Below are 56,850 nucleotides of genomic sequence, written 5' to 3' on the forward strand. Positions count from 1 at the left end.
CAGTCGGTGACCGTGGGGAGGATGAACTCTGTAACAGGAAGTGAGCTTCAGATAAATTCAGGATGAAGTTAGTTTTCACTTGCAGGTGCACCAGTTAATGTCACAGCCAGACAACTTCTCACTGGATTCATATTCTTATTGTGCTGAAATGATCCGTGCTCTCAGAGAGTCTGGCAGGTCAAAGTAAATCCTGCTCGTGGCAAACTCTTCTCTGTAGGGCAGCAAGTCCTGCAGTGAGAACTCATCACTGTGGCCCGTCCACACAGTTAGAGTGTACCTGTCAATGTCAAGGAAAAAAGGTATTAACATATGTCAGAATGGTTTTGGAAACTCCACCCATTTGACTTTATTCTGATTTTTTTGACTTTATTGTAACAACAGATGAAAATCTAACTTTGTGGCATTGAAACATTAAAATGGTCCAATGAAATCACAACTATGAGACAAGAGTGGATCGAGTTAAACTGTGATGCACACATGCTTCTGTCCAGAGATGACACTTTCTCTCTCACTGCTTGGCAGACAGAGATCTTATCTAAGAAGCTAACAGGACAGTTTATGATTATATGGTAACATAACGCTTCAGCTGTGTCCCACACCATGTGTGAGAAGTAAAAAGGAGAAACTACTGTGACTGCTTGCAGCCCACTGACTAACTCTGATCCACAATGAGACTAATTAGATGAATACAGTTTGCTGGTTTCGATTTGCTCTCCTTTACTGATATCGAGCATATATGTGGCTTCTTCAGACAACCAGGAGACAGCAAAGAAGCCACTGCATGTTTGTGGTGTTGTTCCGAGAAAAAGGTCAGATGTGCCGACATTCACCTGTCTGACTGCTTCAGCAGCCATGTCAGCTGAGAGAAGGACTTGGCCAGCAGAGCTGCACGTACTGGGAATGTTACGGGATGTTTAAGGTCTCTACAGATCTTCTCCATCATATGAACCATATCCCAGCTGTAGCCTGAACAAAAGAGAAACAAAACATAAACATGTTATGTGAGATGTGTCACTATGGTCTGCTGACGACTCACTGATTCGTTCTAACCTCACTCAGGAAGTGCTCTCAGGTGAGACAGGCACGTGGTCCCACAGTTCCCAGTATAACAGCCAGGCATTCTTTTCTTCTTCCCCGTGAAAACTCACAAGAGCGCCTTAGCGGTTCTGGACCAACATTAGCCGCCTGACTGCTGGCTGACTCGGCTGTCAAGGTAGTCCATGAACATGAGTTCTTCTAGTGTCAGCATGAACTCTTATGTTGCATGCATGAATTTTCCTGGTGAGAATTTATTCGTCTAGTAGCAGCTGTTACCCGGATGGGTCGAGGGGACTACATACACTGATCCACCAGGCTAGTAACGTTGTGTGGACGGAGGTGGACTCTGCCAAGATGGTGTCAAAGAGACGGATGTTGTCCAAGACATGGAGGATGCTGGACAACACCTCCCACCCACTCCGTGATGTGCTGAGCATGCTCAGTGAGAGACAGATTTACCCAAATGAGACAGAAGATAGTTCCTGCCTGTGGCTACGTCCATCTAATGTGCAACAGCTGCACATCCTCTACAAAGGAGAGTCTAAGAGGGCATCTCAATTTCAGCTTTATTACACTCTCTTCCATGTAAGATAATGGGATTTTATTTATTTATTTATTAGAACTATTGTGTAATATACTGTAATTTTTTATGGGTACTGTAACTTGTTAGTCACTGTCCTTACTGTCTTGGAGCAACTGTGACTGCAAAGCTTCCTCTGGCATTAATAAAGTATTCTGAGTCTCCTCACTGTTCAGGTACCTGAAGGCACTGAGCTGCTGCACCACCTGCCCTTTGACCTCCAGGCGCTGAAACAGCGTGTGAGTTGTTGCTTCGTCAGGAGTGACTCTTCAATAGCAGCACTGCTGTTCATTCAGTTCGAAGAAGCAAATGAGTAAATCCACTTGCTGACAACATGTTGCCAGGCTATTAGAGTCGGGTGCACGACCATGTTGTCTGCATATTTGAGAACTGTCATTCTGTCCATATTACAGGTTACATTATACGTGTAGAGACTACATCTCCATCACCCCTCAGGTCTGTTGAGAACGCAGGATCCTCAGCTCTGGATGCACGGACCCATGCGAACCTAGAGCTCCCCCAGGGTGGACACAAAGCTGTATATAACAGTTGTTGATGTAAAAAAAGCAATAATAATATGAAGATGGTTTTGTGTTTCTCAGCCTAGAACAGCTACAATCTCATTTTCTGGGTTTAAGAGAAGAGAGTTTAAAACCAGAGAGAGGAGGTGTCTTATTTAAGCAGTGATAAGAATGATGAACATGTCTCTCAGTGTCACTTGCAGATGAGGAAACAGACCTGGATCAATTTTCCACATGCAGCAGTCGGAAGAAAATTATAGGTTAACATCTTTAGAAACACTCAGGCCGAGATTTGGCTGAATTGTTTACAGCTTCACTTCTATGTGTTAATTAGACCTTGGGGATAAATAAAGTCTTTCTGATTCTGATTCCTCATCCTGAAAAGCGAGCTCCAAGGACGCCAACTTCTCCTCGAAGACAAGAAGTGCAGTTCCAAAAAGCAACAACATGGCAGTCCAAGAGACAACAGCAGAGTCTTGAGCAGAGAGACCCAGCAGCAGCAGTATGTGCTGAGAGAAAGAAAACCCATCTTCTGATTGGATGGATGGACATGCGTTTCCAGCAAGCTGCAACTTCACTGTGTCTGACTGGTCTTTGAGAAGACTGTCTGAGTTTGACATTTTCCATGTTTGGAGTGAAATGGCAATGAACGAGACAGTGGGGACTGCTCAGGACAACGCTGAAGCTGGAATGCTGCAAGGGGGAGAGGAGACCAAAGTGGACGGAGCAGGTGAGGAATGCTGTTGTTTAGAGTGGGAAACTACATTTGGGTTGGCGAACCTGGGAGGAAAAATGACTGCTTTAAGTAGGAAAATTGAGAAGGAGTCTGAGACACTGCAGAGAGAAAGGTACACAAAATCACACAAACAGAAAATGCATTAACCACACTAACACATACACTCATGAAGACCAGACAGCATGTTCAGCATGTTTCTGTTTGTCATCTTGTCCAGTTCACTTAGTAAGATGAGAAGTGATACACAGACCACTGGACTAATATTATAGTAGGACAGATGATTCAATTATAGCAGAAGCAAACAGAATGCTGAAGAGGGGTCTGAACGAGTGAGGCTGATAGGTTGTTGAGTTTCTTGTTTCCTTCATGTGTGGAGGAAAGTTTTTAACATGGCACACACGAGTTACATGAGAATACACTCATGATCTAATAAGACATTCGGGTTATTTTGTGAGGTGTGTGGCTGATGGATGCATGTTTTGAGATTATTCTGGCTGATGTATTTTTTTCTTTTGTTATAAAGTTGAACCTGCCAATTAGGTTTCAACTTTATTTACCCTCCTGAGATGAAAAGCATGTGTCATGACTTAACTAGGTCTTTTCTTTCTTAATTTTTACTCTTACAGTGCACTGAAAATTTTGTTTGATAATCTCTGTTGTTTGAGAGATCTGCACGATTAGAACAGAAAGCGCTACACAACATGTAGTCGGGAAAACGGTCGCAAAGTGAGCTTTTCCATATTAAAATGGGCTCGGGAGAAAGCCACTTATTTGGGACAATCAGAGAGCGAGTCCAGTTTAAAAGGATTGTTTTTTCTTTAAAGTGGCGTCATGTTGCTGAAAGTGGGAACGAAATGTGACAAGAGATTCTACTATCAGCAATGAACAATAAAAAAAATGTGGAACTGACTGGACTGACAAAAGTTTGACAGAAGTTACTGACTTAACACCAACATGCAGGATTGCACCTCCACCCAGATGTGACAAAGGGTGGATGTATGGATGTGTGTTTCTTTATTGCAGGATGACAGAGACCAGAGGGGGAGATTTTAGGGTCACATGAGTGTGGGCCCTGCAGACTTTAACCTTTTCTGGGTAACTGATGTTGTGTGAGGACACTGTGTTTACAGGCTGTGTGTTGGTTATGCTATCACACTGTGTTGTTGAGAAAATGTTGAATGTTACAGCGGGGGAATGAGCATACAATGTGAGACACATACTGTGTTGAGACCAGTGTCACTCTTTTTACGGCCGATTGTTAACTTCATCCATACAGCACCTCTGGAATCTGGTGACCCAGGCCGGACCTCCAGGATGCTGCTGCTGTTTGTTTCTCTCTAAGAGCGCTTGTGGAGGATGCAGCACAGACAGACGAGTGACTACAGAGCAGATGTGCAGTGACTACAGAGCAGATGTGCAGTGACTACAGAGCAGATGTGCAGTGATTACAGAACATTTTAGTGTTGGGCTCATTATCTGACCATCATTGAGCTCATAGAGGTAAAATAAGTGAGTGACACTGCTTAAGGAAAGTGTCATGGTCCTGAGTCTGCTGACTGAGTGTTTTGTGTTTCTTTGTGCTTTTGTTTATTCTGAGTGTGTATTCTGTATTTGCCGTTTGTTAGGTGTCTGTTCTGTGCCTGCCCTGGTGTGCACGGTGTCCTGCTCCTCCGTCTGCGTCTCTCTGCCCCGCACCCCGTTTCTTATGATCTCAGGTTTGTCATTTAGTTTTCCCAGTTCAGGTTTCTCCCGTCATTCCTCACGGCCGGTTTTGTCTCTCTGTTACTGGTAAATAAACGTCACTAGCATTATCATCTACTGCCTGCATTTTGGGTCCTTTCTCCCTCCAACACCACACAGCTCGCCCCTGCAGCCGTGACAGAAAGTCAATGATTACAGTAGTATGGAATAAACACATGGACGATCCATGATTTGGAGAAATTATGGTGATAGCTGTGGTTTAATGATTTGGAATAAACTGTGTTGACACTTGTCTCTGTGGCGCTGAGTGCTTTATTATTATGAGCTACAGTTGCTGTGACGTTTGATTACAGATTTTGTCTTACAGGCAATAATGATAGTCTGTTAAGTTGAACAGACTCAACATTTAACCATTGGCTAATGTTTTTCCTTAATACAGGGTTACAGGTTTGTAGTGGAGCTACTCCAAGGGAGAAGCCCTAAGAATCTTTAAGTGAGAATATGAAACTTTTTTGTGCATCTCTAATTGTGTGGAGTTGACGCATGGCAAGGACCATGAGGCAAAAGAGGATTTTTGGGGAGTTTTCATTTTGTAAATTGCAGGTGCCATGAGGTGAAGTGATGGAAGAAGAGGCTGAGATGGAAGCTGAGACCAGGAGAGAGGCTTCAAGAGGATCAGTGAGGAGCAGAGACCACGTCCAGCACAGCTGACAACCCACAGAGGGCTGTGCCACTGGGCTTCCCAGAGATCATCGAAAGGAGATTGTGGACAGCAGCAAAATCCAAAATAAAGTGAAAGAGGTTCGACGTTGAGGAAGACAACTAGAGTGTAAGACTTAACCCTACCCTAAACCTTCAGGGTAGAGCAAGAAACCGAGGGATGAAGGGAGCGTGCCAAGCTCCAAGCGACAGCGCAGAAGGAGATCAGCGATGAAATGATGACTCTGTAAACAGCACAGACACCAGAAGCCGTGACTGTGACGGGAAATGACTGACAGCAATTTCCCAAGGAGGATCACCTGCTGCTGTTTCACTGTGCCCTGCACACTTTGACACTCTGAAGAGGTTTCCTGTGTGTCGTTGTTGTTGTCATTTGCATCATGAGCACTTCTACAAAGCTGGCTGAAATTGCGATGACTCTATCCCACCCCAGGAAGAACGCCTGGAGTCAGGAGATGGGGGTTGATAGAGGCCATAAAAAGGAAGTGCTGGTCCAACCCACAGTGAGGGGCTGCTGACCAGGCCTACAGCTTTGAAGATAGCTCAGGAAGCCACCTGGATAACAACAACTGCTGTGTTTGCATGCCCATGTGTACATACACTTAGACTCTGGCCATATGGACAATGATACAAATGGAGAAAGCGCTGCAGAACTCAATGATTCTGCAGACGAATGTGTGATCTACACCGGCAGGAAATGCACCACAAGGCTGGAATGATTTTGGAAGTGTTCATTCCTCTTTTTGGACTGTTAACTTTCATTTGCTTACTTGTAGGATGCAGTTTACCATGTGTGAGATCAATGAGAAATAGGATAACTGCTAACACATTTATCAACTGTTTGCTTTTACAGTAATGAGGTGAATGACAGGACAGAAGATTTGTGTAAATGATGCATGGTTGAAAAATTTAAAGGACACAAAGGACAAACAGGACAGACTGTTAGGGGGATTTTGATAATAGTTGTCATTGTTGTACTTAAATTCGTAAACTGCATGTTGAGATATTTTTCTGTTCCTCCATCAGCAGGAAGTCACACAAACACACACACGTGCTTGCACATGCACACACACACACACACAGTGCCTGACACACCACAGGGGTTTTACAGTGGCTGGTGCTTGTGTAAACAGTATGCATCTCAATGTAAGGTGGCAAGCAAAGGCTGGGGGCGGAGTCGTCTGAGTCGAGTGCAGAGTTGCAGCTCTGAGATCCGACCAGGCTTCCCTTGCGCCGCAAGTTAAATACTGTTTAAGCTGATGTCTTGCTTTCTTCACAGGTGACACGTCTCTGAACCAGCGGGGCCTGCAAGCCCAGACCCAACATTTACATTTCTTCACTATTGAACAGCAGTTAGGCTTTTTAGTGATATCATCCTAAAACCCTCAAATATGGGTGACAATACTAAAAGGTCCTAAATGTGCTGGTGGCATCTCCTCCCACTAATCTGAATCAGGGGTGGGTTCCAATCGATTCCAGTTTGAATAACGCAATATCGATTCATTAAATCCTGAATCGACTTTTAAATATAAACGTATTTTACCTGAAACGCCAGAATCTTAGGTTAAACCTCTCAAATTTCAACAACCACCAAACAGCTCAAACAGTAAACGAGAGCAGGAACACGGATTCTGCACAGAGACGTAAACACAAAGACCCGCCGATGGATCAGAATCAGTGAGATGTCGAGTTTCTGACCCGACGGCACGGACGCGGTCGGGCTGAATCAGCTCACTGATTCTGATGTTTCGGCGGGTCGAGCTTTGTGTTCTTGTGCTAGATTCAGAAGCTGCAGGTTTTATCTCTCTCCAGAAAATATTGACTGAACCAGCAACCAAAGAAGATCCAAACTACAGATAAACATCACTTCACTCTGACTTTGCTGCTTTGCTTCCACCACGATAAAATCACACTTCCTGCACAGCTCTCTCTCTCTGTGTACTTGAAGAACAGTTTCCCATATGCTTGCTCATTACCAGTCTACCGTTGTTTACAGCGCTGTGGTTTTTCTTTTTACTTAAATGACTTCTGACAAGAAAGCCGCATTTCTGCTGCTCAATACTGAAGAAATGTAAACTTTTTAAAATGATCACAAATTGCAAAACTCTCAGTTGTGTCTGTAATCAACCCTCTGTAACTTTGTTTTTCTGTTTGATCCTCAGCTACTGTGACACAAAGGCGTCTGCTGTGACGCTCACACCTCTGATCAAGTCTCAAACGTGTCAGCTTTGCTTTTATAGATATAAAAATATAGATATGTACTGATAAGTGATCAGAATTATAATATTTCTGACTGTCTGAGGCAAAATTTCCCCGATTCAAATCAAATCAAATTGATTCTAGAAATCAGTGACGATACCCACACCAGCCATAATCTGAATACATTTGTTTACATTATATTATTCTTGTATTATCAATAAAATTGAGTTCTCAGTGTACAAAAAGGCAATGGTGATGAGGTATGTTTACCTGGATTATCTGTCCCAGCAGTCCATCCTGTAGTCCAGCCCAGAGACAGCACAGTGTGTGAGGGAAGATGAGTCACAACAGAGAGGAAGGTGTGATGCTCCAGAGGTCCGATCTGCCCCCCAGGACCCGAGAAGATGTCTGCGTTGATCCACACAGGACGGTATGGCTCAGTCAGCACCTCCTGCAGCAGGACTAAAGATGTTGACACAGCCTCCATGCTATGTGGAGAGTATAGCTCAGCGTTAGCGTCACACAGACCCACACAGCATTGGTGGAACAGAACCTGCGTCTCACCTCTTAAAGTCCAGCTTTATCCCCTTGCCGTACTCTTTCACTCCCTCCAGCCATTCCCTCAGAGTGATGTCACTGTCTGTATCGGGGGGATGTGCCATGATTGGCTCTTTGGGATCACGACCTCTCATGACAATGTCAGCTTCAATCATAAGAGAAGGACCTGAAAAACAGTTGTTGCCTATTAGAAACCGACTCTTATCTTTCTTAAATATCATCCCAACGACAAACATCACTGAATACATCTTTTTATTTTCAGCCCAGAGGAGGTTAGCGCAGTATGACGAGCACACAGTCGCTCTGTGTTCAGCACGGCCACAAACGCTCCTGATTTTACCTCCAGCTGTGGCCTCTCCGGGGAGTTTGTACGCTCTCCCTGTGCCTGTGTGGGTTTCTCCAGGGCCTCTTCCCACAGTCCAAACATGGATTAAATGTTAGGTTAACTGGAAAATCTGGATACGGATGTGAGGCGGATAAAGTCCTCAAAGTGCACACATTGTAGTTAAAATGTGACTTGCAATCTAAAGTTCTTTGGTTGGTCAGTAAGACTAGAAAAGTGCTTTATAAAAAGAATGCATTACATTACAGTGTCCAGATTATTAGGCAGACCTGCGATGAATCACAGTCACACACCAGCCCTCTAATCCATGTTACAGATCATGGAGCCTCCTTCCTTCACAATAAAATTACATTTTATTTATTCAACACAAAATACAATAAGGACACGCTGTGGAAGAGAGCCAGAGATTAATAATAACTACTGATTAAATGTTTCCACAAATGGTGAGTAAAAACACCGAGTGCATCATGGGAAGCTCCCAGCAGCCCAGACCTGGATCTGGGATGCTGGGAGCTTCCGTTTGAGGAAGCAACGTGTTCCCATGTTTCTGTAGAACAGCCAAAGATTATAATTCTAATGTTTTTACTCTAAAATTAGTATTTCTGTTGAAAAGTATGATAATTAACAGGAGTCAGCGGGGAGAAACTATGATTTCAGCCTTCATCAGAGTGACGCTGCCATGGTTACGTTAATGCGGTTGCTAATGTGAAGCAAGCAGAAACTTAACACGGTCACGCGAAATAGTTTCAACCTTCAGGACTAAACAAGGGCTGATTTAGACAAATGACCTTTAACATAAACAACAATAAAATGTCAGGGGTTTGAATTTTCACGTTGACGTCAGCGGGACTGACAGCCACGTCACGGACTCACCTGTGAGCGCCTCCGCCAGCCTGCTCCTGCTGTTCGCTGCATGCGACCAGCTAACCTCGGCAGCGTCCATCCTCGTTATAAAACTCCGACTGAAGAAATAGTCCAGCGTTTGGTCACGCATCCCACCTGCGAACAGAACACGAGGGTCAGACTCGCAGCCGTTAGCTCCTCTGTCACAGTAAAGTGCAGCTCGCTAAAGCAAGCGTAGCTGCAGAGCCCGACATTACCTGTTTTACCCTTTAAGTCCCACAAGACATAAAATATAAAACACACGATTAAAATTAAGGTAATTCTGTGAAAACTCAGCAAAAGACTCGTTTTCATTGCCGACTTCCACGATCCAAAACGGAAGATAAATAACAACACATTTCCGGTCCGAGATTGTCGAAATAAAAGAACCGGTAGTCTGGTCACTTAGATTTTAAACTTAGAAATCTCGATAAATATTGTATTGAATCAGTAAAAAATTCCCCCCAATCTTTATTCTATTCGACGTGAGACAATATAATATAAGCTCTAAAAGAAAACATCTCTAAAGTTAGAAATATCCTGTCTCAGAGTGAAAAACTAGTTCATGCATTTATTACTTCCAGGCTGGACGACTGTAATTCATTATTATCAGGAAGTCCTAAAAACTCCCTGAAAAGCCTTCAGCTAATCCAAAATGCTGCAGCAAGAGTCCTGACAGGGACTAGAAAGAAAGAGCAGATTTCTCCTGTTTTGGCTTCCTGTTAAATCCAGAATTCAAAATCCTGCTCCTCACATACAAGGTCTTAAATAATCAGGCCCCATCTTATCTTAATGACCTTGTAGTACCATATCACCCTATTAGAGCACTTCGCTCCCGCTCTGCAGGCCTACTTGTTGTTCCTAGAGTATTTAAAAGTAGAATGGGAGGCAGAGCCTTCAGTTTTCAGGCCCCTCTTCTGTGGAACCAGCTTCCAGTTTGGATTCAGGAGACAGACACTATCTCTACTTTTAAGATTAGGCTTCAAACTTTCCTTTGATAGAAACTCCCCCAGCAGTATTGCTAATGTGTCTTCTTGAGCAGGGGGACCTTGTGGGCCCTACCAGATGTCTATCCACTCGAGTGTAGTGTGTTACTGATGGTGTTTTTGGTGACTGTGGTCCCAGCTGCTTACAGATCTTTAACAAGTTCCTCCTGTGTGGTTTTGGGCTGATCCAGCACCTTTCCTATAATCACCCTCAGCCCTGTTGTGTAAAGTGCTTTGAGTGCTCAAATAAAGTAGAAAAGTGCGATATAAGAACCAGTCCATTTACCACGAGGCAAGGAGCTCTCTCGTATTCTGGTTCCAGGCTTCTGGAGGGCATCGCTGCAGCTTCCCACCCTCGTTATCAAGCACATTTGTGACAAAGACATTCTCACTCTCACTGACACGACCAGAAGATTTTGATTTATGTATCTGTGTATTTTCTATGTTTGGGGTTTTTTTTGTTGTGTTTTTGTCTCTTACAGATGCAGCAGTTGGTGATACATTGTGGATTTCTATTTGCTGGTTCTGATAACATCTTCCCCCATTGAAAATAAATTCTTAGCATCAGGCAGATTTTTATATGCATTCGTTTTGTTTGCGTAATTTGCAGTAAACTGTCTCATGACTCATTTAAATATTCTCCTATTGACAGTGTGATAGATTATTAGTCAAAGTTTAGTGTAAAGTAAAGCAGTCGTGGTCAAAGGTGACTTGATTTATTTAGAAAAGAATGTAAATATACTCTTATATAAATATAAGAGTAAAAATGTCCCATCAAAGTGAGGTTAATTAATGCTTCAACTGTAAACGTACTCCACCAATCTCTATTAAACAGCCGTGTACCACAGGCCTTCAAGCTAGCAGTAGTTAACCTGTTGCTTGACCCAGCTGTCTTAGCTAATTATAGGCCAATCTCCAACCTTCCTTTATTTAAAAAAAAAACAAACAAACCTTGAAACAGTGGTTGTAAAACAGCTAAAAGACACACTAGTTCACTGTGTCCATTTCATGCTTTGCTTCTCCAAAATGTGCAACGTACACGCATGCAGAAGTTGCAGTATGCTGCAGTAACAGCAGAGGGACATATTTGATTTCGAGGCAACAGGAACAGAATCACAGGAAATGTTTAAATGAATCTCCAGTTTGTTAAAGATGCGGCTGCAGAAATAGACTAGTCTGCTCAGTAAAAGGAAACACAGAATATGGTATATAACACATTCGTGCAGCCTGGTCCTCCCAGCTGCAGCCTTCTACGAACAGGTTACAAATTGTGTAACACGCTGCATGTGTCAGCATTCACCGTTTAGCTTTGGTCAGAGATACAGCTGCTATTAAAGTGTTCAGTAAAAAGGAGGGAAACAGGCTGTTAAGCAGTCTGCTGCATGTGAAAAACAAAAACAGGTGTGGAACAGGTGAGACAAAGAGGTCCTAAAATAAAAATTGAGGCTGCAGGCAGCGACGAGGGTCCTGGTGCACGTTTGGATGTGCCACGGTCGAGCCGACCTACAGCTCGAGTGTGTGGCTGGGTCTGAGATGCACTGCGACGTCCTGCTTGTAGAAAACGGTTCTGAATTTCTCTGACAAACCTGCTACGTAGGAGACGACAGCTTTGTTTCATCTGTCGCTCAGCTTCGCCCCAGTTGGTGTTTGACCTCGTTTCCTCTGCATCTTTGCTGAATGCCCGATGAAATAACCACGTTTTAAGAACATTCGTTACACGTGTGTTCATTCTAGCACAGTGAGCATTCAGAGCAGGACAGACTCTCAGTCAGTAATAATCTTTATTCCTTTTCCTCAGGACAAAACTGATTTAGCACCTAACCAAGGTATGAGGCAAGCAAGCCAATACAATCCCCATTACACAAGAAAACTAATTTAAAAGCCAGAACAGTCGGCAGTGTCAACGTAGCCACTTTTTCCACAAATCAAAACTTGTCTTTTTACATCTATAGATTACACAAATACTTATTATATATGCAAATGAATAGACAAAACTACATACCTGGGCTTACAACGTCATTACTAACAAAGGTATATCAACACTGAAATATTCTTCATAGCCTGCTGCATCCCATAGGTCTTCATCTGAAGTGTAGATTAGCATTGAAACGTAACAAGACCACAGCATCAAACAGCACTTGCATTAAGCACAGGAATACAGGAACGTTGACATATCTGTTGGCCAAATAAAAGGTTCACAATAACAACAAAAACAGACCAGCTCTGGATGCAACTGTACAGATGAATGAAGGCATTGATATTTCTCCTCACGCTTCCTTCTGACCCACATTACAGTTCAGTCCGGCTCCACTTTAAACACACAGGTGGGGAGCAGTGACACGAGCTCTGCTGTATTCATTCTTGTAAGAAGCACGTCAGGTAAAAGCGTCCGTCTAGCACAGAGTCCTCAGCCCTCACGGTAAGAAATCTACAACTAAAAACAATACACGTGTGTGTCATACAAAGTCAGGCTGTGGTTAGGCTGGTACACCTGGAGCTTAAAAACAAAGAAGCCAGTACACAGGAGACGAGCATACGACATTTTAGTACAGCTGGTATGTAGATTCAATTCATAACGCAAGCTTAGAAACTGTCGTAATCTTTCTTGTCTTTTTTGCCTTCGCCCTCGAAGCTGTCTGTGCCATCGCTGTTGTCACGGCGACGCTTCCGGCTGTTGCGGATGCTGAAGCGAGGGTTCATCTGCGGTAGAGGGTCCATTCCCAAAACTTTGTGAATCTGACGGAACGCCAGCAGCCTAAGAGCAAACTAAACACACAAAGTTGGAGAACATTTGAGTCACAGAGCAGAAGCAAACCTTTCAACAGTCTCCGATGTGCACGTTTGGGGGGTTCATTCACTCTTTGTGTGACCTGATCAACTACTTGGTAAAAACCTGACAGAAGGGCAAAGCCAGTGATTCCACTGGGGCACCAGGAGGAAGGGAAGCAAGGCGGGAATGCTGCAGGTGGATTTAACCTGACATCCACGCTGGAGTACAGAGTACGCTAGCAGGATCATCATGGGGTTCACTGCTGTCAGCAGGATGGAGGTCAGAAGACAGAGTTATTGGGGGAGAGAGGTGGGAGCACTGAGAGTCAGAGATGTTCCCTGGGAGTGAGCAGGATGGACAGGACAGCGTGCAGACGAGGGATAGAGCACATACTGGGTTTGTATTCATCTAATGGAGGACTGATAAGGAATGGGAAGGACAGCTACAGTCAGAAGACGGAGAACCAGCTTCAGCAAAACAACGTTGGTGAAGTCTGCAGAGGCCTCAGAACCATCTCAGGCCACAAACATCAGAACTCTCTGCTGGGGGGGATGTGAGGTGGGCAAATGAACTGAATCATTTCTTCAACAGATTTGATTCAGACATGAGGCAGTCTCCAACATCGGCTGCAGAATCACCCACTGCTGCTGTTCCACCTCTGACACTTCCCACCTCCTCTACTCACCCTGCTCACTCCTCCCCACCCCCAACAACAGCATCCAACACACACTCAACACAAGGCTCCAGCCTGTCTCTGTCAACCACCCAGGTTAGGAGGGAACTGAGGAGCCAAGAAGGCAGCGGGTCCAGATGGCATCAGCTCGAGGGACGTCAGGTCCTGCGCGGACCATCTGTGTGGGGTGATGGAGCACCTCTTCAACCTGAGCCTGAGGCTGGGGAGAGTCCCACAGCTCTGGAAAACCTCCTGTGTTGTACCAGTGCCAAAGACTTCATGCCCCGAGCCTCAACAGCTACAGGCCGGTGGCTCTGACATCCCACCTGATGAAGACCCTGGAGCGGCTGGTCCTGGCTCAGCTTCGGCACCTCGTGAGCTCATCATTGGACCCACTTCAGTTTGACTACCAGCCTGGCATTGGAGTGGATGATGCTGTCATTCACCTCCTACATCGTTCCCTCTCTCACCTGGAGACCGCTGGAAGCACTGTGAGAATCATGTTCTTTGATTTCTCCAGTGTCTTCAACACCATTCTTCCCTCGGTCCTGAAGGACAAGCTGGAGAACTCAGGAGTGGACCATCACCTCACTACCTGGATACTGGACTACCTCACTGACCGACCACAGTATGTGAGGACTCAGGGCTGTGTGTCGGACAGGGTCGTCTGCAGTACGGGGCCCACAGGGAACGGTTCTGGCTCCGTTCCTCTTCACCATCTACACTGCAGACTTCTCCCACAACTCCACCCAGTGTTTCCTGCAGAAGTTCTCTGATGACTCTGCAATAGTCGGCCTCATCACTGATGGGGACGACAAGGATACAGAGGACTGACCCAAGACATTGTGGACTGGTGCAGCTGAACTACCTCCAGATCAACACCAGTCAAACCAAGGAGCTGGTGGTAGACTTCCACAGGGACAAACATCCTCCACTGCAACCACTGAACATCCAAGGTATGGACATCGAGGCTGTGGACAGCTACAGGTACCTTGGTGTTCATCTGAACAATAAACTGGACTGGACTCATAACTCAGACGCCCTCTACAGGAAAGGGCAGAGCAGGCTGTACCTGCTGCAGATACTCAGGTCGTTTGGAGTGGAGGGCCCACTCCTGAAGACCCTCTATGACTCTGTGGTGGCCTCAGCTATCTTTTATGGTGTGGTCTGCTGGGGTGGCAGCATCTCTGCTGGGGACAGGAAGAGACTGAACAGGCTGATCAGGGCCAGCTCTGTTCTGCCCTCTGGACCCAGTGGAGGTGGTGAGTGACAGGAGAACGGAGGCTAAGCTGTCATCCCTGTTGGACAACATCTCCCACCATGCAGGAGACTCTGACAGCACTGAGCAGCTCCTTCAGTGGGAGACTGCAGCACCCACGCTGTGGGACGGAGAGATTTCACAGGTCTTTCCTCCCCACTGCTGTCAGACTCCACAACAAAGACTCCAACTGATCAAACACATCCACACATGTGCAATAACACCAAGTGCAACACTCTTTTCTGACAAAGTTTTACTTTAGTATTTTTTTGCTCAGTTGTATATAGCATTTGTATTCTATTTTATTCTATTGTATATAGTATTTTATTCTATTGTATATAGTATTTTATTTTTATTTTATTCCATTCCAGTGTTTTCTAATTTCTGCTACATAACTTTGCACTTTCGCTGTAACGAAACAAATTTCCCACCTGTGGGACTAATAAAGGTCATCTGATCTCATCTCTAATGCTAATGATGTCAAACACAACAATCAGATTGCAGGTGCTGAATCGAACAGGTGGTTTGCTCAGATCTTTGAAGGAGAAATGCTTCATGATCATGTAACCACAATCTTAAAAAACAAACAAAAGCAGCAGCAACTCATCTTAAAAATCTTCAAATGCTAAACGTGTCTGCATGTTTAAAAGAATATAGATGTTTTTACTTGGGCACTTGAGGTAATGTCCTCTCTCTGCTGCTCTCCCAAAGTTGCCAGGGTATCCACGGGCTTCTTTTCACAGGGATCCACCAGTCCTGGTCCACCTAGTGGGAAAAAACACACTTTATGAGGTATTCAAATCCTACTGATCAACACACCAACCAGCCAATAGGCCAGATGTTGGAGGTTTGAGTATACGCCACGATTTCTAATGTGAATATAAAACCACCCATCAAACCCTTTGATAGTCACAGATCTGGTTCTTTACATCTTCTTGCGTAAAGCATTAGATGCGTTTACACCAAGTGCAGCCTTTACTGCCACCGTACCCACAAGCATGTGGAAGTCCTGCATGTGTTTAATAGGGCAACGTCCCAGTGTAAGAAAGCTGCCTGTGAAAAGTACTCCTACATTATTGACTGACAGTAGCATGCTAGCCCTCTAATATGAGTGAGCTGTAAATGGGCTGGTTCTTACACAGAATAGAATAGAATAGAATAGAATAAACCTTTATTATCCCAGGGATGAGAAATTTCGGTGTTACAGAGCTCTTACAGCAAGGGAAAATAAAATATAAAAGGAAGACACAAGGTGGTCCTATAAACATTAGCAAACAGGAGCAAATCTACTCGACAAACTCGGACCATCTTATCCTGATTGCCAGTGAACGATTTCAAATTGTAGCTTTGATCAGAACAATGGTTTCAGTTCCTCCTGAGAAAGAGCCGCCTGACAACAGCTTAAACCCAGAAAACTCTCACTGTGAAGTTAGCTGAAAGACATTTTACTACTATTAGACATTTCTTACATGTTTCCCTGACAAATACCACATATATGAGAACATTTAACATGACTGCAACTAATGAAAAATATAATTTAACTGAGGGGAAATGAAGATAACCCCAAAACTAAAAGAAAAAATTGAAAAGAAATAAAATCTGGAGAATCTGGAAAAGATCTGGATGACTGAGAGCCTTCACAGACACAGACATCTGGAGAAAACCAAACTTTAATAACTCAACAAAAGCCAAGAACAGAAGCAGAACTGGCCCACCTTTCTGCCATTTAGTTTTGATTTAAGAACAGAAATGGAATCAATTTTCTTCAAGTACAAAACTAACAATGCAAAAGAAAGCCAAACCACCTTACCTGGGAGTAAAATCCCAGAGGAGATACATTCAAAGACACGTCTCAGTGCATCACCGGGGCTCAGCGGGGCAGACGCGCTACTGATGGCCTTCTCGACCAGTAGCTCCATGGCCTGAACAGAGCACACAGAGGAACAGAAGATGTCAGAGATGGTTGGGAGCAGCATCGTGGCTTTTCTCACATCACTTTTATTAATTAAGATACCTAATATTTTACACTGCCTTTAAGTATTTCAAATACACCAGCAAAGCTTTAGAAATGTTTCTGACTGATGAAACTTTGTTAGTGCTGTAGCTGCTGAGTTCAGCATTTACACAGGGCAACAGTCAGGAGCCAGACGTTCAGTGGAAGGTCTGAAATGGCTTTGAGCAGTATCCCAAACAGCTGATTCTGTTCATCCAGATGTTTTCAGTGGGAGAAACGTTTCATCATCATCATCAGGTGACTTCTTCAGTCTCACCTTATAAACAGGACACTGACCTCACAGCCCACTGAAGGAACAATGGGCTGGGATCTCAGTTTATTGATCATCAATATGCAAACCGTGATGACCATTGATCAACAACCACTGATCAATGTCCATGAGTACCATTCACAGAGTTGGGGAATGGCTGCAATCACAGCATGTAAGATGGTGACAGATGTACCCTTAGGCCCCTCCTCCATTCAGAGATGGTCTTTCCCTTTTCACGTAAATGGCCTCCTTGACTCCGCCCTCAAACCAGCGTTCCTCCCTGTCCAGGATGTTACATCCTCATCCTTGAAAGAGTGTCCACTGGCCTGTAGGTGTAGATAGACTGCAGAGTCCTGGCCTGACGAGGTCTCTCTTCTGTGTTTATGGACTGAGCATGCACCAAGACGTTTAGAGCAGGAATTCTCACAGCTTTAACATCTGTACGTTTTTGGCAGATTTCTGCAGGGTGCACAGTGTGGCCTGACAAAAAATAAAAATCTGAAGATACTGGACAAGTGGAGGACAAAAGAAGAAGTGTCAGGCGATAAACATGACCTTAAAGTCATGTCCTTAAGAATTAAGGACAAACTCCCAAAGTCATTTCAAATGTCCTCAAGGGGACAATGAGCTGGTCCAGCATTCCACAACAAAAATGAAAAGCTGATGCTCCTCACCAACACGATCCGATATACCCCAGGGCCACCGGTACTGGACGGATCATTCCCCCTCATCCCTGGACTCAGTTTCATCTACAAAAGGCTTGTTAGTGGGCCTGACGCGACCCTTGAAGTAGCCCTTCCACTGCCACGTCCTGAGCTCAGTAGCACTCCATCCACATTTAGTGCACCACTTTCCCCTCCTGAGCTTCCTGACAGTTCGTCATAACAAGGCCAACCAGAAGTCTTCCCTCTGCTGTCCAGAACATACGATCACAGAGCTGGTGATACAATTACAAAATCAACCCGTGACCCAGGGTGTCCCAGTGCTGCGTGCACTTATGAACACCCTTATGTTCAAACATGGTATTCTGTTATTGGACTTGTGTGCTATGACATGTCCATACCAAACACCATTCAGGCGCAGATCAGGCAGGCCATTTCTTCCAGTCCTTAGGTCTCACCGTCGTTGGCCACATGAGGGTCGAAGTCTCTCAGCAGGACATTAGCGCTGAGAAATGGTAACCCTCCAGCACTGCACCCAGTGGCTCTAAACGCCCCTCTCCACTAGCATGCACTCGGCTCAGCACGGCTAGACTCTACTCGCCTTTGATCGTTTTCCATTACGATCGAGTACCAACTAATGTGTATGAGGTCATTACAGCAAAACAGTGGAAAGCCCCACGACATCATTAGTATGTGACTCACACAACACAACACATTGGTGGTACATTGAATCGACTTTGATCACTTAGTACACCAGCCGAATAGAGACTAAAAAAAATTACCTGGTACCAGGTACTACGACCTCATGGAAAACCCTAAAAACCAAGTCAGTACCAGCAGAAACGGCTGAAGCAGAATGGGTACTGGGAACTGTTTTTCAGTGCATAACTACAAACGTTAAGTCAGGACTTGTTCCCTGACACGAAGGTCAATGGAAACAATCGAGTCCCAATAAACCAAATATTCACTGGAAAAATCCCAACATACAGGTAGACAACCAGAGGGGTACATGAATACCCACCCCTGCCCACCGCCTCTAACCAAGGACAACTCGAGACTGGATCAGATCCCAGAGTGTCTCTTTAACCTCACACATCAGTTCAGGCTCCTTCCCAACCAAAGAGGTGACATTCAGAGATCGACAGACCACGGGACTTTCGCGCGTTGCATTGCAGGTACGAGTGGCAGCAAAATGAAAACACTGCATCAAGCGCTAGCACTTCCAGCACCGGTAATCATTAATTCTGCTGTTTTAATCTCTACTTGCATTTTATTTGCTCCAAAAACAGTTATGTACAAAGCGAAGGAGAGCACGGCAGGTCCGTACAAAGACAGACAAAAGGCCAAAAAATTAAAAAAAAATTAAAAAGGTACGAGGAAAAAAATCAAAGGGTTGAAAGGGTTAGACCCATACAAGCACACAGAGCGGACTAAAGACGTTAGCGTGCTGCCCAGCTCTCATCGCGCTCATATTTATAATTATATGGTCCTAAGTGTGAGTGCATACACTCATGAAGTGTTTGGCAACTTCAGATTCCTGCAACAAGCCCAGTTCCAGTTTACAGACGGATGGTACAGGACACTGACATGTTCCGAGTAGCCCGATATGTAGGTGGACAGGTTTTATTCTAAGTGAAGGGCAACCCTTCAAAAGACGGACAGAGCAGTGGGGTAGCCAAGGCAATAGAACAATATAAAACTTGATTACTAAAATATAATTTATTTCACATAAAAGATTTAAAACAGTTAAAAACACCTCTGGCCAGGGGGAACACACAGTAAAAACATAGAAACAACACAAAGTCCAGCGGCATCAGCCACAGCAATAACAATAATAATGGATTGCATTTATGTAGCGCTTTTCAAGACCTTCAGAGCGCTTTACAATGCCACTGTTCATTCACTCTCACATTCACACACTGGTGGAGGCTACAGGTGTAGCCACAGCTGCTCTGGTCAACACCAGTAGGCAGCAGGTGAAGTGTCTTGCACAAGGACACAATGACCAAGACAAACCGGCAACCTTCCGGTAGCTTCCCAACCTCCTGAACCACGGTGGCCCCACTAAAATCAGAACGGGGCGAAGAAAACCCAGCGACGTCCCCGTCCTGTCTCTTCGCTCCGCAGTACTAGAAGAGAGAGGGGGCAGCGACAGTCACGGTTCTTTCCAGTGAAAGGGATTTCTTGTACCACCATGTGTTTTGGGACTTGCCCCACAATCCAGGCCCTCCGTCGCCTCTTCGCGACTTCGGAAACATGACTTGAACAATTTTTCTTCCACGAAGGAATCCGATAAAAACCGATCGCTTTACCCGTCGGCTTCCAGCGGCTGTCGTGGGACCAGCTATGGCAGTTAATAATACAACAGCTTCTTCTTTGCGTCTCTGTTTATCTCTGTGTGACTGTTGTCTTGTGCGCAGTAGCCACTTGTACCTACAATCCTTTGCGGCTTTACTCCGGAAATGACGTCACATTTTCGATCTCGATAGCCAGTCCCAGCAGCCAGGAACTGGAATGCCACAGCCAGGAACTGGAATGCCACAGCCAGGAACTGGAATGCCACAGCCAGGAACTGGAATGCCACAGCCAGGAACTGGAATGCCACAGCCTCTGCCCCTGATTGTCACGTGACCCTTATGGCCTCTACTGGAGGTGGTAAGGCCACAGGAGGGTGGACTGTTGTCTTCTCTTTGGGATGTGCCCAGCTGTGACTGGGACTCTGTAGTGGGGCCTCTGTATACCCATCCTGGGCAGGGTAACTTCATCCCTGCATTTTTATTTTTCATGAGAACATTCTTCTATCATCAGAAATGGAAAATTAAGGAAATTTCATTTCTATTTTTGTTTCATTTTAGTCTTTGAGAATCTGATTTATCAAAACAACCACAACACTTTCTGTGACTGTAATATCAATTCAATGCACATGAAGGCAAAGAAACAAAGGAACCATTTCCTCCAGCACTAAGACTTCATTCAGCATATTAACCCACACAATGAGCTGCCTGGCATCTGAAGGATAGTCAAGACCACCATAGAAATTTCTCTGAATTGTACAATTCCATTATAAAAACCACAAAGTGTCAAAACGCACTGCGGTTGAGGTCTAATGTTAACGGCACTTACCCATCCGGGGAATGCTGACCACGTGGGAACTCGCTGGCAGAGGTCTCGCAGGATTCGGATGATGATCACGCAGGACTGAAGACCATTGGCTCTAGCCTTTGATGCAATAAAGTTAGGTTTATGGAGTGACCCAGCGTGATAAGAGATGGACCAAACACGTTAATCAGTTTCATCGTAGAGGCTCCAAACACTACTGTGCATAATGGAAGCTTGAGTATGGTTCGATTTGCATATAAGCCATAACTGTTTGCAATCAGCTGCCATTCCCAGTAGTCTTGGACCTCGCAGTTAGTAAGGGAAGTCACAGTTTGCAAGATGCACAAGAAATGAGGACTTTTCTTGCCATCTTCTAAACCCTGACCCCAGATTTGTCCAGGTATCTCACAAACAGGGACTTAAAGTACAAGAGTCCACCTGAGAGGAGAATATAAGGACTGAAAGAGGCAAGGAAATCTGTTTTACTTTGCCTGTGCTTTGCCTGGCAGCAAAATCAAAGCAAAATATACAGGTGTTCCTTTTTCTCTCAATCCTCATTGTACAAAATATATAGAATAAAAACAATACAAACATTGAACATGAAAGCACTTCTGGATGGTACAACCTTGTGCTGGTTACTGTGCAGCCTTATGGAATCACATGTCACTATGTGTCAGTCTAAATTGGATTGGGGATACAAGGATGCCAATTCTTGGTAGGAGGTTTTTTTGTGAGAGATTCAAATGAACTTGGGTTATCATCTCTACATACAACATACTTTGACCAGATTTCTGTTGGCACAGATGACATCCTTGAATATATGTGTGTGTTTTTTGCTATAAATAGTTTATTATAACCCATAAAAACCAAACAAATGAATATACTGAAATAATGCATCTCATAAGGCTACAAGAAGAAAGTAAAATGATGTTCCGAACCTGGAACCACTTAGCGTGGCGCAGAACAGCCAGAGCGTCAAGGCATTTTTGCCTGTCCAAGACGTCCACTGGGTCTTTCACCATACCCGAGGTTACATCTAAAAATGAATTCCAAGTGTCAAAATGGTGATGAGGAATGGGTGTTTGACCAGGTCAGCGAGGCTGGCAGAGAACAAACACATTGCCACACATACCAGCTTCTCTTTCCGTAACAACCTACACTTGCTTTTTCAGAATTTCAAAGAGATCACTGACATGTGAAAAACACAGCAAAACACTAATGTCGAAGCTTTGTTTACAGACAGTGTACAGCATGTTAGGTCGTTATGTTTACAGACTCACCTAAGACAGACCAATACCATAGCTACACTGAGTGTTTGCTCACAAATGTTTGAAGCCAAAACTGTTTTATCAGGTAATTGTGTTTGTTGGCAACTGGTAAATTAATGTGGACGTTTTGTAGACGTTTCTCGTTCAAGCACTGAGAATCAAGGGATTCGACAGCTAATGATGAACTGTGTTACAATTAGGAAGAACGGGCAAATAGCAAGTGACCTGATAAAAAAAGTGGCACAGCAACAGTAGGTGTGGCAAAGTTTTTGGGATGTGAGAAAACCTTGGTCAAAAATCCTTCCGAAGCTCTCAAGCCCTACCAACCCTTTCATAGGAGACGATGTACTAGTGTCGAAAGAAAGGGAGGGGGAGGAAAAATTTAACTCCGTGCTCAAGTTGTATATTACATCAGATATATATATCTATATATAGATATATATAGATATAGATAAAATATATATAAAAAGAGGAAGCAATGGTTGCTGAAGAGGAGAAGTACAAGAAAACAAAAGGGTTAGGATATCATGCATGCAAAAACCTAACATCAGTAGTTTGGAATAAGACCCCAACAATCATTATATACCAGAAGCCATATTCAGGTGCAACCACAGATTCCTCTGCCATAGTCTCCTTTCCTGAACTTTTATTAATACTCCCCTAAGAATAATCCTCAGAACAGTCATCACAGTTACTGATTCAGTATAATAGCTGACCATCTTCAAATCGTTTGTACTCCTTTTTCCATAATGTCTGAGGTTAAAGGTGTTTGCTTTTAGCTAAAATGAGCCGCTTTGAGCCCAATTTGAGTGCAGTTGATGTAAAAAGACGACACGAATCAACTCAGGGGAGCACTTTAGAACAGGGGACGTCAGCATGGTGAAGTGTTCAGTACACAAAGGAACATTTGTTTCCTGTGACAAAATCACAACCAAATTTCTCCGACTCGGCCAAATCTTGATTACAAAAGCAATGCAAAATTCCCACCTGTGCACAACTAGTTCAGATTAAACTTTAAGAAATGTCTCCTACGTCTGTTCATTTATCACTTAGACGCGTACAGGAATTGTCTTTTGTCGCATAGCTTGATGGAAATTTGGAAAAAAAGTAATGTATGTCTCCCAACAACAAAATGGAAACAATCCCCTGAAACACAGGAAACAAAACAGAATCTCACCTGGGAATAACTAGACTTAACACAATGCAAACACTGATCATGCTTTGTTTAAAGGATAACGATAGCATCTGAGAGGTAAGAATTACAGAGCAAAAGCACGAGAGCAATACTGCTGGCACATGCCCTTTTCATTTTCTTTACAACAAAACAAAGTAATGAGAACCACGCAATTACAAGACCCAGACAATATTCAGGTTGGACGTCTCATAAAGCAGATTATAGAAATCTGAGGTTTCATTTAGGTTTTAACAACTATAATTTGCTGTTTACATGAAGGCAGTTCACACTGTGCACAACACAGTCAAGGTAAGAAATGATGTCTCATGTTAATGAGCTCTTTCAGCTCAATCAAATAAGGAGCATGGACTAGACCACTACAACGGCAGAACCCCCGTGTGCCAGCAGGACAGTGCTCTTCAGAGCGTCAACCAACATACTGAAACTGATTTTACAGAGAGATAAATATCAAAAAAAGAAAGCGAAAGGCTGTCTTGGGTTTCCAACCTCCATCCCGGCCATTTTCCTCTCTGATGACGGGTGAAGTCAGCGTGATTGTCACTTGCATCTTTGGCTCGGTACAGGACGTCAGAATGATGGCTGCTTCCTGGACAGACCCTTTGACTTCATATTTCTCTGATGTTACCATCTGGAGGAGAACATTTTTTAAAAAGTGAAAATCAATTCATTTCAAAAGAAATAACTTGAGGGGCGTATGTAGTCAGCTCAGTGGACATATGTACAGTTAAACCCTGTGATGGTTAAGAAGGTAAACCAGCTTCATAGCGGTGAGGTTACTCCCAGCCCCAGTCTGTGTGTGCGTACAGTAACTCTGTAATATGCAGCAAGAAAATCAGAGCTTCATCCCTGAAAGCTGCTGAACCCTCATTCAGTTCATGAGCACCCCTCAGGAAGTCTCCTGTGGGGCACAAAAATACTGGAACTGGTGCAAGTGCACAACAGATCACATGACAGGCTGCCGTATCAACACTCTCGTCTAACAGATTACTCTGAGGCATATTCACAATAAATATTTAGGCAATCTGAAGAAAGAAGATGGTCTTCATAAAAATAGCAGTTTGTAAGCCGTGTGTCCGAACTGAGGCGGCTGATCTAAGTGGGGTGTCTGTCACAGCTGCCACTAAAGAACGAGTGTGGGGTGACATGGTGAAGATATTACTGTTAGCTGTTTGGGGAGGTGCTCCACGATGGAGGTGAGGAGGCTCTTGGTGGGCTTCTCGGAGCAGAGCAGGACGAGATTGACGTTCTTGTCCCCACGGAGCAGCAAGCCTTTGGCCAGGACACCAACCCTCATCACTCCCTTCAGGGCTCTGGGAAATGAGCACAACAGCAACTATTACACCTGAAATCCCTCTAAGTGAGTTTTCCTGTCTCAGGAGAGCCATGTTGCTACATCAGCTGTTCTTTGGACACGAGAGTCAGACCTTGGAGTAAGTGGTTCTCAGCACTTACACCCCCCCCCCTTCCCCAGGAGCACCGCCTGCACTGTGTCAGTCTTCTGCCTTTTTATTGTCACTACACACACGTACAGTGAGACTCAGAGCATACACTACACTGCACTACATACGTGTGAACAGCACCACCTCAATGTGCCTTGGGTTGTTATAGCAACGCAGCAGGAAGTAGGTGCTAAAATAGTGGCAATGGCCACCTAGTAGATGCACCCACAGTATGAATATCGAAACCCTGCATCACTGTGTGCTCAGCTCATCACACATTTCAACTTGACCTCTAACCTCAAGGTTACTACAACCTGACCGCACACCCTAAAAGAGCCAGGCTGAGTACGCACCAGTGGTAAAGGGCTATTAGATCTGCCAAACAGAAATGACCTGAACTTAGGCACCGGCTCCTGACCGACCTTGAAACTGTCTCGTGGGTTAGGGGGTTCATCAAAGACGGTTCTACTTGCAGTTGTCGAGCAGTAAAACTAAAGATGGTCATCCACCCACAGACCTGTCTTTTGCTGGTTCTTTCTTCTCTTTGTCTTCTTCTTTGGTCTTGTCCTGGTCTGTAATTATGTCAGACACCAGTTTGAGAGCACGTTCTGTAATTGACACAATTTTCTGGATGGACTGAAGCTCATCTTCTGAGGGGTAGATGGCTGCATGCTTGGTCATAACGTAGCGGTCATCTGAGGAGTCGGGCCGGCGTGGAGGCTGTAAGATAGAGCAGTTCAAACAGGTTTAGGTTTTATTAAATGACATGCCAGCGCTAAGATCAAAAAGCTTAAACAGACTTTCAAATGATACATTTCACCTCTTAAAAGCCAAACCAAGAAAAAAAACGTGTTATTTTTTAACAATAACTATCAGTTGTATTTTTTGTTACTTCAAACAAGAGATGGCTATTGTAGTCAAACTCAGAATACATAACCAGATAAGAGAAAAGCTAAGTTCTTGGAGCCTTCACTGCAAATAAATCTTCTTCAAATGTTCGTTAGTGCAGCAGAACCGCAGGCAGCAGAGGGCAGCAGAGGGGGTCCACAGCTCCTAGAACTATATCCTAAAACTCAGCCAGGCTCTGCTAAGTCCAGCATGCTCACTGTTTTCAGTGATGGGCTCAGACTTTGTTAGTTGTTCCCTGTACATGACTAAAGACTGGGGGACAGAGCTTTCAGTCTGTGGCACCGTCAACCATAAGTTCTGTTGAGAGCTTATTTATTTTACAACTACTCTATTAGTGTCTTATTACAAATTACCCCAAAGACATCTCCTACCACAGGCCCCTGAGGCTGCAGGCCGGGCATGCCAGGGCGGACTCCGAGTAGACCGGGAGGGCCCGGAGGCCCTTGTGCATATCCTCCATCTGGCATACGACGCCGCTCATCCCAATGGTGCTGTTCCTCCTCCATGCGTCTCCAGTACATGTCTTCTTCATAACGCCTGAAAATGTAAACCAGAACAGTTCTCACTCAAATATTTTATCTGTCTGCTTCTTGCACCACGTAGAAGCGTTTCACTGCTCCTGGGAAAAAAGCGTGTCATCTGTTGTACTTTATAGAAGAAAAATGGGGGCGATCATGGCTCAAGAGTTGGGTGTTCGTCTTGTAATCGGAAGGTTGCCGGTTCGAGCCCCAGCTCGGACAGTCTCGGTCGTTATGTCCTTGGGCAAGACACTTCACCTACCACCTACTGGTGTTGGCCAGAGGGGCCGATGGTGCGATATGGCAGCCTCGCTTCTGTCAGTCTGCCCCAGGGCAGCTGTGGCTACACCTGTAGCTGCCTCCACCAGTGTGTGAATGTGAGAGTGAATGAATAGTGGCATTGTAACGCACTTTGAGGGCCTCGAAAAACACTATATAAATGCAATCAATTGTTATTATTATTATTAAAATGTAACAACCAATTACGCAAACAGATAATATTACAGCCCATAGGTGACCATCCTCCGTGCAGAGGGTCGCCTCTTTTGATAAGGCACTGGTGCATACATGACTCCACCATCTCCACCCACTAATAACAAGATCATAGCCATACCTCATCTCCATTCTCCAGCGCTCCTCCTCTTCTCTTCTTCTCCAATACTCTTCTTTCTGCATCTGCTTTCTCATCTTCTCCTCCTGGATCTTTCTGGCTCGAATGCTGGGTTTGACTTCTACTTGGAGGTCTGGGTTTACCTTTTTCTACAAAACAAAAACTGCAATCAAGAACTCGGCCGGTTATAAACGTAAGGCTAAGCAGCTGTGCCCCAAGGCTGACCATATGCCACGAGGGACGACATGATGATGATACTGTAACAAAGTGCTGTGAGATACAGTTTAAAATTAGTTGTCTGCCAAGTTGTCTTTTGTGTGGACAACAATGGTTCCATCCTTGAGAGAGGCTCTGAAAAGCATCGAGTACAACGGGGCACGACCAGAGGAGCGTGTGCGACGTGACGAAGCAGGGCATGCCGTCTGAGCGCCTGTGTAAGGGGAGTGAAGTAAATAAAGTACAGTGTGTGGCAGGAAAATGTGCCCTGTCATCACTGAGGAGAAGCTGCTACAGTCTGGCTGAACGAAAGTAAAAAATAACAAAGTGACTTCTTGCACAACACTGTATGTGAAGCTAGGTGAGTTTAGCTCAGTTCACCTGTGCTCAAACACAGACGGGATCAGGGCACGGCTTTCCCTCAGATGTGTATGATAGGAACACGTTTATCAAAAGAGCATTTCCTGCTGTCAGCTGTTAATTTGGGGAAGTGCTTGAAGACTAACCTTGTACTGCAGGCGATGCCGGCGACCTTTTAGATGCATCTCCTTTGCATTTGGATCATTGAAACTACATTCACACAACTTGCAATGGAAGCGAATGACTTTGCCTTCATCGTTGCGGACCTGGAAAAGAAAACAACACATTACACTCCAAGTTTGAATTCCTGCATTGTTCCCAAGTATGACCCACGTATGAACTCACTTCTTCAACATAGTCATGGCCAACAGGCTGAACATCACTCTGCAGTACAGCAAGGGATGATGTGGAAAGATCTGGAATGTCAGTCTTGGGTTCCTGGGACCCTGAAGAGGCTGTGACAGGCTTAGAGGCCTCGACTTTGGCCTCTGCCCTGGAATCTTCCATCTTCACTGTGGTCTGTAATTTGTTCCCACCTGCATGTCACCAATGACGCGTGTTTAATCATCATAAAACCTAGAAAGTGAAGTACAGTCACAGAACAACTATACAGCTCGTGTGTTTAGTGGATTACACAGGAAATGTGAGCTTTTGATGCTCACCTCTTAAACTGTTTATCACAGGAAACGTGTGATTTCTTACTCAAGCCCAACAGCCAGGCATTTCATTAAGATGCCAATCTTTAGATTATTGAATGTGGTGGAGGGACAAACCTGAAAACCTGCTCCTACGTATTTAGAATGGATTAATTGACCGGTCTGAACCTATTAACCACGTGATGTGTCATGTGATGTGAGCAGATGTGAGTTTATGAGCTCTGCACTGGCCAGCTGTAAAATATTAGTATTTTAGCTCATTTTGCCAACAAATTGCCTCGAATGTTTATATAATGTCTTTAGACGAGTTTTTAGCACACCTTCGATTCAAGCAGAGAGAAATCTGCAAACGAGGAGTCAAAGCGAAAGCTAGCAGTGACATAGTAGCCAGCAATAGCCCTGAAAATGAGACCATGTGCGACGCTGAGGATGCACTAAGTGCACCGCGGGATGATGTGATCGTGCACACGGTGACTTCTAACATTTCAAAAATATTGGACAGCAAGATATCCGAAGTCATAAAGCCAATAAACGAGCTCACTGAGAAATGCGACAATCTGATAGAGAGAATGGGAACAGTGGAGCAGCGGGTCTCGGACTTGGAAGATGTGACGGCTACAAGTGAGCCACGTATTGCCGCTCTCGAGACCAGCTTAAGAAGGCCACGGAGCGTCTGGAAAGCTTTGAGAATCAGAGCCGGCGGGAGAAATAAATGCTACAGAGGAGACAGACCCGAGAACCCTTTGGGATAGTTATGAGGCTTACATGAGAGGGATGATTATGTCATACAAAAGTCATCAAAGAAAACAACGATTAACAAGGCAGTTAGAGATCGAGAATAATATAAAAAAGCTGGAGAAACATTATGTAACAAAATCAGCTGAAACATTAAGTGAGCTTAATATTGCCAGGACATCTTTGCGTAATTTGATAATGCAAAAGGCTGAAAGAGACGTCCTTTTCAGCTAATAAGCCTAACCGCTTTCTGGTTATACTCCATCAAGTTCTTTTATCACAGCTATTGTGGACGTGAATGGTGAAAGGCAAGTAGGAAACCGTCAGATTAATGAGTGCTTCAGAGAATTCTACACAAATTTATACCAGTCTGAGATGGACAGAAGGCTTAACTCGACTTCGTATTCCCTCAGCTTTCTGAAGATCAGGTTAGCCTGCTGGAGTCACCCATAACACTGATGGAGGTGGATAAAGCTATATCTGCACTGCAGTCAGGGAAACGTCCTGGGGCAGATGACTTACCAGTAGAATTTAAGCTAATGAAAGTGAAGTTAAATAGTTTATTATTAAGGGTTTTTAATAAAGCATTCAAAGAATCGAAACTCCCAGAATCTATGCACCAGGCTAATATAACATTGATAGCTAAAAAAGATAAAAACCCAGAGTCATACTCATCTTACAGGCCTATTAGCCTTCTTGGTGTTGATAATAAGATACTTTCAAAGATACTGGCTCTTAGGCTAGAAAAGGTAATGTGCTCTATTGTGCATGCTGACCAGACAGGCTTTATTAAGGGGAGGAATTCTTATAACAATACTCGACGCCTATTTAATATTATTCATTTTATAAATTTTCATCAGATCCCTGGGGTTGTTGTTTCTATGGATGCCGAAAAGGCATTTGGTAGAATTGAATGGGATTTGAGTTTGGAAAAAAAACTTTCTGGGGTGGATCAAAATTATACACAAATCACCAACAGCATCTGTGTTAACTAACGGCTTGTTATCCTCCCCAGTTACATAGAGCAGAGGTACAGCACAAGGTAGCCCATTGTCACCACTATTATTTGCTTTGGCCATCGAGCCTCTGGCCATTAGACAAAATCCAAGTGTTCATGGAGTTAAAATTGGAGATAAACAACATGAAATTCTGCTCTATGCAGACGATATTCTTCTGACATTGACTGACCCTGTTCTCTACCTGTTCTTACCAGGTGTGTCAAGGACTTTGGTCTTATATCTGGATGTAAAGTAAATTTTGGTAAATCTGTTATAATTACTTTGTGTAGTGAAGGGGACCTTTTCACTGGGCACCATCAGGTTTTGTATATTTGGGAGCTGACAAGATGGAGGTCACTTCCGATATAATTTTTGGGAAGAATAAATCTCATTAAGATGGTAATCCTACCCAAAATATTATATCCCACAGGCATGTTTGCAATTTTGAAATCAGAAGACATTAAAGTAATAATAAGGCTGGTGGATTTCATTTGGGCAGGACGAAAACCCAAAATTAAATTGGAGACACTACAGTTACTGAAAGATCTGGGCGGGTGGGGAGTGCCAAACAATTATGTTCTCTCAATACTAGGGCTGTGCGATATGACCAAAATCTCATATCCCGATATAAAACATCTATCGTCCGATAAAGATATAAATCACAAAAATGTAACATTTTCTGTAAAGTCTGTAAATCTCGGGCAGCTCGACTTGCGTGAAGTGTTTCCAGCTGCGCGTCATGTAGCTGGAGTCGAGTGTTTTAATGATGCATGAAACGATACATTTTTAGACATAAGTTGTAACGGCGCCGTTTTCTTTGTGAGTATTTATTACACGGCGTGCTGCGGGGAAAAGCCTGTTCTAACGTTTGAGTCTAAGGTTTATTTTTTAGCACCTGGCGTCTTTTTTACTTCTCATCCGTAAATAATCTGCTCTTTCACGTGATTCATTTTATTTTGAAAAGTCTCAACAGGATCTTGAGCTTTATTGTGAAAGATTTATGTGGAACATAAACAAGCGGACACGCCATGGTGTTACTGTCGTTGTTGCTAACGACAACGCATAAAAACAGATGCTTGTCCGTCTGTAGTGTGGTTATATTAAATATAAGAGAAAGAGAGAACTTTAAGACATTAATAATAACTACAGTGACATCAAACCATGAAAAAATATTGCTGTAAACAGTTTATTTTGCGACACCATGAAACAAACGATAGCGTAAAATGAAACGATAGACGTTTTTATATCGTCACACGATGTATATCGTTATATCGAACAGCCCTACTCGATACAGGCGAGGTTTCTCTCTTCCTGGATACATGATCATTCTGGGCTGCCACGGCTAAATATTGAGGAAGTATTATGTAAACCATCCTCACCTGTTAGCTTTCTAGGGAAACGCCTAAATGACTTACCTCACATAATAAAGCACAACCCACTGATATATAATGCTATGTGGATGTGGGGAAAACTTTTTAACAGTAGTCTTCCGTTTAATATTTTGTCAATGCTTATAAACAATTCAGACCTTCTGCCACAAAACAGTGTCGAGCTTTGTGGGATGGCATAAAGTAGGTGTAAAGAGGTTTTATGACCTCTTTAAACACGGTGAGTTTAAATCATTTGAATCCCTGAAGTCCCAGTATTCTATGTCAAAGACTGAGTTTTATAAGTATTTGTGAGACATTATGTGTTAAAAAAAATGCTAAATCATTACAAATCTCAACTGCCCCTTTTCAGTTGGAGAAATTTCTTCTGGATAAAAGGGAGCATAAACATTTTGTATCAAAGTTTGATTCAGAGACTTTTGCCCTAATTGTGGATAAACTGGCATGGTTGAGAAAATCTTGGGGAATGTTGCTTAAATGTGAAATAGATACACAGGCATGGGACAAAATCCTGTCCTTCCATCTAAAATCTCTGTTTGTAACCGATTTAAAGAACTGCAGCACAAAATTTTCACAATGTGTATATTTATAGTATATAGTATAATAGTATAGTATAATATGGGAACATCTCCGAATTGTCTCAAGTGCAAGGCCAGAGTGGGCACTAGATTCCACTGCTTGTGGGAATGTGCTATTATTCAGTCACTTTGGAAAGAGGCCAATATTAGTACAGCCATTGGTCAGCAGGTGACAGAAAACCCATTAATGTGTTTATTGGGATATATTCCCGTCTCACTGGTACAACATGAGCATGTAATTCAGTCACTGTTAATGTTGGCCAGGAAAAGCATTATGTTGAGATGGGGCTGAGCCTCCCTCCATTCCTCTATGGAAGTCGCTCATCATTGAAGTTATGACTCTGATCAGGCTGGGACATTATATTGATGGGAGCTCCCAATTTTTGTGGACAAATGGAAGAAACCACTGGAAACACTGGGATAACCTGTAAACTGGATTCTAATGGACAACAATGATGGACATAAATTATCACAAGTTCTCTGTGGACTCTGGAGAATGTGTAATATGCTAGTGCTGTGCAGTGTTACTATCTTGGATGTGAACCAGTCTTGCATTTGTTGGAAAAAAAGTTAAATAAAAGTCTTAAAAAGAAAAAAAGAATGGATTAATTCTAAGTTGATGAGACACGGTTACTGTCATTGTGTTTCTGTTAACTTAAAAAATGACTGCCTGCAGCTTAACTTCAGTAATCCCTCCCCTATCAATCACAACCCAGTCCTACAACACTGCCTGAAGTCCTGCCATTAATTCATGTTTGCATTATAAATATGATCAAGTTGAACTGCTTGTTCCACCTGCTTCAAAACAAACAACAACAAAAGCTGCACCAGAGGACATGATCCACACTTCCTGCCAGTAAGTCAGCTGGAGTGAAATACAGCAGGGTGGCGTTTAGTTTAAATCACGCAGAGGAGTGATTAAGACATGGAAATCAACCAGGAGGCAGCCTATTTACTTCTTAAACAAGTAACAAAAGGTAAACCCTTCAAATCTCCTGCTCTGGTATTCAGACTGTTACTACCAACATTTTCAGACCCAACTTCAGTTTCTCTGCTTTTAATCAAAAGCCACACTTCCTGTTTCCCTCCAATCATCAGGAAAGCTCGTCACAAATAAAGCAGGATTGTTTTAAGCAGAACTATTCACATTTTTCATGAACAGGTGCAAATGAGACCAAAGAGCACTGCTGTTAAACAACTTACTGACCTACAAAGTTGATCTTGGGGGTGTTGACTTTTTTCCCCACTGAAGCAGCACTGGCAGCAGAAAGGCTGTTGGCTTGGGGGCTCTTAACACCTGCCACGGCGCTGCTAACCAGGTTAATGGGCCTCAGGTAGGAGGAGCTGGAGGCAGGAGAGGAGGAGGTAGCCACACATGGAGAGCTGGTGGTACTGGAACTGCTGAAAGTAGCCAGTGTGGTCTTGCTTGGAGCAGCTGTCGTGGTGGACGATGTCTGAGTAACCATACTGGGCTCAGTGGATGGAATGGGCTTACCGAGCTTGGTGTGGAGTTTTACAACCTGGAAAAGAGAAACGAGTGCACAGACGCTGTCTGATTATTCTACAGCAGACACTAGAACAGATGTGTAGAGCCAGGTTTGCTGGAGCACCGACAATCATCGTGGACAGAAAGTATAGGCTGCCTCTTCAAATGACTGCTGTGTTTCATTCTTTGTTGTAACAACGCTAAATCTTACACCACTGCAAAGCCTGCTTCCTTCCCCTGAGTGCTGCTACGTTTGTTCATCTGTGGGTTTAGCAGCTGAGTGTGTGGGCTGTGAAAGACCATGGCAATGTGAATCATACCTTTTGGTGCTTGGCTCCACGGATATGGGCAGCATAGGCGTCAGCACCAGTACACGAAACATCACAAAGTTCACATCGGAGCTGGTTCTGAGCATTGCGGGCCAGTGCTCCTCCACCGCTACCACTGCTACTGCTGCTCTGAGAAACCTTCAACGCTGCTTCCTTCTTCTTGTGCTTCTGGCCTTCAAGGTGCTCCTTGTAAGTCTTATGCAGTCAGAAATGGAGGGACACAGATTAATCATGAGACAAAACACTAATCAACATTCCCACAAGCGACTGCATAAAGGTTTTATAAATGTTGCTCTTCTTCAACTGAAGTTGTAGATTTACAGAAACGTCCTTGATCATTCTCGTTATGGTTCACGGTCTCCTCAGGACATGTTACCATGTCAGTCCACCCAACTCGCTCTGATAAACTCCATCAAAGAATGGCTTTCTGTTTGTTGAGGGATTTGTAGAAAATCTCAAAGCTGGTCTTAACTGCTCCATCCCTGAAGCTTTGCTAGCAACCGTCTGATGTCTGAACCTGCTCTGCATCAGGCAGCTTCTGGTGTTTAGGCCGGTGATTCCTCAAACACAGCAGTCTGCTCACTGCACACTGAGCACATGCTTTACCTCTGACTTCAGTACATAATACTTCCATGTCCACTAATAACCATAAAACAATTAAATATCTTATGATTGACTGTGAAAAGCATTGAACTTAACCCTGTGTGTTCATTAGTTATCAGTAAATTAACCCACGCGTCATATCCATACACACCATATTTAGCTTAACATCCGTTGTCGTCAGTCTTTACTAAGTCGAATGGGAGGCGGAGCCTTCAGCTTACAGGCCCCCCTGCTGTGGAACCAGCTTCCTGGATTCAGGACACAGACACCATCTCTACTTTGGAGATTAGGCTCAAAGCTAAGGAGAGAAATTTGTCTCCAAAGGGTTGCAAACGTGTACGATGTGCTGCACAAGCGTAAACTAAAATTTACAAATGTGTGCAATGATTTGTGTGCAACTGTTGATGTCCCACACGTGTGCGGCCTCTAGACTAATCCACACAAATACGAAGCAATCTGACCACACGTAAAACTATTTTACAAACGCGCACATCCAAACCTGAATAAATACTGGTCATTTATGCACAAAGTTCAGCTCCTGAATCTGATAATATCACCCTCCAAAACCCTTTCTTTGCACACAGATGTCTAAAACTACACGCAACTTCTCTCTCGCTCGCAAAACCTTCCATACGTGTGGACAATCCGCCCGATAGGTCATGCCATACGGGTTTGTGGCAGGTTTAAAGCTTCGCACAGGTCCACTAAAGTAGGCTGCTTTCAAGTCCCAGTGTAAAAGTAGGACATCAGGGCTTCCACTGTCTGCGTCTCTTTGTGTTTTTCCAAATAAAATGGATGTTTGTTTTTCTAAATGATCATCACAGCTAATAACCGCTTCACTAGAAACCAACGGTTTACCAAACACAGCGGCCTGCATGTTCGGGATTGTTTGTTTGAACAGGAATGGTAGACCACCGTGACCTGGATGACCACTGACATGTTTGGGATCATTTATTACGCCAACATTAATGTCAGCAACATTAGGCACTCCATAGAAAACAAGTGGAGATATCACAAGATGTTTTACATTTAAACATGGCTGTTAGATATCCATGCACCCAGCGGTGGACTCACCTGTGGGCCAGCACAGCTGATCTTACACACATCACAATAGTGTATCTGAGGAGGTTTGGGGGGCTGTTTGGGCCTCAGCTGTTTACTCTGAAAGGGGGGCTTCTTAGTGAAGGTGTTGCCTGTCCATGCTGCAGTTGCAGCTACAGCTGCCACTGCCTGCTTCTGCTGCTGTTGCTGCTGGTAGTAACTGGAGGCTGCGGAGTAAACTGCAGCTTCATAGCCAGAGTATGAGGTTCCTGAAAAACATCCAAACCTACTTACTGCTGCTCTGTTTGTCAACTTCTCAAAAGGTTCTCAGAAAAAACATTTATTTACACAATGAGACCATATTCAACATTTCTATTCAACACAGAATCAGACGAAAGGTCTCAAAGCTACGCTAACAGAGCTAAGGCGCATTAGCTGTCCTATGAGGTAAACACAGCATGACTAGCATCAAATAATGTTAGACGTATTGTTTACCATTGTTATTGCCGCTCTCATACAGCTAAAAACAAACACATATACTCATTTGTTACAACTGATCGGCTGCATTACGATTCACCTTCATGTTACTCACAAACTACAGTAAAAAGTTGTTCCTGGAACAGTGTTTTTGTGATAAAGTCTCACAGCTTACCAGAGTATGTAACAGCATTAGTGCTGTATGTCGGGCTTTGGGAGTAAGACGGGACAACAGAGGCTGCAGCAGCCACGGGCTGGACAGTAGATGTCACTGGGTAGATGGAGAACGTTGAAGAGGCTGGACTAGGAGCAGCTGGCTTTATCACAGTCACCTGTCGAGTCTGCTGGCTCTGCGTGTACGATGTCACCCCCTGGCTGTAGACTGGTTTGGGGGCTAGAAAACACAGAAAAGGATACAAAATTTCAAAGTTCTGCTTGGTCACGTTGTGCTGTACTCGCCTCTGTTCTCACTGAATAGCTAGGGTGGGACAACCAAGACATCTTCCCCATGTGGGTTATTTCCTCCAAACTGAATCACTTCCAAGCAGAGCTAAGCCCCAAATCCTGTATGAGTGCATCTGAAAAACAATCCACTGGTAGATCGTTAAGGTAGTGTTGTGGATCGTATGATCCTTCTGCACTGACATTTGTCATGTGATGACAAAGCAGCCAGTCTGACCTCTGACCTTTTTGTGACACACAGGTCACCACAGCATGCATGCACCTTCAACCATGCCAGCTGCTGCAAAACCCTAACAGGCTTCTGAGTAGGGCTGCCACAAACGATATTTGCTATGTAAAATATAACAGGACACCGGAGTAAATTCTGGAGCATCTCACACTTCTGATAATCAGCTGTCTGCTTGACGTTTATTCAGCTGTGTAAAAACTATAACTTTAATCTCAGCCAAACCGATTTACTCAGGAACAAATAAAATACTAAAAAAAAGCCAAACAATAACATTTTAAGTTATCTAAGTGACTTATATATCATGTTTAACCTGAGTAGCGAAAGACTGCGGTGGGTTTGAAAATGATTTGCTGGGAGTCCGGTGTTCTCACGGCTCTAGTGAGCCTAGCCCCCGGCTAGCTATCGAGCTAGTGGGTAACAGACGTCTCCGAAAACGTCGGAGCGCTTTTGAAAATATGTGGTGTCTTGATAAACTGAGCAGATATTTGAGGTTTACACAGCTACATTCTCGCCTGAAAATATGTTAAACGTTTATTTTGTGACCCAGAAAGAATAATAAGAGTAATATTAAAACTAACTAGCTGCCGCCATTGTTGGAAACTGAGCTGGGCTGTGCTATGAATTCTGGGATAGTTTGGGCCACGAAGTATACACCCGACCCATCCTTCAAATCTGGGAAATTAAGGGCGCATTTGTCTGAGTCTTTGAATTTGGACAGTCTTCGTCATGTTGCTGTAACGTAATCGGCCAACAAATGTGGGCACAGGAGGATGCCGTTCCTGAATTTGGACACAGCTACGATAACGGACACAGCTGCTTCTTCTTCTTCTTCTTCGGGGTTTAACGGCAGCTGGCGTCCTTGTACATGCAGTGCTGCCATCTTCTGTTTCAGTCCGTTATTACACTCTTAAATCCTACTACTTATTCCTGCGTCTTTTGTGATCTTACAAAGCTTCAAACGACGCGTCGACTATTAAATCAGTCGTCGACGATAATCGTGACTAGTCGACTAATCGTGGCAGCCCTACTTCTGAGCCACGTAGTTAGCCTCCAATTTATAATATGTTTCAACATATGAAGCAGGGATAGCTCAGTAGGTAGAGTGGTTGCCCCATGATTGGAAGGTCTGGGTTTCGAATCCACTGAACAGCTACCCAGAGGTTCCCCTGAGCAAGATACCGTCCCTACACACTGCTCCCCATGCGCTTGATTAGTGACTGCCCACTGCTTCACTGAGTGAATGGGTTAAATGCAGACAGCGTAATTTCCCCACGGGGACCAATTAAATATACATAATTATTATATGAAAAAATAAGAGTTCACAAGTAGCAGAACAGAGTGTTTCGTGGTGGGGTTAGGCGTTAATAGCAGCAGTTATTTCACGTTCCCTGCTGTTGTACATCATGACAGCAGCTGAAAGCATCTCTTTCACGCATCGTGGCTGCAGCAGCCCGTCACTTAAGGCCGTCAGGCTGACCTGCATGGGGTGGCCACCATTCTCCTGTCACCGACCACCTCACTGGGTCAACAGGTCGTCCAAGAACGGCGCTGGCCTTCTTGATCAGCGTGTTCAGTTTATTCCTCTCCCAGCAGAGATACGGCTGTCCTCCACACCAACACAAACAGTCATAGGAGCTCCCACTGCACTCCATAGGAGCCGAGGCTCCATCGCAGATACAACCTGCTGTGTCTTTACCTGTAGTGGATCATTAGTCCAGCCTACTGGTCGGACGAGTCAGAGATCATGGCTGACAGGGGACCATCTACAGGCTGCTCTCACACTGGTAACACAACCAGTGTGAGAGCAGCAAAGGGCGTCATCACCGTGTGTTCCTGTGGTGCCATTCAAAGCATCTTAAACTGGTGGAAACTCCCGCCTCCAGATCAGGAACCACGCTGTGTTTGGTAAAGATAGCTCTCCCACCAACACACGAAGCAGTCAGCATTACAGTGGCCTCCACCCATCCCTCACACAGCTTCCCTCAGAGACAAGATGAAACACCACCCTGTGCCTCCTCCACCCGACTAAGAACCAGCTACATTTCCAGGATAACTCACTCCCACACAAACACAAAGCAACCACTCCACACTGCATTGCTCCTGTGATTTCTATGTATCCAGTCTTACACCTTTTCTTTATTAGCACTGTAAAGGACATACTCCAATAAATTACATACACTGTAACCATTGTTGTATAATTAATATTTGACTAATTAATACCAATTTCTTAGTTCTCCAACAGGCCTCTGTTATTCACAGCTCACATCTTTGCTTCCCACACAGTGACAATATATCAGCACTGTGTGTCCCATATGTAAGGCAGTAATAACAATAAATCTGACGTTGACTTCCCTCCCCGGGTAGGACACTTGACACTGATGTCGTCTCTGGTTAAGGAGTGGGTTACAGTTTTTCTCCATTGGTTTGGCTCATTTCTTGAAACAGAAATTACATTCTCAAAATAACATGGACAAACTCCAAACCTCTTGGCAAATGTTCACAACAGAATGGCATTTCTCATTCATTTTATCAAATGGCAAATGCCTTAGTACATGTCTCAATTGTCTCAGTGCATCTTTGCAAATGATTAAGTACAAGTAGCCTACAGTTATACAGTTAGCCCACATGTAGCACATTTTCCAAATGAATAGATCTTGTAGATCTAAACTGATTAGTTGATTCTCAGTCTAATGATCATTCCCTCTAAAACATGTCAGCATGATTTCATTGTATAAGTACTCGCATGCACAACCGTCTGTTCAATCGTCAAAATTGGTCAAGAACATAATACCATGAATACCAAATATGAATTTCTTTGAATATTTGATAAATTGATGACAGTCATTAACAGTCAGGTGAAACTAGGTGTCACACACAGGTGTGTTCCATGATTGTGTGCTGCCAAACACAGATATATAGAGCTTGACCAGAGCCAGTCCGATCACTGAACATGGATAGACAAGGCCAAGCAAACGGACAAGGGGAAGTTCTTCCTCAAGGAAGAGGAGGAAGAAGAAGAGGAGGACTGAGAGGAATAGGGGGAAGAGGAGGCCGAGGAGCGCGAAGACACTGTGCTGTCCCGAATGAAATCTGGGCCACAATTATAGACCATGTCATAAACCATGGCCTCACAATGGCAGAGGCAGGTCGTCGAGTGCAGCCTAATGTGCCTCGCTCTACAGTCTCCTCCATCATCCAAACCTTTCACAGGGAAAACAGGTATGTACTCTATGTAATCTACGATGGAATTATATGTTGTATAGGACAGGGCACTGTGCGTGAGGCAAAAAATGTATAACTTACTGTAGAGATTGTGTGTGCATCTGCCTACAGTGGTAGGTCTATACTAGCAGGTGGAGAGGACTAGTGGAATGTTTTGATACTAAATATGAAGAGAAATATATTGAACAAATTACTGTAAACTATGGAATTACATAATTTATACAGTTTAGAGAAGTATTCCAGTCACTGTGCAGCGGGAGAATGAGTACAGCGACCACTGAATAAGTCCTTGATTTTTGATTTTGTGTTCATACAATTTACTACTGTAATGTACATTTTGTTTTTACTTATGTATGAAACTTTCTTTGCGTGTGAATAAAAAATGGTTATCATTTCCTTGGTAGTGTGAGTGCAATCTGTGATGTCAAACCTTGGAGGCTACTCTTTTCTGTTGTATATTGTTGGTCCTCTGCCATAGTGACAAAACATCTAAACATTTTGTATGGCAGTACTCACACAATGCCAAAGGGACGATGCATTTTGGGGGCACTGACTATTCAGATTAGAAAGAAATGTAGTTTTGACACATGAGTGAACTGTTTTAGGGGAGATATGAGCTTTTGCAGGTGGACCATGTTGTTGTGATCAACCATCCAGGTTTATTTTGACAAAAGCACCAAGAATGATGAGAATGTCCGATCTGTGTCGAGAAATGAGCCAAAGCTATTGAGAAGGATCTTTGCCAGTTTGGACACACTGACTGTTTAAATGAGAAAGGGATTTAGATTGAAGCCTGAGTGAACAGTTTTGGAAGAGATATGAGCTTTTGCAGGTGAGCTATAGTGTTGTGCTAAACTGTAAGAGTGTTTTGCCAAATGATCTTAGAGTTTTGAGAATGTAATTTCTGTTTCAAGAAATGAGCCAAACCAATGGAGAAAAACTGTAATAGAAGGAATACGACAGTTGCAGCCGCTTTCCTGGACACATCGGTGGGTGGGTGCAGTCAATGCACAAGGCTGACAGACACTGAATTTGCAGTGTGCTGTGTGGTAACCAGTCAACTTACAATTCATTCTCTGGTGACAGTGTGACCTTCATGGCAGGCCTTGCATAGACAAACCACATTGTAAAGAGTCAGCACTCTAAGGTGTGTAGTCTAGTCCCATCACTCACTGTAAACATTTGGCTCATTAGGAAATTCATTATAATTTAAAATCATGTCAGGAGTGTATTTGGGGGGATTTTTAACCATTCTTCCAGAGGTGCATTTGTGAGATCACACACACACTGTTAGATGCCGAGGCCTGGCTCACACTCCAATTTATCCCAAAGTTGTTCTGTCGGGTTGAGGTCAGGACTCAGACCAGTCAAGCTCGTCCATGTTTTATGGACTTTGCCTCGGGCACTGGTTCACAGTGATGCTGGCATCCTCTCAACCCTCTGATTTTACGTGGCCCATCACTTTGTGTCACAGTTGGTGTGGTTCCCATTCATTTCCAGAGGGAAAGAGGAAAATTCCCAACTAGACTTTCTGCACAGGTGCATCCCATCACTGTACCATGCAGGAATTCACTGAGAGCGACCCAGTCTTTCACAAATGTTTGTAGAAGCAGTCTGGAAGCCTAGTTGCTTTATTCTGTACACATGTGGCCATTGAATTACTTGGAATACCTGAATTCAATTATTTGGATGGATGAGTGAACACTTTTAACAACATAGTGTGTAAAGAGTTTCAAAGTTTTAGACGTTCAATTTCTTTTTACTTGTATAGCACCAATTTTAACGGTCACTTCAATGCCCTTTATAACGTCCTGCAATATTAGAGAAAAAGCCCAATAAGCAGCTCATGCCCTATGAGCAAACACTTGGTGACAGTGGAAAGGAAAACAGGAAGAAATCTCCTGCAGATCCAGACTGGGGGAGGTCAGGCCATCTCCCAGGTGGGGGTGAGGGGAAACAGAAGATCAAGTAGGGACAAAGTTTCTTGGTAGTAAAATAAGCAAGTAATCAAAATGATTGCAAATTAATGCATTTGGTAGTAATGGGGTAGAAAAATGTGTATTTGAGTGTACCTGTCTGGTAGTAGGTATCTGCCACACTGGGTTGTGGCTGTGCAGCAGCAACAGCCGCTGTTGCAGTGGGTTGTTGGTAATACTGCTTACTGTCGTAAGCTACAGCTGGAGCCGTCGACCGGACGTAGGAGTAGGAATCCTGCAAAATGATCAGAGTCTCAGACATCGTCGTTCATGCCACTGTTTCAGTCTATATTTCAATGCATGTCTGAGAAAAGAATCAACTCCAAACTTCTACTGGAGGTCTACTGTGTTTCTTATAATACTTTACTCCTCATAACAAATACTGAACCACAACTTTAAGTCTCACATCAATGAAAACTGTCTGCTCTTAAACAGGACATGAAACATGAACTAAGTGTCATTTACACCATGGACAGGTCATCAGCCTTTCACAGCTGAGGGGTAAAAAGCAGGCTACAAGTGTTGGTTTTCCTATTAGCCCCTAGTTGCAGCAGAGTTTTGTTTATAAGCAACAAGGGGCAGATTGGCCACCTTCACTCTGTCTTTGGAAGTGGTTCTTCGTCATTGGCAGCTGCTCTGAAGTGGGAGGTTCCAGCAGTTAGCCGTAACACAGAGGTGTGTGGAGGTGTTTCAGTCAGGTGCACGAGTGGTTTACTGGACTACATCCAATGAAGGCTTTTTATTTTTCCCAAATATTTTCCAGATATGTGACCAAGAACCACATAACATCAATTTGTCCTAAACACGGCAGTTATGCATGACAATGACTGATAATGTAGACTCAAGTGATTAAGGCCCAGTCACACAGGCCTGGAGACAGGGCTGCAACCACCAGTCATGGGGGCAAAATAAGTACTCATGACAGCTTTCAAATGGTTGCTTGAGGTTCATGGCAGTGAAAATTAGTCCTGTAGCCCCCATCACACAGGCTAATCCCTGGGGATACCATACTGGACATAATACAGCCACCGGTTCCTGGGAACTGGTGGCTGTATTATGTTTTAGAATAAAATGGTCCTCTCAGAATTCACTCAATAATTCCACAGCGACGTCCCAACATCATTTCATGAAGATACCTAAAACTTTATAACATTTTAAAACTGAACAAGGCAATGTTGATACATTTGAATAAGATATATACTCCTGCCTCAATGGCAAATTAACAAGATCTAAATGTTCACTAGATAATTGATAACAACGGCCCGGGATTTTAGCTGTAATGTTTGAAGACGTTACAGTTAAAAGCTTGAGTTGGAGCTTTTTGATGTCAACGTTGTATTTGGTTTTTAATCTCCTGTCCATCCCACATACTTTTAAAATATTTCTGTATACGACACCCACACATCTTTGATTGCTATAAGCAATAATTAATTATTAATAAACATAAAATTACATTTTAACTTTGCATTATTCTTATAGACTACATTCACAGTAAGAGCAAAAGCTGTGACAATAACCACAACACTTCATTTTGTTAAACTTTATTGTCATTACTATTAGAATATGTACAGAACCGCAGAGGTTTAAGGTCCAGAAAGAATGAACGCAGCTCGAGTCCGGTTTCTGTTTCCTCCTGTTGAAAGAAGAAGAAATATTAATACAAACATGTCGAAGGTGGAAATCAGTCAATTTACCTTCTTCCCCCACCAATATATAGCATTTATTATTTGTTAGACAGCTTCTATATTTTACACGTCCTCCTGATAGTACACTCAATAGCGCCTCAATAAGGGTAGGTTTAAAACAAAAACATCCATTTCCTTATTCAAATTGATTTTAGCATGAATAATGTGATGTCGATTCATTAAATGCTGAATCGATTTCCTCAGTGGTGCTAGGGTTGAATACATGCAGCCTACAGACAGCAGTGTAACATGACAGCTGTCTGTAGGCTGTTAAACTAAAAATAAATGTGCTGCCATCTGCTGTGAAGTAACGTAAACATGTCACACATGCCTGCTACACCAAATCTAAAACCATTTCTTGGCCCAGTCCGATCTGCCAACTATTGCTGACCAACTGGTGCCCATACTAGGCTTGAACACTTACTAGTTAAGCAAAGCGACTGGACTGTTTAAATTGTACAGTTTCATTAATCTATCTATTCCATTTCAGATGCTAAGTAGTTGTCATCAGAAAAAGTTCAGGTACCTGCTGGTTGCTTCCAGGTCTCCACACCGACGGTGCACAGGTAGAGGATTGCCACGTTCGACACAGTTCCCTCACGGGCAGAATCAAGTACTGTGGTGAGGATATGTAGGAAGATCCCCAAGCTAAGGATCCACAGCAGCTTCCTGGCAGCAGACCCACTTGCTTGCCAACTAATCAATCATGTCCTGTAACTCAATCGAGTTTCTCCCGTCCTCATTTTGAAACGCCATCATTAAGCTTTTGAGAGTCATTGCATTTAATTTGACTGATTTAAAGCATTTATGGAGAGAATTATTAACTTGTGTGTAATTTATTTAATTCCTGCTGATAGTGTCCAATTAGAAACTAGTTAATGGAATTCTGCAAATGCAGTTATGGCACGTGAGCGCCCACAAATATAATGCAGGCAGCACATCTCTCCCCATATTCCTCATTCAAAGAGACTCTGGAGTTCTGGAATCTGTGAGTCTACAGAAAATGTTGTGGTACCTGGTAGTTCTGCGAGGTGACTGGTGGGGGTGGTGGAGGGACTTCAGGCTGCCGTTGAGGGTAGCCATAATCGGTGGCCGCGTGGGTCGGCTGGTATCCTCCGTAAGCGGCAGCAGTGGCAGCAGCTGCCACGGCAACAGGCGCAGGCCTAGCTACTGCAACTGTGGCTGCAGCAGGGGCGTAAGCTGCTGCCACAGTGTGTGCTGCCACTGGTGCTTGATGAACTGTGTAACTGGCCACTGTGGTTGGATGGGTGTATGCTACCCCGGCTGCTGGCTGCTGGCTGGGAGACACAAAGGGGAACATGAAGGTTATCTCGACAGTCTGAGAAATGCCTTGGCACATGTTAAAAGATCTTTTTCAGACTCCAGTGTCTCCCAAACTGTACAGCTTTCCCCAAACTGCATATTAATGATCAACAAACTGTCTCACAGCCCACTGTTTCCCCAGTGGTGCCAGTTTCAGTCATTGTGCGAAAGTCCTGTTTATGAGGCTGGAAACCTGCAGTCAGCTGAGACTGAAGAAGTCAGCTGATGATGGTGGAAGGTTTCTCCCACTGAAACGTCCAGATGAACAGACTCTGGGGACTTCTTACCTGGATGACTGAGGATGCATCAAGACTTTACAGCTGTACTAACTACCAAAGCATGTATGGACATTCTTTTGACCCTGCTGAGATGATGCCACCACGATTACATTTAAAAATCTGCTTCTTTTTTTAATCCTCCAACTAATGGGACTCAGAGGTCCCTTAAATTATCATCTGAATCGTGCAGTATAGACTACTATTAATACATACCTTGCATTATTTGGCATATAAAGACTTTGTTGATTTATTTAAATGTGCATGACAATTATGGTGCAACTGCAAAACTCGGGCTATAATCTGACGTGCTCTTCTGTACAGGTCAGCTGTAACACATATCAGGTTTACTTTGTGGACTAATTTGTAATAAAGCAGCTCTCCTTCTGATAAATTCAATTGTATTTATATCACACCAAATCACAACAGCAGTTGTCTCAAGGTGCTTTGTGCTGTAAAGCAGGGGTGTCCAGTTCCAGGCCTCGAGGGCCGGTGTCCTGCAGGTTTTAGATGTGTCCTTAATCCAACACAGCTGATTTAAACGGCTAAATGACCTCCCCAACATGTCCTGAAGTTCTCCAGAGACCTGGTAATGAACTAATCATGTGATTCAGGTGTGTCCAGGGTGAGATCTAAAACCTGCAGGACACCGGCCCTCCAGGCCGGGAGTTGGACACCCCTGCTGTAAGGTAAAGACCCTGCAATAATACAAAGAAGAACAGCCAACAGTCACATGTCCCCCTGTAAGCAAAACACAGCATTACAACTACTGAGTATCATCCTGTTGCTGCAATGAATCTCCGGGGAAATGAACTAGGCCGTCACATCATTATTTCACTTTGACTTCAAGATCGTCTTTAAATCCACCCCTCTGTAGGTTGATCCTCTTCATTTAAGTTCAGATGTTCTCAGGAATCTGAACATTCCTCAGATTTTTCCCAAAACCTCAGGAATGTTCTCAGCACCTTGCTGAAACTAGGCTGTGCAGACCTGAGGGAGTTCAGAGGGCAAAATTGGTCCAACCTGCAACATGCAAGCTGTGCCTAAAGATGAGTGTGTTACTCCATTTTATTAATGTGGAACAAAAGAATCCTAAAACTAAATCCTGAAATAGACTTGATGGTCATGAAGCAGATCATCCAGGACGGGGAAAGAGCAGAGCGTGCTGAGAGAGAAAGCCATCACCAGGACTAAAGGCGCCAACGCAGATCAGTAAGATGCGATGAGAGTGAAAGGAAATGGAGACGGGGCCAACAAATAGGGTTACTGTACAAGTTTCCAAGAATCCTTTGTGAAGTCACGTAAATACATTGTTGATGTGGATTCAGCACACAAACCAGGACACTGACAGGATCCAGAGTCCAGTTTGATTTGAACCAAGACATTTTTAAGCACAGTGGTTAGCGCTGCTGCCTCAGTCAGCTGGGTCTGTGTTGGCATCAGGGCTCGCAAAATCGCTAGCCCGACGTCCCGGGGCTAGCGATTTCTCCAGTCGGGCTACCAAAATCTATCTCTGCCCTGCCCGTTGGGCTATCTTATGCCGGGCTCACACTGTGCGATTTTGTCAGTCGCGCGATTCAGCTCCTGCTCAAACTGCACGATTGACTCGCAGGGGTTAAAAGTTCGTAGGTCACGATGCAGGGTCTCACACTATACGGCCCGATGCTCTGATGCGACCCGAGTGCTCACACTGTGCGTCCATAAAATGAAGGTTATAACAGAAATTCTGTCGCTCGCTCTCCCTCTCTGTCTTTGACTCACACAGACACGCACACCACCGCCATCAACTTTGCTAAATTGCTAATGAAAGACATTGATCAGGCAGCTGTGATTGAGCAGCAATGTCCATCCAACTATTTTCACGGTTGTTGTGGTCGTGATAATTTTGTGAGGCCACATCGAAAAGGCTCGGATGAGCTTTCCAAAGTTCTACAAGTGCCTCCATCGCTTGTGTCCAGATCACACGCTGCACTGCCGTGCTGCGCCGTCTTTTTCACTGACATTTGTGTTTGCGCGTGCGCAGTGTGAGAAACTGCGGCGACACCCTCACGACGGTCGCGAGGATTTCAAACATGTTTGAAATCCTCACGACCAAGCGATTGATGATCGGGAGCTGGTCGTGAGGTGTTAATCGCTTCTCGTTACCCCACGTATACTACACGATGCACGACGCAGGCCAAAATCGGGCCGATCGCCAAAACGGTCGCACGGCTCAAAATGGGCCAAAAATCGCACAGTGTGAGCCCGGCAATAGGAAGGAAAAAGATATGTCAATGCTTTTGCATTCTTTCGGAAATGTATCTGGGTAATTATGTCATTGGCATCGGTGAGCCAGAATTTGCGCTTGTTTTTTGCTTTCACTTTGCAATCGCGCGAACTGTGTATAGAGAGCGACAGCACTGATTGGTGAGTGATGATAATTTGCGCACCAATTCCTCTGACATCGTCTTATCAATCGTTAGCTTACTATGCAAACATGACAAGTGAAATCTCCCGCAGCTTAAACGAGTGAGAGGTTGATCGCGCAGAGAATCGCTGAGCGTTACGTGAGTGCGTGTGTAAAAGCAGCAGGATATATATTTTAGTTCTGCTGAGCCAAATAAGACAGGTCAGGGTGAAGAAGTGACAGCCAAAGAAAAGCTTACCACAAAAAAGTTATGACAAATCAGACTATAAGGCAAAAAGAAAGTGCAGCTTTATGGTTTCATGGACAAAAGAATTTCTGTGGCTGCAATATGACGAGCTAAATAACCAGGGCTGCACATAAGTGGTCCGCAGGTGCGCATTCGCTGTCAAAATAAAAAGAGCGCACAAGATAAGAAGTTGCAATGCGTGTTTGCGTACATAAGATTTTCTGGAGGAGGACAGACATTTGTTTAGAACTCTTAAAGATGTCGAAGAAGCTCCTTTAAGCAATTACTTCCTCCACCTCCAAAGAAATGTCAGAAGGAGTCCGAACCACAAAAGAAGCGCGTATTCTCGGAAAAGTGGTTGCAGGAGGTGAGCTGGCTTCAAACAAATGATGAACGCACAGAGATGTGGTGCAGAATGTGCCGTGAAAATCCCACTCTAGCGGACAAAAACAGCCTTTTATATGGACGCAAACGCGCGCTGCAACTTCATATCTGGTGCGCGTCTTTCATTTTGACAGCGAATGCGCACATGCGGACCACTTATGTGCACCCGTGTAAATAACATAATGTTCTGCCGGGTGTGTTGTTGGTTTTCCCTCGATTTCTGAGTCGACAAGCGCCTTTGTTACTGGGACCAGTAATTTTAAGAAAGGCCCCCATTAGAACCCATGAGAAATGCATTATTGCTCAGTCTGCAATATCTTTCCCAGAACAAACACCAATTGCAAATAACATACTAAAAATAAACCTGAGACATCTGTTTAGATCAGCGTACTATGTTGCAAAGAGTGAACTACCACTGGCACAATTTAGCAGTCTTTGCAAACTTCAAAAAGCAAATGGCCACGATCTTGGTTCCACTTGCCTCTTACCCGTGACTTCAGTGGAAATTTCAAATTCAGGATCTGACACAGACTGATTCATGTTCACAGTTCTTACAAGTTCATAGAAATTTCTGTTCAATTAGAACCAAGTATTTGAGTTGATGATTGTAATTTTTATACAATGTTGTAATTTGTGTTTTTTTGATTGTTTTGTTTCCGTTACAATATTATACTTTAATGTATAATATTGTAACGGAAACAAAACAGGAAACAAAGCATCAATGAAAAAAATTGCTCTCTTTTTTATTCGGGCTACTTAAATTTATTTTGGGCTACCAAAAACTGAAGAGTCCCTGCCCGAAGGGCTACCAGGGATTTTGAAATTTTGCGAGCCCTGCGGCATGCATCATCATTTGGCGTTCGTGTGCTCACTCCAGCTTCCAGCCACATAACACAGGCTTCTTAGGCTAACTAACCATGGTTGGTGTCACTGAGTGCTTCCCTGTCTGTGTTAGAGTACTACACCTGTCACCTTATGACAACCAGGTGCTGGTTCAGGGTGACAGGTGGTCTCTAACCTTCTTTCCACTGGTGCTTCAAACGCCTACTTTATGTGAATGTGATTTAAGTGTTTATATGGTGACACCAACACAATCTTTGTCATACTCAAGGAGAGCAACACAATCCAATCAGTGATATAGTTCATTTCAGGGCCTGAATATCTGTTTACCCCATATTACAACAGTCTCACTACTTTGCACACTTTAACAGGTTAGTTTGGATCCAGAGCTCCCACCTTTTTTTGTTCAGAAATAAAAAATAAATTAGACAAACAGCTGACGTCATGTTGCTGACCATGGCTTCCACCACAGCAGCTGCTCTGCCACCATTTCACCATAAATCAAAATTAAAATGTCAAAGGTAGAATAATTATGCCCGAAGCCTAAAATACAACATACAATCAAAGAAACCATTTAACAGTCACGGGGACATTTTAGCAGTTTGAACAAGAAAAGCCAGTTTGGAAACTTTCAACTTTTCCAAAGTGCTGAAACTTCACGGGACGTTTGGAGAGTAAGCGGAGCTCCTTTGGTTTATGTTTGAAGAAAAGTAAAAGAAAAGTGCATGAACACTTCATGAGCACTGAAACGGCACATTTAGGCCGTAAAGCTTTTTTAAAAAGGTTTTTGACTGCAGCTGAATTTGGACCGAGCCCTGCTCCCTTTGCTCTGACACCGACTGCATCCCAGCACACACTCACCTGTGAGAGCAGGTGCTGCTCAGCAACAACATCATCATAGTAATAATTATTCTAATAATCCTGCACTCTCCCATGAGATGCATGTTTTGGGATAACGAGTGTTGAGCCGTGCAGTGACACTACAGGCAGGTTATATTTTCCTACCAAACAACTGTTTCAGTTGGTCCTTATAATAAAGTCTAATGTCGTCACACATAAGGGGACTGTCCCGTATTTGGATGCCCGACCCCCCATGGAGTCTGCCATGTGTTCGGCCTCGGGCTGGAGTAGATCGGCAGTGCTTCACGTTTATTTCCGTAGTTTTCCGTCGGAACTGCGGAGACGGTCCAACCGTAGCACCGGGAACAACAGCCCCCTCCCCCAATGCGAACAACGGGATCAGTGGGCAGTAGCAAGCCTTAATATTAATGTGTACGTACAGCATATAAAAACAAGCCATCGTTCAACCACAGGAACATTATGCAGCACACAGGAACCCAAACAGCCAGGCATCCCGCACCCCCCTACCTGTACTGAGCGGCAGCGCCGTGGGTAAATCCAAAGTAATTGCCGGTAGCCATTTTGGCATCTTCACCAAGCCGGCCAGGCACTGCGGAGGACACACACAGGATAAGCTAACCGTTAGCAGCGGTCCAACAACTATTTATTCACGGTTTTATTGCCTTTCTTACGCCTGCAAACACATCAACATTTTTAAAGTTGTCCTTAATATAAATTCACATTTGGTCGATACTTACCATAGGTGAAGGATACTACTGGACATATGGGAATCATTGGTTTTGTATATTCTACCCACTCTCTGCAGCGCTACACCAACCTATATATATTACATGTCGCACCCGGAAATGGCGTCATGACGCATGCGCAGAACGGTAGAACGTTAGCGTTGGGTGCGGTCCTACAGTGAGCAGAGACACACACACATTCAGTCTGCTGTAACATGTCTGAATAGCGTTGGGACAGGGCCGTGATCCCGCTGTGCGGCGCCCATCGTCTTTTAACAACAGTCCGTAAACGTGTGCTTACTGAGGACAGCAGCCGCTCCCGTTCTGCTCTCATAAGACTGTAGCTGCTCAGCAGACCCCACTCGCGCTTTTTACACTTCACTGAGCGGCAGATGTTTTCAGTCGATGAACGTCTGGACTGGCATTTATAATCGTATTTTTCTAATCTTACTGATCACTCGTATTACTTCACACCACACATCCATAAAGCAGCACTGTCAAATATAACTCGTTTCAACATACTAACCGGATGTAGAGGACTGACTTAGAATTTTATGTAAAGTCAACAAATGGGCTCTGGGGATTTTGTCTATGTTAAGTAGTTCTTTAAGCCTTCCAACATCTATGTCAGCACTCCTGTAAGATTGATCTCAGATCTTACATTTAAATTTGTACATTAATTTAAATTGATTTTCAGTCATTTATGCTTCAGATTTTATTTTAAAAAATTAAAATAAAACAGATTTAAGTATTCATTTCATGCATAAAGTTTGTTACATGGACATGACAGTTAGACATGAACATGGTCCATCTTACTCATGTGAGAAACATCACAATCCATCACAGTTCACATAATACTGCCTGTAAATAAATAAACGTGAACTTGGCTTTGAGCGCAGTTTGGGTGACGATTCATTAGGTATCAGTTTGTGCAAGTTTGATTAAAATGTGACTGATACTCTATGAAGTAGTGATTTTTGTGAACTGTGGACATCTGGACAACAGAACCTTTACCATGGCAGGAGCTTAGTCTTTCAACAGGATGAGCTAAAACTGCTGAATTAAAATTCACAGCATGGACATCAGTGTGTGAATATAAACTATAAAAGACCTCAAACTCTGGTATTTGTCGTGGTCAGAGTATTCTCTGAATGTTCCAACAACCAGTAAACACAAAATATAAAAAGTTTGAATTGTCCCTCATCTTCCAAGGTGAAGTTAACATTCCCTCTTGACATCTGATTTCCCTGCAGCCCTGACCGTTTCCTTTTGGCTGGTTAAACCTTTAAAATTGTGCATTGATATCAGTGTAGCAATGTAAGGAACATACAGGCAGGACTAAGTAGATACAATTTTCCTATGAAAAACATTGGGCCTCACTCAGTATGTGTATGGAAACATTCTTATCTAGTGCAAAAACAAAACAAGTGCACACACAAAAATACAGAAAACCTACAAATTTATTTCTTACCACTGTGTGTTTGTTAGTGAATCTGAATCATCCAGATACTGCCATGCCTCTACTTCTCTTTGCAAATAAACAAGTTTACCTCAAGGTGAAGTGAAGAAAGTGAAACTCTTAATACTAACAGTAATCATCAATAGTAACTATCATCAGTCTTAGTACCATTATTATTATTATTATTACTGTTATTATTACTGTTGTTTCAGTTTCAAGTGTATTTCTATAGCACATTTAAAAGACTCGGGCACATCAAAGTGCTTCACAGACGAGCCGCATTTGCGGGGCTACAGCAGTAAAGGAGCAGGAAAATACAGTTATCAGCAAAACAAGATACAGAAGATGGTGACAACAAGCGTTGTTGAAGTTACCATTTGATCATTACATTTCCAAAACACCATGTGCCAAACGATTCTTAGAATTACAATAAAAAGTTTTGAAAATGGCCTTAAGGCTCGTGTGTTTCCTGGGTGGCACACGTCTGCAACATTGTGTTGAAGTCTTGTGGTGTAACAAGGGCCAGCACTTTATCCTCTGAAGAACAGTGTTGACAAGTTTGCCCAACTGGTCGATATGTGTGTGGCTTTTTTTAACCCCCCCCCCCCCCCCCCCTTTATTTTAACCGCATCTCTTGGGGTTGTTTTGTAGTATGAGGCATCATATCTGTTGTTACAAACTGGGCATTAGTACAGTTGCAGTGACAGCTTGGTTCATGTAGAAATGTTTAGCTGATTTAGAGTTTAGAAATGTGTTAACATAGAATCTAGAATCATTGTAGAGACATTGACACTGCCCTCAATGTAATAAAGGCCTGATGGTGTCCTGAATTTAGGAGCAGAGTATAGGAGACCCTCCCCAGTTGAACTGTGAAAGTAAAACAGAGAGGAGTTAATCCTGAGAGGAAATTCCCCAGAGAATGTTTGGGTGGGGGTCTCAACATTTGACCTGGATAACTGTGGTCTGGAAGGGAAATGGTTTTTTTATGACCTCTAGGGAGTCACCTACACCCACAGTGTTTTAACTGTCACGCACACTCACTTACGTGCACACACACATACACACAGGTATGCTACACAGTCACACACGAGCACTCACATAGACACAGACACAGAGTTTGCAGCACACCGTAGGGGGGTTTTATGATGGGGACACCTCTATAAAGCTGGCTGTAACTAACAAAGGGGTGAAGATTTTGCAGAGGGACACACCGGCCTCGTCTTCCCTTCTAGAAGTGCATGCTTAAATGAAGATGAATAAAGATGAATAAAAGTTTTGTGAAAATGACTACTGAGTTCCGGTGCCGTCTCTGGAAGTTTCGACGAATAAAAGAACAGGGGTAAAACTGATTTCGTAACAGTTTTGGTGCCGAAACCCGGGATTCGCTCGAGGCCCAGAGAGGATGAATTGGCAGAGCTGAGATCGTGAAACGAGGCGAACAGAGAGCTAGCTCACATGATTAAAAGGTAAGCACGACCTGTTTATTTTCGAACCGTGCATATTGTTTAAAGCCTAAATTATCTGTTCGCTAAGTTGAACGTATCGCAGTGTAAATTCACTCAGTAGAAAAAAAGGCGGCTAGCGTCCGTCTCAGTGCGTTAAAGCAAGAGACTTTTGTAAGAACTCCAAGTTGATGTTTAGCGTACTGTGAGCGACTAAAGCAAGAGACTTTTCTAAGAACTCCAAGTTGATGTTTAGCGCCCCGTAAGAACATCTCAGTGCGTTAAAGCAGGAGACGTTTGTTACGGATTAGTAGAATCGGTGTTTCATCCGTCTTAGTTATTAGGAAAAAGTGGCGGTGTGTGATCCGTCCTCCGTGCGTTAAAGCAGGAAACTTGTGTTACTATTAGTTAGAAAGCGGGGTTTAAGGCCTCGTCACCGGCTGAGGGCCGTGTGTGCTCCGAGTTTGGCAACTCCACCCTCCTTCGGACGCGTCGTTGGGACCTGTGGGACAGGAGCCGGGGTGGTGACCTGGGCACCGGGGGCGCCTTAAATAACTAAAGCTAGGTGTTGGATCCTAGTCACGGTTGATAACCTGCATGAGAGTGGGGGCAAGTTGCTTTGTTAGTGAGAGAACGACTGCTTGGCTCAGCCCACTGACTGCAGTGTGTGTAGACGGTGTAGTTGTGTGAAAGCGCCGTTAGAGTCGGCGTCTCGTCTGAAGTACGGGAGTCAATTAAAGTAACAAAAATAATTTGTGTCTAAAAGTGTGTGTTTGTCGTGTGCAGAAATTGCGGCAGGAGGCCGTGTCACGAATTGTTGCAAACTGTGAAGTCAATTGGGGGGTTTAATTTGGTTTTATTTTTTATGGGGAAGAGAAACTGCGGTATCCAGTCCGTGGCGCAGTTTGAATAATTCGTGAGGCAAATGTGGCGCGATCTGAAGATCGTGAGCCTAATTGTCCTAGTTAGGTTGAGGTGTATAAGAGCGGACGGCACCCGCTCTTTGTTCTGATTAGGGCGTTGTCCTGAATCAGCAGAAGTGTCTCGCAGAAAGTTTGAATGAAGTGTGTGTGAGCCAGCCTCGAGGGGCGGGTTCACAGGTGGAACGAACGAGGAGTAAAATGTGTGTGTGTGAGAGAGAAAGAAAAGGTGGGGGTGAGTGACCAGCCTGTGAGTGTGTGTGTGAATTCCTTGATGACAAATAGGGAGACAAAGTAGATTAGTTGATTTTCTGTGAAATAGTAATAGTCAAGAAATTGTAGTGATCAAATAGGAGAAAATGAACTAAAGTAAATAAAGCAAATTAAAAAGTGGATTAGCGTTAAAGTAATGATAAATAAATTGATAAAATTAATAGTGACATTTAAAGGTGACCAAGTATTCAAGGATGAATGGAGAATTTGATTGCTGACTGTATGAGAGCTGTTGGGGTGAAAGGAAAATGAGGTTGGAGGAGTGAGTTAACAGGTTAATGTGTGGGTGTTAAAAAAAAAGAAAGAAAGAAAGAAAATGATGAAAACAAAGAAAATAAAAAGTGTGGAAGTGTGAGTGGGAAATTGTCTCCAACTGGGGGAAGCAGTGACACTACAGGTCACCTTCTTCCCCTGCTAGACACAAAACAAAAACATAAGTTGGAGTGTTGTGGATGAAAAGAATTAATAACAACATCAAGAAGATTTTTTGTGTTTGTGGTTAAGATCAAATAGAAATTTCATTTTTGGGGTTTAAAGTCAGTAGAGTTCAAAACAAAATAAGTAGACATGTGTTGCTTTAGGAGTGATTAAAACATCTGGAGTCACACTGAATAATGAAAGTCTCTCAGTCTGTCGTTTACAGGTGGGGAATGGACCTGGATCAATTCTCCACGGGCAGCAGTCGGAAGAAAATTATAGGTTAAAATCATTAGAAAAATAAAATAAAATAGAAACACCCAGCCAGAATTTTTGGCTGAATTGTTTTGCAGCTTCCCGTCCTCATCCTGAACAAGCAAGCTCCAAGGAAGCTAATCTCTCCCTGAAGACACAGAGTGCAGTTCCAGAGGCACGAGCATGAACATCAACAGTGGACAGCAGTCCAAAGAGACAATACCGGCGTTCTGAGCAGAGAGGTCCAGCAGCACTATGGGCAAAACAGCATCAGAAAGAGAAGATCCACCATCTAGATTGGATGGATGGAGATGCGTTTCCAGCAAGCTGCAACCTCACTATGTGTGAAGGACCTTTGAGAAGACTGTCTGAGTTTGACATTTGCCATGTTTGGAGCGAGATGGCGATGAAAGAGACAGTGGGACAAAGAGATACACGGGACAAAGCTGAAGAGAACTGACTACCATTGGACAGAAAAGTGGGAGAGAAGAACGGAGAGAAAGGAGCAGAAGAGGACTGAGGCTGCTGTTTTAGTTTGGGGAATCAAATTGGGTTAAGGAATCCAGAGGGGACAAACGACTGCCTGGAAGTGGAGGATTGACACAGTGTCCAGACCACCACAAAAGGGGGAGGAAGACAAGCACTGAGGTATGCAAAAGTACTGTTAGAAAAATGGAAAGTGACACCACACATGCACATGATATGCACTAGAGATAACACAAAATCATGCACAAAGTGGCACACATCAAAAGAGGGTATTTTTAGAAGGGGTTAACAACACACAGCGTGGTTGCCGATGGTAACCTGCAAGCATTTGGGGTTTTGCTGTGCCTGACTATGACAGAGTTTTTATTTAGATGTTTCTGAAACAAAATTTGGAGTGAACAGAGTTTTTGTTTCAGAAAAAAGGGGGAAGGTACATAAAAGGATACATAGAAATAGAAAATGTATTAACCCGACTAACACACACACACACACACACACACACACATGTAATGAAGCTCATTAGGATCAAACATAATTTTAAGTAGGCAATACTGTAACCATCATCCTGTCTGGTTTATTGAGTGGGTTGAGAACTGATACATAGACGACTGAATTAGTATTATTTTGGGGAAGATGATAGCAGGGATGAACAGAATCCTGCAGCCAGAGTTTAAATGAGTGAAACTAGCAGATTTTTTATTTTTGTTTTGTTTTGTTTTTGTTTCTGAAGTATGGGGAAAGTTTTACCATGGCACCAAGTTTTAGATTTGGTGTTTTCTCACCAATAAGAGAGAATATTCTGTGACAAGTCCCAAGACCGGGCTTCTGTATTTTTATTTACTTTTGTTTTTCAGTTTTGTCTGTTATTTTTCATTTTATTTTTATTTTTGAACAGTGCACTGATTTTTGTTTGTGAATTTCTTTTCTTTAAGCAGATCTGCACGTCGGGAATTAAAAGCGCTACACGTCGTCGAGAAAATTGTTGCAAGTGAGTTTCTCCACATTAAAATGGGCTCTGGTGAAAGCCACTTATTTGGGACAATTAGAAAATGAGAGTCCCGGCCTAAAAAGGATTCAGCGAGGTAATCCGACCCAAAGTTCTTCTTTTTCTTTTTGAAATGACGTCATTTTGCTGAGGGTGGAAATCAAATGCGGCGATAGTTTCCACTATCAGCAAAGAAAGAATG

The 56,850-nt window shown here is 43.6% G+C and overlaps 2 protein-coding genes across 4 annotated transcripts in view; both read right to left on the minus strand.

The window, feature by feature from the left end:
- fam151b (family with sequence similarity 151 member B) overlaps nucleotides 1-9,637 on the minus strand; it is a 9,764-nt gene extending 127 nt beyond the window's left edge. Inside the window, exons 1-6 of the mRNA XM_087848629.1 lie at nucleotides 9,497-9,637; nucleotides 9,270-9,395; nucleotides 8,060-8,219; nucleotides 7,766-7,983; nucleotides 831-966; nucleotides 1-277 (exon numbers count right to left, since the gene is read on the minus strand). The exon at nucleotides 1-277 is cut by the window's left edge and continues 127 nt beyond it. Of these exons, the coding sequence (XP_087704755.1) occupies nucleotides 136-277; nucleotides 831-966; nucleotides 7,766-7,983; nucleotides 8,060-8,219; nucleotides 9,270-9,395; nucleotides 9,497-9,593 (879 nt within the window). The 5' untranslated portion in view covers nucleotides 9,594-9,637 and the 3' untranslated portion in view covers nucleotides 1-135. The remainder of the gene's footprint in view (nucleotides 278-830; nucleotides 967-7,765; nucleotides 7,984-8,059; nucleotides 8,220-9,269; nucleotides 9,396-9,496) is intronic.
- Nucleotides 9,638-12,026: 2,389 nt separating this feature from the next.
- On the minus strand, nucleotides 12,027-50,522 carry zfr (zinc finger RNA binding protein). 3 transcript variants are annotated; one of them, XM_087848834.1, is made up of 20 exons: nucleotides 50,424-50,522; nucleotides 50,194-50,275; nucleotides 44,386-44,668; nucleotides 41,782-41,920; nucleotides 35,972-36,190; nucleotides 35,353-35,588; nucleotides 33,667-33,870; nucleotides 33,068-33,380; nucleotides 27,851-28,041; nucleotides 27,652-27,771; nucleotides 26,933-27,078; nucleotides 26,173-26,338; nucleotides 25,410-25,612; nucleotides 24,613-24,763; nucleotides 23,940-24,081; nucleotides 21,929-22,026; nucleotides 21,015-21,110; nucleotides 16,776-16,887; nucleotides 15,633-15,730; nucleotides 12,027-13,030 (listed from the first exon to the last, which is right to left on the minus strand). In XM_087848834.1, the coding sequence occupies exons 1-20, from the start codon at nucleotides 50,458-50,460 to the stop codon at nucleotides 12,848-12,850; spliced, it is 3,219 nt and encodes a 1,072-aa protein (XP_087704960.1). In that variant the 5' UTR covers nucleotides 50,461-50,522; the 3' UTR covers nucleotides 12,027-12,847. The 3 variants fall into 3 exon arrangements, 2 of the variants coding, with proteins under 2 accessions (XP_087704960.1, XP_087704959.1); XM_087848833.1 differs by having other exon boundaries at nucleotides 26,155-26,338; XR_015719824.1 differs by lacking the exons at nucleotides 12,027-13,030; nucleotides 15,633-15,730; nucleotides 21,929-22,026 and having other exon boundaries at nucleotides 16,864-16,887; nucleotides 26,155-26,338.
- Between the last annotated feature and the right edge of the window lie 6,328 nt (nucleotides 50,523-56,850).

The sequence above is a fragment of the Neolamprologus brichardi genome, chromosome 12 (assembly GCF_056152115.1).
Source record: "Neolamprologus brichardi isolate AB-2024 chromosome 12, ASM5615211v1, whole genome shotgun sequence".
Classification (NCBI taxonomy): Eukaryota; Metazoa; Chordata; class Actinopteri; order Cichliformes; family Cichlidae; genus Neolamprologus; species Neolamprologus brichardi.

Excerpts from the sequence above, each read along its gene's own strand:
- zfr (XM_087848833.1), bottom strand. The coding sequence starts at position 50,460 with ATGATTCCCATATGTCCAGTAGTATCCTTCACCTATG. Across the intron at positions 36,191-41,781 it reads AGATACCTACTACCAGACAG|CCCCCAAACCAGTCTACAGC; the intron begins GTACACTCAAAT and ends TGTGTTTTCTAG. Across the intron at positions 25,613-26,154 it reads TGGTAGGAGATGTCTTTGGG|CCTCCACGCCGGCCCGACTC; the intron begins GTAATTTGTAAT and ends TCTATCTTACAG.